Source organism: Pipistrellus hanaki (assembly GCF_964339955.1).
Source record: "Pipistrellus hanaki genome assembly, chromosome: 15".
Lineage (NCBI taxonomy): Eukaryota > Metazoa > Chordata > Mammalia > Chiroptera > Vespertilionidae > Pipistrellus > Pipistrellus hanaki.
The window spans coordinates 5,048,508-5,105,256 of NC_140517.1; the positions used below are offsets into that span (position 1 = coordinate 5,048,508).

General features: G+C 58.6%; 2 protein-coding genes across 3 annotated transcripts; both read left to right on the forward strand.

Annotated features, from left to right (window-relative positions):
• The first annotated feature begins 14,078 nt into the window (after positions 1 to 14,078).
• On the forward strand, positions 14,079 to 38,291 carry SLC12A3 (solute carrier family 12 member 3). Its single transcript, XM_084861224.1, has 25 exons — positions 14,079 to 14,178; positions 14,924 to 14,999; positions 15,657 to 15,752; positions 16,059 to 16,198; positions 16,549 to 16,659; positions 17,367 to 17,478; positions 17,658 to 17,788; positions 19,095 to 19,179; positions 19,647 to 19,801; positions 20,051 to 20,158; positions 20,588 to 20,711; positions 21,423 to 21,524; positions 22,564 to 22,719; positions 23,296 to 23,395; positions 24,513 to 24,624; positions 24,833 to 24,973; positions 26,267 to 26,373; positions 27,512 to 27,594; positions 28,364 to 28,441; positions 28,951 to 29,052; positions 29,515 to 29,626; positions 30,403 to 30,489; positions 31,267 to 31,402; positions 31,521 to 31,588; positions 37,654 to 38,291. Exons 2-25 carry the CDS (start codon positions 14,933 to 14,935, stop codon positions 37,793 to 37,795), a joined length of 2,655 nt encoding a protein of 884 aa, XP_084717350.1. The 5' UTR covers positions 14,079 to 14,178; positions 14,924 to 14,932; the 3' UTR covers positions 37,796 to 38,291.
• Positions 38,292 to 45,621: 7,330 nt separating this feature from the next.
• On the forward strand, positions 45,622 to 55,816 carry HERPUD1 (homocysteine inducible ER protein with ubiquitin like domain 1). Of its 2 annotated transcripts, none has more exons than XM_084905114.1 (8): positions 45,622 to 45,885; positions 48,828 to 48,905; positions 48,994 to 49,068; positions 50,335 to 50,465; positions 52,369 to 52,491; positions 53,242 to 53,592; positions 53,936 to 54,041; positions 55,058 to 55,816. In XM_084905114.1, exons 1-8 carry the CDS (start codon positions 45,739 to 45,741, stop codon positions 55,220 to 55,222), a joined length of 1,176 nt encoding a protein of 391 aa, XP_084761240.1. In that variant the 5' UTR covers positions 45,622 to 45,738; the 3' UTR covers positions 55,223 to 55,816. The 2 variants fall into 2 exon arrangements, with proteins under 2 accessions (XP_084761240.1, XP_084761239.1); XM_084905113.1 differs by lacking the exon at positions 45,622 to 45,885 and adding an exon at positions 46,596 to 46,970.
• The last annotated feature ends 933 nt before the right edge of the window (positions 55,817 to 56,749 follow it).

The following is a 56,749-nucleotide window of genomic DNA, read 5'->3' on the forward strand; positions in this document are numbered from 1 at the left end:
CAGGGCAGTAGCTGGGGATGGCCAGGTCACCAGGTCCCCGCCCCAGAGTTGGGCATAAGTAAAAAAAAAAGTGGGCTTTCTTCTAGTCCTCTTCTCCCGGGATCGCCTACGTGGAAGTGCTGGTGGTGCCACGTTGCTAAGGAGAATTAGAATTTTCTGTCCTAACTTTGATTTTTGAAATAGCTTTTGTCTAGCCCACAGTGGACGTTCAGCCAATGATTGAATGAGCAGGTTCTTTGCTTTGGCCTGTGCCAGCTACTCCACACCCTCTGTTCCAGCTCCCCACGCCCTCTGTTCCAGCTCCCCACACTCTCTGATCCAGCTCCCCACGCCCTCTGATCCAGCTCCCCACACTCTCTGATCCAGCTCCCCACGCCCTCTGATCCAGCTCCCCACGCCCTCTGATCCAGTTCCCCACACTCTGATCCAGCTCCATGTGTAGATTCTGACTCTCAGCCCGGGGTCCTTAAGAGGCACGTGTGTGAAGGGAGGCGGGGAGGAGTGTCTCTTGGGATCCCTAAAACAGGGCAGGTTCTTGCAAGAAGGAAACTCCGAGAGCTGCACCATCTGCAGGGAGATGACGCGAGGAAGGGGTGGGAATGGGGTTCACTGTGATAAAGACCAGATCTTTAAAAAACTGGGTGCAAGGAGGGCTGGCGGAAGGCCAACATTGCCCGGGCATCCTTTGTCCCCCCGTGGCCTGTGCCCTCGGGTCCTTTGAGAGTCTGTGTCTCGGGGATCAGGAGGGAAAAGAGTTTGCATCAGAGGAGGAAGTTGGGGAGCCAGTGATCCCATCGGAGGCTTCTAGCAGAGAAACAGACACACCCAAGCCCCTTTGCTGGCCCCAGCAGAACAGGTGACACCCAGGGCTGCAGTGAAGGCTCCTTCATCTGGGCCAGATGCAGCAAACAAAAATATAGGACAGGACGCCCTAACCAGTTTGGCTCGGTAGATAGAGCATCGGCCTGCGGATTGAAGGATCCCAGGTACCATTCCGGTCAAGAGCATGTCCCTTGGTTGTGGGCACATCCCCAGTAGGGGGTGTACAAGAGGCAGCTGATCAATGTTTCCCTCTCATCGATGTTTCCAATTCACGATCCCTCTCCCTTCCTCTCTGTAAAAAAATCAATAAAATAGATTAAAAATATATATAGGACACGAGATAAATGGGACTTTCAGATAAACCACGGGGGAGTTCCCCGGATGAGCATATCTCCGTTTGACCTGGCTACCCAGTGCAGCCTGCCTCCGCTGGCCCCGGCTGCGAGGGGCTGTCCGGCTGAATCGGATCACCCTGGCTTGCGAAAATGACAGAGAGATGGGCAGTCACTTAGGAGAGGGCAGCACCTGGGACTCAGGTCAAAGAGCCAGGCGGCCCCAGCTGACCTCTGCTGCTGTCATCTCCCTGTTTTTTTTTTCCCCATCAGGAATTTCCAGCCTCCCCCCCCCCCCCCCCATCAGTAACTTTTATTAGGAATGCAGTGGGAGCATTCGTTGCTTTATTCAGTTCCTGGTTATTTTCTTCATGTCGTTGCTTTGCTGACCTTGTCGCTCCGTGTGGTGTTTGTGGGGAGCAGGGACGGTGTGGGAGGGAGGGGGAAGGAGAGTCAGTGTACGGGTCTGCCTGTTCCTTTCTGCACAGTAACTTCTGCATTTACTCTGTTTAGGGTGCCTCCTTCACCAGCATCCCTGTCTGTAGCCAGTAAATTTCTGGAACGTTCTCCCCAAGTGCCATGCGCCCCTTTGTTCAGTCCTTCCGTGGAGCAGAAACCTCTCGGGCCTCCTCTCCTGGGAAGGCCCTCGGCACAGCCCGGGCTCCTCCGAGGGCAGCAGACGCGCCTCTTCCCCGCCTCTGGTGCCTGCGCCAGGCCCCTCCTCCGCTCCCTGCAAGGAAGGCGCAGGCCTGCCCGTGCCCGGGTCTGCGAAGTGCCCACGGGTCTCTGTAAGTACAGGGTTCCCAGCCCGGCCCCCAAGGCTTGCTCTGCCCCCACCAGCCTGGAATGCAGCCCCCTGAGGAGGGTCTGGGAGAGCCAGGCCCAGCTGGAGGGCGGTGGAGCATTTTGGCGGTAACCCAGCATGTGGCATCCACCCCAGGCTGGAGCGGGGCCCCGCCTGCGAGCTTGTGTTTTGGACACTCGCTGGAAAGCATCTTATTTTTAAAAATTTATATCTTTATTGATTTCAGAGAGGAAGGGAGAGGGGGAGAGAGAGAGAGAGAAACATCAATGATGAGAGAGAATCATGGATTGGCTGCCTCCTCCACGCCCCCTATTGGGGAGGGATGGAGCCCGAAACCCAGCATGTGCCCTAACGGGGACCTCCTGGTTCATAGGTTGATGCTCAACCACTGAGCCACACCGGCTGGGTTGGAACGCCTCTTACATGGAGGTTGAGGGCCAGTTATTTGCCCTGGGGGAGGGAGGCGTGACTGGGGGACTGCCTTGGTCCGATGGTGGCAGAGACGTGGCCTGATCACAGGACAGACGCCTTTTGCCGTCTTGGACCGTCTCTGCCTGCTTCTGGCCTGTGGAGGCGTCCTCCGGGTCTGGGCATGGGATCCTGCCCAGGGATATGCTGATGGCTGAGGAGGAAGGGGTGTCCATTTCTCCCCCCTGGGGGACCTGGCCCTGCTGGGGAGCCTGAGGTGACCAGGTGGCCTGCGTGGGCGGCTGGAAGCATTTCAGCCCATTCCCTTTGCTCTTCAGCCCTCAGCTGGGGCCCCGGCGAGGCCATTTCCTGGTGAGGCACCTGGGAATCGGGGCCTCCTACGAGTACCCCACCCGCTATTGTCTCTTATGGGACGGCAGTGCCTTCAGGGCAGGGACTGGCGAGCCTGTGGCCGGGAGGGGCAGGGTCAGGGGCCGGGGTGGTGGCACAGTGGCCGCTGTGGCGAAGTGTGGAGCTCTCCGAACTGGAGGCCGCTCAGAGGTGTCCTCAACCAAACCTTTTAAAATGCCAGCCAGGTGGTCACCCCAACACAAGGGGTACCCAATGGTCCCCCAGGAAAGGCCAGGTTCCCATAGGTGCCCCAGGAAGCACACGGCCACAGAGACGCGTGGGGACGATGGTGGGCAGTGAGGCCCGCGCCCGGGAGCTCAGCTGTGCTAAGGACATCCCCAGGAGAGGAGGCCCCAGGAGCTCGGCCGGAAATGCTTCCCTCGGTTGTTGCAGAGGCCTCTGTCCCCATACCCCCACCCAGAGGCATCAGTCACCCTCACACCCAGAGGCCTCTGTCCCCATACCCCCCCCAGAGGCATCAGTCACCCTCACACCCAGAGGCCTCTGTCCCCATACCCCCCCCCAGAGGCCTCTGTCCCCATACCCCCCCCCAGAGGCCTCTGTCCCCATACCCCCCCCCAGAGGCCTCTGTCCCCATACCCCCCCACCCAGAGGCCTCTGTCCCCATACCCCCCCCAGAGGCCTCTGTCCCCATACCCCCACCCAGAGGCATCAGTCACCCTCACACCCAGCGGGCCCTCCTGCTGCAGTGTGGGTCCCTGGGCTGGTCCTCCATGCTGGGCAGCCTGATGGATCAGCTGCTTTGGGTTAAAAAAAAAAACCCAAAAGGGCACTTGGATTCCTCCCATACAGCCAGCTAGTTGAGAGGTGGCCCTCTGGTGGCGGCCCAGGGGTCGTTAGCATTGGAAAGCACAGGACCGACAAGGATTTGGAGACTAAATTCTGAAAGGAAAGAACTCAGCACCAGTGGGGGTGGGGGAGGGAGCGTGGTGACCAGCTGAGACCCGAGGCTCCCGGAGCAGAGCCCGGAGTGGAATGAGCAGGCAGCACCCCAGGCTTCAGAACCCGGGGTTTCCAAGAGGCAGCCAGCACCGCGGGGCTGGGCTGGGCTGGGCTGGGCTAGAACACCCTGGAATCCAGGGACTGAGGGCACGTTCAGTGTCCTCGCTGAGCCGGTTAGCGCAGGTAGAAAGCAGGGTGCCAGTTCCTACTCCAGCAGCCAGCTGGGAAGATTAAGTCCATTTCTAAAATCGCCCCCCTCGCCCCATTACCTGTCACCCCGAGAGCCCTCGGGAAAGGTCACTTCGGGCCGCCCTGCTCCGAGCCTCGCAGAGGTGTGTCCTCCACCAGCTCCTGTCCTTCCCTCGGGGACAGAGCGGCATCAGTGACCCCCGACCCCAGGTTTGGCTTTTTCCCCCTCGAGACAAAATGAGGGCAAGGAAGTGAGGCTAAAAATGGACCATTAGGGGACAGACATGCCAGATTCGATTGGGATTCCTGTAGATTCCGTGGCTCCAGGTGGAGAAGGCAGTGCAGCCCGGGTGTGAGTGTCTGCCCTGTGCCAGGCGCTGGGACACAGCGGTGGGTCAGTCTCCTGCCCTCAGAGCTTACACTCTCCTGGTGAGAGTGGACAGCCACCTGGTCACCTCAGTCCCGCAGGGCTGAGAGCTCGGGGGTGCTCCTGAGCCCGGGGCGCAGCCCTGCGTTCCTAAGCTTGGGTGTGGTTGGGCACAGAGAGAAGCAGGTGTGAGCCCAGGCACACACACACACCATCACAAACTAGGAAGCTGTAAGAAATGAGTGAGAGGGCAGAGGTGGGGGCGGGAGGTGTGTGTGTGTGTGTGTGTGTGTGTGTGTGTGTGTGTGTGTGTGAGGGAGCCATGAGCAAGTGGCGGGATTCAGACCTGCGGACGCGGGGCATGGTGTGGTGTGGCCATCTCCGCAGCCAGTATGGGGAGCCCGGCTCCACTCCTGGCCTGGCCCCAGCGGCATCGAGCACCTGTGACCCACCCCGACGACCTGGAAGCAGGAGAGACACCAGGAGTCAGGTGAGTGCAGGGCCCCTGGAGCCAGGGGGGACCTGCCAGGGGTCAAAGGCCGCACTTGCAGCCCTTCCCGGCCACGGCCACGCAGAAGCCTGACCCTAACAGGGTATCCATCCATCTTTGCTCAAGAGGTGAGTGTGTGGTGTGGGGTACACCTGGGGAGGTGTGGTCCGTAGAGAGAGGAGGGGAGGTCGGATCTGGGGGTCCGTACAGATCAGTGATGAAAGGCTGCCCATGGGCCTTGGGCCAGGAATCCAGCACAAAGGGCTGGTGGCCAGGTATGAGTTTATGTCTCCCTGGGTGAAATGAGCGCCTTCAAAAACCTCTCACGGCGTGGGAGGGAGCGTTAAGAAACTCTGAGTCAGCGCATCTGCCCTCCTGCTCAGAGCTCTCGTTCTCAGCCCCTGGACCTCTGAAATAATACTGATTTCCACCTGATGGGGCTCCGTGGTTGAGCATCGATCTGTGAACCAGGAGGTCACGGTTTGATTCCCGGTCAGGGCACAGGCCCGGGTTGTAGGCTAGGGTTCCCAGGAGGGGGCGTGCAGGAGGCAGCCTATCAGTGATTCTCATCATTGATGTTTCTATCTCCCTCTCCCTTCCTCTCTCTGAACTCAATAAAAACATATTTTTTAAAAACTGATTGCCAAGCCCCTGCCCCCTGAGCTTCTGGCTTCGTTGGCATTAACTTTCTTTCATGCCCTGAGTCAAGAACAGAGTCAGGACCCCTTGTTCTGACCAGAAGCGGGGAGTGGGGTAGGCCTTGGGCCTCTCTGAGTGCCAACCCCCTCCCCACTCCTCCACAAACCGCAGAGTCTGAGATGCACTCAACAGGAAGATGGAGATTCTAACTGGTTAGGAAGAACAGGCACCATGCCCAGGCCCACTGCGTCAGCTTGCCTACTGTGCCCCCACCAAGGTCAAAGTCCTTGATGTAGCTGGTTAACTAGTGAAAATGGCTCCAGTGGACGAGCTCCTGTGTGTGTATGTTGGGGGTTAGGGTCACGTTCCCCAGGAAATCACAAGTGAATGACCTCTGACAACGATGGGGGAGTCCCTGGCCCCTCATCTAGGACGTCCTTTCCTTGCATCCAACTGCCCCGCCTCCCTGCGCCCACCATTGGCGGGCACGTGCCCCGCGGGCTTGGCCGGAGCCTCTCCAGGGCTCAGTGCTGCTGCCAGCGGAGCTCCCCTGGGGGTAAGGACCCAACTTCCACTCCTCAAGCTTCCTGCCCTGTGGGACCTGCACCCCCAGCCAAGCAGCCCCGTCTGGAGGGGAGACTGCGCTCGGACCCACCCCTCTCCCCCACTTTAGCACAGATACAGCCGAATGGCAAGTGTCAATTTTGCAGCTAAATCCTGGGATGTGCCCTAACCGGTTTGGCTCAGTGGATAGAGCATCGGCCTGCGGACTGAAGGGTCCCAGGTTAGATTCCGGTCAAGGGCATGTGCCTGGGTTACAGGCACATCCCCAATAGGGGGTGTGAAGGAGGCAGCTGGATGATGTTTCTCTCTCATCGATGTTTCTAATTCGCTATCCCTCTCCCTTCCTCTCTGTAAAAAATCAGTAAAATATATTTTTAAAAATAATAATAATAATAATAAAATAAACCCTGGGATGCTGGGCGGCCACAGCAGAAGGTCCCTGGGGCTCTGTGTTGGGATGTTGATGAGGTCAGCAGGTGACGTGAGAAGGCCCCTCTGAGCCGCTAGGGTCCTCGGAAGGTGGGTTTCTGTAAAAGCCCGCGCTCTGATGACTGCTCTGGCCAAGGCCAGCTCCCTCTGGGTCTCCATCTGCTTTCCGCTCCTGAGCAGCTCCTCCCCTGCTCCTCCCACACCCCAGCCCTTTGCTTGTTTTTAATACATGTTAGCACCTGCCCCTAACAGGAAGCATCGTCTTAAACTGTGGAGGATGGGTTGGTGTCCTCCCACCTTTTCTGATAGCTAAAGAGCTGGGACCGGATTGGCCCGGCCGGTGTGGCTCAACCATTGAGCATCCACCTAGGAACCACGGTTCGATTCCCAGTCAGGGCACATGCCTGGGTTGCAGGCTCCATCCCCAGTGAGGGGCGTGCTGGAGTCAGCTGATCAATGATTCTCTCTCATCATTGACGTTTCTATCTCCCTCTTCCTTACTCTCTGAAATCGGTAAACATATGTTAAATAATACTAATTCAAAAAGAGTTCTCAGCTGGGATGGAGGGATAAAGGTGTGGTGCAGATTTCTTTATCAGAAGAGTAAGGAGGGGGAAAAGTGAAACCTCACTCTTGTATCAGAGAGTGACCACTGATCATGAATCCACTTTTTGCCTTGGCTGCCAGGAAGCTCCAAGCTAACAGTTGGCCACTTCCCTCGTGAAATGAATGCTTATTCCTTTTCGCCTTTATCCTGCCACCCCATTCTAACCTACCCCTTCTCTGAGCCGGGGTTGCATCTAACCCAGGGACTTGTGCCTTTACGCCTTGGGCGGTGGCTCTTGCTGGCTCTGCCACCTCCGGTGAACGAGGTGCTCCTGAGGGGAGGGTGTGAGCACGCCCTGCCCTCTGTGTGTCCCCCAGAACCTTCCCCTCCGATACCAATGCCTGCATTTACTTGTGGAGGGGATGTCGGCTAAATAGATTGTAAAAAGCAAGCTGACCGTGGAGAGAGGAAAAAAAAAACACACCTCAGGGGTCCTTCCGTTAACAACGAACACGTGTTAACGCACCAGGCCCGGTCCCAAGCCTTTTGGCTTTGGCTGCCTGTAGCTTTAAGGCCCTTCCGTGTCCAGCGGCTGCCCCACTGTCCAGGTGGGAGGCCCGGGAATGCCGCAGACACACTTCCGTGGCCGGCCAGGCTCGGGAGAGGCCCCAGTGACCTGGCCCTGGTTGCTGGGGAGGTTGCCATCCAGCCTCCGGCTCCCCAGGCCTTCCCCGGGCCTGGCCCCTCCAGTGTCCCCCCCCTCGTCCTGCTGCTGCCCTGCCCAGGTTTGTGTCTGCTCCCCTCTTCCCGGAGCCATCCAGCCTGTGAGCCCCCCGTGGGCAGGGACCCAGCCGTCGTGGGGCTGGGGGCCGGGGAGATGGAAGCCAGGAAGCCTCGCCGTCCGGAGGAGCCTCGCCCGGAGGAGCCTCGCCCGGAGGAGCCTCGCCCGGAGGAGCCTCGCCCGGAGGAGCAGCGGCGCGGTTCTGGTACGGTTGCTGCAGCTGGTGTTGTGAATCAGGCCGACGCACACGCTTCCTCTTACCCGGCTATTTCACGACACCAGGGTTGCACCCTACCCATCCTCTCCAGGAGCCTCGCGGGACCAGGACGCGGACTGGGGCCGGGGCGGGCCGGGGCGTCTGGGTGGCCGAGTGTCCTTCCGGCGAGTGTCCGCGGGGAGCGTTCCCAGAATGCCGACGTGGCCCCTCCGCCCTCCTCCGCCCGGGTTTACAGGAGCTCCCGCCGGGGCCCGGGAACCAGCATGTGGGGGGGGGGTGGCCCCGTGATCCTCAGATCTGTGTGCAGCCAGGGCTGAGCCCCAGGCTTCCCGACGAGGCTGTTGTCCTTGCTGCCTGCTGCCGTAGCCCCTCCCCAGCCCTCCCGGGCCAGTTCTGTCTGCCTTGCCCTGCTCACCACACCGGCTTCCTGGGAATTGAAGGGATTCCACACCCAGGACCAGGGCGGGCTCCGGCCTCGGCATTCACGGCCCTTCTCTCCGGTTCCAGAAGTGAGACCATTGCTTTCCCGTGGTGTCCTCCCACTCCCTTCCTCTCCAGAGCCCCCGCCCCACACGAATCCGTGGGCTGCTCTGTGGGCTCCACCGCCCCACCGCCTCTCAGTGACCGCCACCCCCGACCAGTCTTCCCTGGGTCCTGCCTCCCTCAGCTCATTCCCCACACAGTGGCCAAAGGGATCTTTGAAAAACATAAATCTGAGACCATCAAGAGCGTGGAACTTCTAAGGCTGGCTGGAAGGCCCAGTGCTTCCCCTCCTGTGTCTCAGACCCACCTCCTCCATCCCTCCGCTCCAGCCGCAGGAACCCTGCCCACACCACACGCCTGCCCCAGGGCCTTTGCACATGCCCCGCCTCCGTCCCGAACCCCTGTGCTCAGACCCGCTGGCACACGGGTGGCTTCTCCCTGTGGGAGCTCAGCTCAAGTGTCTCCTTCTCAGAGGGGCCTGAATGCCCCTCCTCTAAGAGCAAACACACAAAGCAACCTTTGTTCTCTTCGTAGCACTCAATCGCTGACTGTGTCACCATGATTGCTCCTTTACCTGCTGTCTGGGTCTCCCACTAGAATGTGAGCTCCAGGCAGGCAGGGCCTGCGTCTCGTTCCCCCATACAGGCTGCGCATGGTATGCAGGAAGCACTCAATAAATGCGTGTCAATGAAGAAGCAATGGGACCCCTTCCAGCCTCAGCTCCCACAGTGTCGCCCCTCCTCTCCCACCCCAACACCTCTTCCCTGGCACCGACCACACCTTTCCTGAGCCCTGCTCCCCAGAATGCCCTCCATCGGTGCCCAGCCCGCCCCCCCTGCCCAGCTCCCCTCTCTCTCCTGGGCACTGCCCGCTCTGCCGGTCTGTCTGCCAGGCTAGGCTGTGAGGCCCAGGGCCGGGTACACAGGAGGGGCACAGCCAATGCTGAGGTGCCTCTGAAACGCTGGGATTCAGAGGTGGCGGCCGGCCCCCGGCCCCCCACGCTCCCCAGGCCAGAGCCCTGTGTCTAGAGTAGGGGTGTCGAACTCAATCAGAGAAGGGGCCAAAATCTAAAATCCAGCCTAAATCGCGGGCCGAATGGTTTACTGAACAGTCATAAACTGACAATGTCATAAACTGACAGCGGAGTGCAGTGATGACAGCGCGGTGCGGGCCACATTGCAAGGCCTGGCGGGCTGGATTTGGCCCGCGGGCCGTGTGTTTGACACATGTAGTCTAGAGTGTTCACCTCTAGGGGTTTTCTGACCGGGAGACTTTCCGCGTCCTCTGCTGTCCCTGTTCTCCGTCCTGAGGATCGGGAGACGGTGAAGGGATCTCTGAAAAACTCGGGGCCGGGGCCAGGCGACAGGTGTGGTGGCATTTCCATTTTGCTGCTGAGAAAGCCAAGGCCCCCTGGGGTCAGGTAGGGCCGAGTGCATTGGTTCAGGGTCCCGGGCCTCAGACCTGAGGGCTCTGGGGACCCCCTGGCAGCTGAAGTCCTGGGACTTGTGTCTGACTCGGCACTGTGTCCCCATCAAATAGAAGGTCTGGAAGAAGAGAAAAAAAAAAAAAGTCTGGCCAGTGTGGCTCAGTGGTTGAGCATCCACCTATGAATCAGGTTCGATTCCTGGTCAGGGCACATGCCCGGGTTGCAAGCTTGATCCCCAGTGGGGGGGGTGGGGGGTGGGTGGGGTGGGGGGAGGCGTGCAGGAGGCAGCCGCTCAATGATTCTCTCTCATCACTGATATTTCTGTCTGTCTGTCTTTCCCTTTCCCTCTGAAATCAATAAAATATATATATATATATTTTTTAAAGTTGGTCTGGCCGAAATCAGTTTGGCTCAGTGGATAGAGCATCGGTCTGCGGACCGAAAGGTCCCAGGTTCAATTCTGGTCAAGGGCATGTACATTGGTTGCAGGCACATCCCCGGTGTGGGGTGTGCAGGAGGCAGATGATCGATGTATTTCTCTCTCATTGATGTTTCTAGCTCTGTATCCCTCTCCCTTCCTCTCTGTGAAACATCAATAAAATATATTTAAAAAAATAAATAAATAAAGTGTGTCTGTGGGCAGGTCTCCTGAGATGACACCATGTGCAGGAGCCCCCTTCCTTGGGCTCTGTGGTTTGGCACAAGGGCTTCCTCCAGTCCCACCAGCCTGGTCTATTGAGGAGCCCTTGGCGGGGTTCCGCTTAGACCCCTCCCCGCCCCTTTGGGGTGTGGGGGGGCAGGAAAGGCTGGAAGGGACAGCATCGCGGAGGGGGGAAGAGGTCACCGGGGTGACCCAGCCAATCTGCCCCTCGCTCTGCCCACGGCCCCAGGGCTGCTGGAGACCTGCCGGCCCCTCTCACCCCCCCTCTCCGGAGATCTTAATCGGGAATTTTCCACAACTTCTGCGGGCCCAGGTGTGGAGGAATGGTGCTGGGTGGCAGTTTAAGAGCGAGGGGGCGATAAGATCTGCCCTGAGGGAGCGAATGAGTAACTGCCCCGCCAGGTGGGGTGGGGGTGGAAGGTAGAACATTGACCGTGATTGGGGTCCTGGCCCCAGCGGCCGCTGTCACGCGGGTGGGGGTGCACTCCGGGGGAAGCCTCCCCGAGGAGGGGCTGGGACTCCCGGGAAGGGGGTAGGCAAGTGGGGGGTCAGGAAGAGGAGCCCCTGAGACGTCTGTTTAAAAAATTAACACGTAGCATGCCGAAACCGGTTTGGCTCAGTGGTAGAGCGTCAGTCTGTGGACTGAAAGGTCCTAGGTTCGATTCCGGTCAAGGGCATGTACCTTGGTTGTGGGCACATCCCCGGTAGGGGGTGTGCAAGAGGCAGCTGGTCGATGTTTCTCTCTCATCGACGTTTCTAGCTCTCTATCCCTCTCTCCTCCTCTCTGTAAAAAAATCAATAAAATATATTTAAAAAATAAAATAAAAAATTAACACGTAACAGATTCACAGCGACCAGATCCTGTGATCCCCACGCCCGGCTGAAGACCACCCCCCCAGCTGAAGGACCCCCCCCCAAGGAGCTGCCCCTTGCACTGACCCCCACTTGGGGTGATTCCATCCGCCAAGGCCTCCTGTGGCCGCCGGTGGCCTGGACCCTCTGGCGTTTTTTGAGGACCTGCTCAGCGCTCTTTAGTTGCCTGGGCTCATCGGGGAACGGGACAGGCCCAGGTCTGCGCCCCTGAGGGCTGGCCTTCCAGCATGGAGGGTGAAACCTCAGAAAACGTACCCAGAGTTCTGTGGGGCTCCCGGGCTCCCGTTGAGACATCTCGCCCCGGAGGGTGACGCCCTCACACGGCTGCTGCTCTAACAGCCCGCGCGCTGCCACCTGCGCCTGCCCCGGCTCGCAGCTGGCACCCCTGTGCTGGCCCTCTGGCCCCTCCGTCCATGGTGCCCACTTGCTGCCGGAGCCGTGGCGTCCCAGGGAGGCTGGGCATCTCGGGGCTGGTCCTCCGGTGATGACCTCTGTGACCTCTGTGACCTCTGAGAACCAGGGTCTGAGAGGCGACATCGGGAGGGAGGGAAAGGATGTCCCTCCATGTCCCCCCAAGGATGGCCCGAGCCTAAGCCTGAGCCCGAGCCCAGCTCAGACGCCGGGAGCAGGCGGTGGCCTGGAGGCCCCTGTCCCCTCCTGCCCCCGGTCCAGGCGCTCTCCTGTGGCTGCCCTCCTCCCCGCACAGCCCGCCTGGCCAGTTTCCACTGGTGATCACAGCGCCCGCCACCCACGTTCCTGGCTCCTGTCGCACCCGTGGCCGGGCGGGTGGGCTTTAAAGGTTTGCTGGGTGCACGGCCGAGAGAGGCAAACACACCCGGCAGGGCTGACGGGAGACCCGTGGTTTTCTGTGAGCCTGCAGGCCGCCCAGGCCCCGGAGGCAAGCGGACGCAGAGAGAGAGTGCAGGGCGCCCAGGCCCAGGAGGGGGTGCAGGGCGCCCCCAGGGAGGGCTCTGGGGTCGGGACCTCGGGGAGGAGGGAAGGACGCAGGCTCCTGGGGGCGGAGGGAGCTGCTGTGCGGACCCAGAGCCTCAGGCCTGCAGCCGGGAGCTAGGGGAGCCAGGTGGGCCTCCCTGGAAGGGGCAGGGCGCCAGCCACCTGCACACCCAGCCCTCGGGGTGCCACCTCCAGGACCACGTGGTGGGCAGGACAGAAGGGGCATGTGCTCTGCCTCCCACCCAATCCGGGGGCCCTGCTCGCCAGCCGTGGGCGGCTCAGGCCACCCTCCCCGCCTCCCCCTGCTGCGGGCCCAGCCTATAAAGCCACCCGGCGTGTCCCCACCGACCCTGGCCCCCCTGCCCCTGCCACCCAGAGCCGCCATGGCCGAGCTGCCGGGGTCGGAGACGCCGGGGGACCCCACGCTGAGCAGCGGGCGCTTTACCATCAGCACGCTGCTTGGGGGCGACGAGTCCCCGCCGCCGGCCGCCTACGACAGCACCCACCCCAGCCACCTCACCCACGGCAGCACCCTGTACATGCGCACCTTCGGCTACAACACCATCGACGTGGTGCCGGCCTACGAGCACTATGCCAACAGCGCCCTGCCCGGCCAGCCCCGCAAGGCCCGGCCCACGCTGGCCGACCTGCACTCCTTCCTCAAGGTAAGCATCGCCGCCTCCGAGGGCTGGCCGCCTCCCTGCTGTGTGACCTGGCCCGGGCGCCTCCCCTCTCTGAGCCTCGCTCGGCTCTGCCACCCGTGCCATGAGGATGAGGTGACGGCCGGAGCAGGCCCAAACGGACAGCTGAACGCAGGAGTGGGAAGGTCCGGGGACCTATCATGTGCATGGCCCGGTCCTTGGCAGCCCAGTCACGCAGACGAGGGCTGCCTAGAGAGAGGGGGTGAGCTCCCCGTCCGTGGAAGCATGCAAGCAGAGGTCGCACACACCTGGAAGAGGTGGCGAGAGGAGGGAGGGAAGGTCTGCAGCAGGGAAGAGCCTCGCTGGGTTTGCTGCCTGGGAGGCTGGGCTGTGGCGGGGGAGAGGGTGGAGGGTGGAGGGCAGAGGGTGGGTGCTGCATTGTCCTGGCCCCTGCCTGCCTGCCTCACCGCCGTCTCTGCGCTGCCAGCAGGAAGGCAGCCACCTGCACGCCCTGGCCTTCGACAGCCGGCCCGGCCACGAGATGACGGACGGGCTGGTGGAGGAGGAGGCGGGCGCCGGCAGCGAGAAGAGCCGGGAGGAGCCCGTGCGCTTTGGCTGGGTCAAGGGGGTGATGGTGAGTGGGCTGTGGCCAGGGCGTCCGGGACCCGGGGGGGGGGGCGCCCTGCCCAGCCCCAGCTCTGACCCTCAGGCCTCAGTCCACCCCGCGCCTCCCTTTCCCCATCCGCACAGTGACCTCACATTTTCTCCGGTTTTGAGCTTCCTGACCTCCGTTTACTCCCCACACGGAGACCTGGCCCCGAGGCAGATCTCCTACAGGCTATTTGCTTGTCCTGTGACCTCGGACATGTGACTTAACCCCGTGTCTCCGTCTCTTTACTGGTGAAACAATTAGCATTAAACCTGTTATAATGGATGTGAAGTGTTCGGAGCAATGCCTGCCTGGGAGATAGTAAAAGAAACGGCATTTCCCCCCAAGGGCCACCAGAGGGCAGCACCGAACACACAAATCTACACGTGTTTTCCTCCTTGGCCTCGATGGGAAGGGGGCGGGCTTGCTGTGGTGTAGGGCGCCAGGAAGTCTGCAGACAGCAAAGGGGCACGTGAACTTGGTGTTGGAAGACACGAGGGGACTGTATGGAGGGGGTGGCATGAGATGTAAGAGAAAGCTCTAGTCTTGCTCTGGGAGGCGGTGGGCCTGGGTTCTGACCTGAACTCGGCCACGCTGCCTGCTGGCTGTGCCCCGTTTCTCCATCGGACCCGTGAGCTCCCCCAGAGGCACGTATGGGGATTCTGGATCTCCCTCCCGGACGGACGGTGGAGTCCGCGGAGTGCAGAGCCCCACACCCCAGCCCGTTCAGCAGCTCCGAGCCGATGGAGGGCCCGAGAGCTCTCCCACGTGCCCTGTCCCAACCCAAGACCTGGCCGGGGCAGTGCTGTCCACCGGGAACCTCCGCCTCAGCCGAGGGCTCTGGCCCCGTTTTAAATTTGGAAGCTGAGGTCACAGCAACCCGAGGCCCGGCTTCTGCCTGTATGTGGGGCATTGGCACTGCTAGCACCGGCTCATCGCCCCCCGAATGCCAGAATCTGCAGAACGGCTGGCCCTCGGGGCCATGGCTGGGGCTGCCAGACACAGGATCCTGGGCTTGGAGCGGGGGAGGGTGGTGACGCTGCGGCCCGCCCTCAGGCCCCAATGAGAGGGCAGGGAAGTGGCGGGCAGCCCATGCTCCCTGCCCCACAAGCCCAGGAGGGCATTGAAATGGGTAAAGCAGAGAAAGGACCCCATGTCCCCCAGGCCCAGCTGCCTGATGCGGTGCCATGACTGGGCACGGGGACTTGTGAGCTTGGCCTTGGGGTCTCTCCCTCCCCCCCCCCCCGGCCTCTGACCCCCCTCTCCTCCCAGATCCGCTGCATGCTCAACATCTGGGGTGTGATCCTCTACCTGCGGCTCCCGTGGATCACAGCACAGGCGGGCATCGGTGAGTGCCCTTGGCGGGGAGGGGAAGGTGCCATGAACGTGGGCCGCAGAGCCCTGGGCCCCTGCGGGGACAGAGGGCGGGGCGGGTGGCAGAGGAGCGCAGGACACGGAGTCAGCAGCCCCCGGGCTCTTCTCCTGAGCAAGTCTCTCAACCTCCTGGAGCCAATTTCTACTGCAGAGCCTCCGGGTCAGCAGCTCAGACTCTGCCCAGAGCAGCGTTCAGAGGCCAGCTCTGTGCCATGCTGTGTGACCTTGGACAAGTGTCTTGGCCTCTCTGAGCCTCGGTTTCCTCACCAGTAAAAGGGGGGGTGGTGACTGTCTCTGCCTCACAGACCGATTGTGGGGTCTCTAAGGTGAGCAGCATGGGACTGGGCACCCAGGGGTGCTTGTCGAATGGTAACTCTTGCCTTATTGTTTATTATTAAAGAAGGGTGCCTTCCCTCCCACGCCCAATGATCCTTTACGTGCTGGCTCAGTGGCCTCCTGATGGCAGAGAGCCATTTTCCGGATGAGTGAGCAGAGGCCCAGAGAAGGGAAGTGATTTCAGTGACATGGCCCATCAGTGGGCTGACTCGGGGTTTCTCACGTGGCTCCTTTACCTGGGGAATGCCCCGCCTGAGTGTTGGGGTGACCGCATCCTGCCCCCCCACCCCCGCAGTCCTGACCTGGATCATCATCCTGCTGTCGGTCATGGTGACCTCCATCACCGGCCTCTCCATCTCAGCCATCTCCACCAACGGCAAGGTCAAGTCAGGTGGGGCCTCCCCTCACCCCTTTACTGCCTTTCCCGCCTCCTCCTCTTGTAGGTCCCCCAGTCTTCACCCGGGAGCGGTGTCTGAACCACTCCCCACCCCCCCAACCAACCTGGGGCGCCCGAGGCGGCTCCTTGGGGCTCGGGGGGTGAGGGAGGGGGTGGGGGCAAGCTCTGCACACCCCCGGGGCTGCCGGGGTCAGCTCCCACACCGTGTCCCTGGAGCCCCGGTCCCCACTCCCAGCCTCTGCACTGCCGCCCCGGCCAGCTGACTCCGGGGGGTCGTGGCTCCCGGCTCTGTCCCCGCAGGCGGCACCTACTTCCTCATCTCCCGGAGCCTGGGCCCGGAGCTCGGCGGCTCCATCGGCCTCATCTTCGCCTTCGCCAACGCGGTGGGGGTGGCCATGCACACAGTGGGCTTCGCGGAGACCGTGCGGGACCTGATCCAGGTGAGGCCGGGCCCCACCCCGGGCAGAGGGAGCCCCCGCCTCTCAGGCTCCTTCACCCCACGCGGGCTGGGCCTTCCTTGGCCCAGTTGGCCATCAGGGGCCAAGGCCACGGTCTGAGGGCTGTGGGCGACCGTGGTGATCCCACCCAAGAAAGGCCATCTCCCGGAGTCCCCCTCGGGACTGCGAGCCGCCTTGAGGGGGCCGCTTGCCCAGGCCCTCGGCCGCCGTTCTGGGGGTCTGTGGGCAGGGGTGGGCCGGTGACTTCCTGGGAGAGGTCACCCCGAACGAGGTGCCTCGGTGCAGGGGTCTGGGCCGGTGCCCAGCACACAGCGGCCTGTCCCCTGCCCCAGGAGTATGGCTCGCCCATCGTGGACCCCGTCAACGACATCCGGATCATCGGCGTGGTCACCGTCACCGTGCTGCTGGCCATCTCCCTGGCCGGCATGGAGTGGGAGTCCAAGGTGAGGCCTGGACGTGGAGAGGGGACCTGGGGGTGCCGCATGGGAGTGGTGGGAGCAGGGAGCCAGCCCTGTGCCTAGTTCTGCCCCTCCTCCTCCTCCTCCTCTTTTCCCTCCTCTTCCTCCTCCTCCTCCTCCTCCTCCTCCTCCTCCTCCTCATCCTCCTTCTTCTAATATAAGTTTTTATTGATTTCAGAGAGAGGAAGGGAGAGGAAGAGGAAGAAAGAGTGGGAGAGGGAGAGGGAGAGAGAAACACCAATGATGCGATACGATCATTGATGGGCTGCCTCCTGCAACCCGGGTGTTGCCCTTGACTAGGAATCGGTGGCAGGCCTGGCCGGACCTGGCCCCACCTTCTCTCCTCTCGCCCCCTCGCTCTGACCTCCAGCGACGCTGGCCTCAAGCGGCCCCCGGCCCAGTCCCCGCCGCACTCTGGATTCCTGTTCTCACTCTGGATTCCTGTTCCCGCTCTCTCAGCAAGACCAGAGCCTTGTGAGAGCATCAAGTCCTGGAAGAGAGCCTGCAGCGTGATGATGAATGAGTGTATGAGTGAACGAGTGAATGAATGAGAGAATGAGAGAGAGAGAGAGAAAGAGAGAGAGAGAGACAAAGGGAGAGAGAGAGAGAGACCTTGAGCAGGCTCTTCCCGCTGGGGTGCCCTCAAGAGGGGGGGGGGCAGGCCCTCTGACCTCTGGGTCCTGTGCCCCCAGGCCCAGGTGCTGTTCTTCATGGTCATCATGGTCTCCTTCGCCAACTACCTGGTGGGGACGCTGATCCCCCCGTCCGAGGAGAAGGCCTCCCGGGGCTTCTTCAGCTACCGGGGTACGTGAGGGGGCCCCGCCCACGGGCACGGGGACAGGCTGCCCAGCCGGCCGGCCTGTTCTGTGGGCCCCGGGAGGGCAGGATCCCGGCTCCCCGGCCAGGAGCTGCCGCGGGCATGCCCCCCCTTCCCGGCCGGGCCCAGGAGGGGGGGAGCCCTGACTCAGGTCCCGCTCTCCCAGGGGACATCTTTGTCCAGAACTTGGTGCCCGACTGGCGGGGCCCGGACGGCAGCTTCTTCGGGATGTTCTCCATCTTCTTCCCCTCGGCCACCGGCATCCTGGCGGGGGCCAACATCTCCGGGGACCTCAAGGTGAGCAGCACACCCCCCTCCCCCTTCCTGGCCCTGCCCTCCAGGGTCTCCCCCGGGCCCTGAGCTTGGCACCCGGGGCAGACCTTCTACACGCCGGTCCAGCCCAACACAACTCAGGCCAAGCCAACGCCACGCCCTCTGCTCAGTTCTCAGGGTGTCGGTTGGCATCAGTGACCCTCGAGGCCTTGAGGGCCACCCCCAAAATGGGCTGCGTCCTCCTCCGCTCCCGGGAGTCAGCCTCAGGGGAAGACGGACCCAGTGCTTCTCCGTGTTGCCCTGTCCCTCCCCCTCGCCTTTGCCCCTGCCCTCCGGGACTCCCTACCCTTGTTTCTTTACCTCGCAGAGTCTGTTCCTCTTTCATTTTTTTCAAAACAATATATTTTTTTTTATTGATTTCTGAGAGAAACGGAAAGGGAGAGATACAAACATCAATGATGAGAGAGATGCATCAATTGGTTGCCTCCTGCACGCCCCCCACTGACCAGGGCCAGAGATTGAGCCGGTAACTGAGGTGCGTGCCCTTGACCAGAATCGAACCCAGGATCCTTCAGTCCACAGGCCGACGTTCTCTCCGCTGAGCCAAACCAGCTAGGGCCAGTCTGCTCTTCTTTCAAATAACATCTCCATCCTTACCTCTGTCCCAGCGCCGCCGTCAGCACACGGTCCTAGAGCAGTGGTCGGCAAACTGTGGCTCCCAAGCCAAGCTTTGCCGCTCTGCTGACTAATGAGTTTGCCGACCACTGGCCTAGACTCTCGATTCCAATAATTGCAGGCTGTTGTTGTTCCTTGTGATTAAGCCCCTATCCCAGTGGTCGGCAAACTCATTAGTCAACAGAGCGGCAAACTGGGGCTCACGAGCCGCATGTGGCTCGAGAGCCGCAGTTTGCCCACCACTGTCTTAGAGTAATGCTCTCAGGGCCTTATTGTCTTGGGAGGACTGAAGCCCACAGCTGTGTCTCTGTCCGGCTAACAGTCAGACTCATACAAGGCGCTCAGTGCATGTGTGTTGAGCGATGAGTGGGGAAATGTAGTGAATGAGAGGTGTGAGCAGGTATTTCTTGTTTCCTGTTTCCTGCCGGTGCCTGTGGCTACAGCCGAACATAAAACGGACTGGCCTGGAGCTGGCCAGTGTTTCCATCCCCGCTTTGGGCTCCCGGGCCCTGGGAGAGGTCTCAGCCCTGTGACCTTGGCAGTGGCCTGTCCTGTAAGCCCCCAATCGCAAAGTCCCTTCTCCTCTGGGCCCCATCCCGAGCCTCAGACAAGAGCCGGGGCTGGGGTCGCTGATGCCGCTCTGCCTCCCTCCCAGGACCCTGCCATCGCCATTCCCAAGGGGACACTCATGGCCATTTTCTGGACCACCATCTCCTACCTGGCCATCTCGGCCACCATCGGTAAGGAGCGGCCAGAGCGCTGGGGAGACGGGGGTCCCAGCAGTGGGGTTCAGATCTCTATCAGGGAGAGCTGGGCTGGGAGGACTTTGCAACCCCAAGAAGTAGAGGCATAGACCTTATTTTTATTTTATTTTAAAAATATTTTTTTTATTGATTTCAGAGAGGAAGGGAGGGGGAGAGAGAGACATCCATCAGCTGCCTCCTGCACACCCCTTACTGGGGATGTGCCCCAACCAAGGTACATGCCCTTGACCGGAATCGAACCCGGGACCCTTCAGTCCACAGGCTGACGCTCTGTCCACTGAGCCACACTGATTCGGGCTATTATTATTATTATTATTATTATTACATCGTCCTATCACATCGGCAGCACCCCCCTCTCTGCAGAGTGGCCAGCGTGTTGGGGGTGGGATGGAGGAGAGCAGAGGGAAGGGAGCAGCCCTCCCCAGGCCCTCCTCCCTCCTCAGGCTCCTGCGTGGTCCGTGACGCCTCCGGGAGCCTGAATGACACGGTGACCCCGGGCCTGGGCGGCTGCGAGGGGCTGGCCTGCGGCTACGGCTGGAACTTCACCGAGTGCGCCCAGCAGCAGAGCTGCCACTACGGCCTCATCAACTACTACCAGGTGCCCCGCCGGCCGGGGGGCCACCCCCCTGGACAGACATGGTTTGGGGGGGCTGGGCCCAGGCATGGGGGGAAGAAGTTTGGGCTCAGTCCCCGCCCGGGTGGCCACTGGGACCCCGGGGGAGGGCTGTGGACTCCGATGGAGGTGTCAGGACCCAGCCCTCGTGAGAAGAGGCGGCCGGGGTGCCCCAGGTGGGGGCTCTGTGCCCGTCCCCCCACCAGGCCTGCCCTGAACCCCGTGTCCCCGCAGACGATGAGCATGGTCTCCGGCTTCGCACCCCTGATCACGGCCGGCATCTTCGGGGCCACCCTGTCCTCCGCCCTGGCCTGCCTGGTCTCGGCCGCCAAGGTCTTCCAGGTGAGCGGGAGGAGGAGGCTGGTCGGTGCCCTGCGGCCCAGGAGCAGGGTCCCCGGGGGATGCACAGAGGCCGGGCGGGGACAGGTGACAGGCCTCTGGACTGGAGTGAAGGTTCCACCGAGCCAGCTCTGCAGGAAGCAGTGCCCTCCTGTGGGGGTTGCGTTTCCCGCCCCCAAACTCCCCCCTGTGCAGCCTGGCACCCTGTCTGCCATTCCTGCCATCTCACCGCATGCCACCCACCCTCTCATCTCCCCTGTTCGCTGTCTTCCTGGGGAGCGGGGAGGGCAGGGTGGGGCCACCCCTTTAACAGAAGCCAGGTCCGGAGGGAGCAGGCAGCCTGGGTCCCGGCGGCTGCAGGGGGGAGGCGGGGAGAGGAGGGAAGGAGGGGTCCCGGCCGGCCGCAGGCTGAGGCGTGCCCTGTGCCCGCAGTGCCTGTGCGAGGACCAGCTGTACCCCCTGATCGGCTTCTTCGGCAAGGGCTACGGCAAGAACAAGGAGCCGGTCCGCGGCTACCTGCTGGCCTACGCCATCGCCGTGGCCTTCATCATCATTGGTGAGCGGCCGCCAGGGGCCCGCGGGCCACGGGGCTCGGCTCCTGTCCCTGCTGCTCATCCATGTGCGCCGCACCCTACCGTGTGAGAAACATGGGTGCATTGGCTGTGCCCTGAGGGGTCCCCCCGCAGCCCACCCTGATTGGGATCTGATGCCCTCTGATCTGGGGGGTCTGAGAGGACCTCGGACGGGACCTCAGAGGCTCTGGGGCGGGGCTCCTGCGGTCACTCAGGGGGGTCCTATGCGGACGGGGTGCTTGTCTTGTTTGGGGGTCCCTGGAAGCAGGCCCCGGGACAAGCATTCCCAGGGGTGCCCGGGGAGGGGGGGGCAGGTCTTGAGCAGCTTCCGCTGTTAGGGGGACGGTGATACGGTCTCAGGATTTCAGATCGAATGTATTTCTTACCGTAATCTGTGGTCCCACAGCCACGGTGGCAGCCCCTGTCCCCGGTCGCCCCATCTCAGGGTGGGGTCCACGCTCACGTCGCTCTCCATCTCCTTAAAAGCCGGCATTTGACAGTTTACAGGACATGGGCCCTCTGAGCTTCACGGAAGGCCGGGCCCATTGCACAGACGAGAAGGCGGAGGCTGGCTGAGCCTCGGAGGCTGTCTGGGGTGCCCCACACGGGGAGGGTGGTGCCAGCTGGCTCCTTGGGCAGAGCTGCTCACAGGCTGACCTCTCTCTCCCCCCACACCCTCCCCCGGGTCCCTGAAGCCGAGCTCAACACCATCGCCCCCATCATCTCCAACTTCTTCCTGTGCTCCTACGCCCTCATCAACTTCAGCTGCTTCCACGCCTCCATCACCAACTCGCCCGGTGAGCAGCCCCCTCCCTCTGGCGGGGCCCCACTGGGGCTCAGGGGGTGAAGCGGGGGAGGGGGTGACGGGAGGCATGGACACCGGTGGGCAGACCCAGGCCCCCTCTCAAACCCAAACCAACGAAAGGCACCATTTATTTATTTATTTATTTATTTATTTATTTATTTATTTAAATATATTTTTATTGATTTCAGAGAGGAAGGGAGGGGGAGAGAGAGATAGAAATATCCATGATGAGAGAGCATCAGTGATCGGCTGCCTCCTGCACACCCCCTACGGGGGATCGAGCCCAAAACCTGGGCATGTGCCCTTGACTGGAATCGAACCTGGGACCCTCGGCTGTCGCTCGTACCCCTGGGTGGGCTGCAGTGTGGAGCCTCCCCTCGGCTCGGCCCACCCACGGGAGCCGTGCGGTTGCTGACGCCGATGTCTGGTGGCCGTCGGTGGCCGGAGCTGGCTCCTCCTCCTCCGTGTCGCCTGTTGAGGGGCCAGAACACCAGCCAAGAAGGGCGTGGGGAGCCGAAACCGGTGTGGCTCAGTGGATAGAGCATCGGCCTGCTGACTGAGGGGTCCCGGGTTCGATTCCGGTCAAGGGCGTGTACCTGGGTTGGGGGCACATCCCTCATGGGTAAGGTGACCAGACGTCCTGCTTTTGGCGGGACAGTCCCACTTTTGGCCAATGTGTCCCGCGTCCCGCGGCATTTTTAAAAAAGTCCCGATTTTTGGAAAATTAGCCAAAAGCGGGATGTCTGGTCACCTTACTAATGAGAAGTGTGCAGGTGGCAGCTGATCGGTGTTTCTCTCTCATCAATGTTTCCAGCTCTCTACCCTTCTCCCTTCCTCTCTGTAGAAAATCAATAAGATATATTTTTTTAAAAAGAAGGTGTGGGGTCCTCCAGGGCCCCCCAGGCTCAGCCCCAGGAGGCCGGGTGGGAGGGTGGGCACAGGCTGGGACCCCGGCTCTGGGCCCTGCTGGCATTGCCACCCAGGCCTGCCCTGCAGCATCAAGTGCGCCCCCTGACCCGCGTGCCCCCCAGGATGGCGGCCCTCCTTCCGGTACTACAGCAAGTGGGCGGCGCTGTTCGGGGCGGTCATCTCCGTGGTCATCATGTTCCTGCTCACCTGGTGGGCGGCCCTCATCGCCATCGGCGTGGTCCTCTTCCTGCTGCTCTACGTCATCTACAAGAAGCCAGGTGCCCGTGGGGCTGCCAGGGCCCAGGGTGCCCCCACTCCTGCCCCGAGGCCACCCACAGGGCATCCGGCCCTCAGCCCCGCCAACGGCCCTGCCCCGGGCTCCCGGCTCCCATGGCGGGGGGAGGGGGGGGGCTATGGGACCGTGCCCGCTGGGAGCCCACACCTCGCTTCTATCCCTCCCCTGGGCACCCAGGACCCCGCGGGCCTGGCCCGTCCTCCTGAGGGGCCCCCTGGTGTACACGCTAGGCCCGTGGCCGTGTGCAGGGGTGGCAGTGTGCAGGCAGGGATGCTGGGGTGACAGCCACCGGGGGAGGGGGGGGGAGCAGGGCTCCTGGAAAACCTAGAATTCTACCTCTGAGCGAGGCCTTCAGGCCGTGCCAAGGTCTGTTTGTCAAGGGAGGGCACCGTTGGGCAGAGTTTAGTACCCTGATGGATAACAGGCAGCCGTATGGTGTGTGCCAAAGTTAAGAACAGGTGCCAGGCAGCCCTGCTCCCCTGGGTGCTGGGTCCTAAAGAATGCCCTCCCCCCCGTGTCTGCCTCTCCCCGTGGTTCTGATCTCACACCCTCCCCCCAGAGGTGAACTGGGGCTCCTCCGTGCAGGCCGGCTCCTACAACATGGCCCTGAGCTACTCCGTGGGCCTCAACGAGGTGGAGGAGCACATCAAGAACTACCGGTGAGCAGGCGGGCGCCCAGGACCCGCCACGTGCCCTGTGTGCTGCCGGGGGCAGACGCAGGGGGGCACAGCCCCCGCCAGAGAGGAGCAGAGTGCCCCCCTGGGGTCAGGGGCGGGGCTGACATCGCCGACCAAGGGGACCAGCGAGAGGGTGGCCTTCTGAACCTCAGAAGCTGCTCTGAGGGCTCCGTCAGGGCGACGGGCGGGGAATGTCCACACAGGATCAGAGAGGCTGACGGACCAGCCTCTTCAAAGCTGGGTCCCTCTCAGGGTCGAGCATCCTGCCCCCAGAGCCCTGTCCCCGCCTCCTTCCTGCCAGATCATCATGCTATCATCATGCCAATGATCGGTTCTATTTATGTTGATTCGCTGCACAAGTGCCCTACACCACCCCACACAGCGTCTGGGGCCTGTGGAATGACTAACCCCATTCACGGACGAAAATGTGAGGCACAGAGAGGTTAGGTAACTGGCCCCAGGTCACACAGCGGAACGGCCAATTTTATCTGAGTCTGGTAGCGGCCCTTGACCATGACCCTGGGCTGCCTCTGGACTCAGAGGCTGAGCTACCCACTCAGGGGGTGACCCAGGGAGCTGGTACCTGACAGGCCTCCCCTCTCCATCTTTTTTATTTTTATTTTATTTTTAATCCTCACTCAAGGATATGTGCTTATTTAAAAATATATATATTATTGATTTTCTTACAGAGAGGAAGGGAGAGAGATAGAGAGTTAGAAACATCGATCAGCTGCCTCCTGCACACCTCCTACGGGGGATGTGCCTGCAACCAAGGCACATGCCCTTGACAGGAATTGGACCTGGGACCCTTCAGTCCGCAGGCCGATGCTCTATCCACTGAGCCACACGGGTTAGGGCCCCTCTCGGTCTTTGTCCTCCCACCGCCATGCTGGGCTGGCAGGAGCACAGGGGGGTAGTCACAGGGCGGTTTGCCAAGTGGAGGGTTTGGTAGCCGAGCAGGAAGGACAGAGGAGACCAGGGTGGCGGCCACCACGCGATCTGTCATAGCCCGGGAGGTGAGGCCGGTGTGCGGGGGCCCCCCAGAGGCCACACGGTGGCTCTGTCTGGTGGCTCATCCCTTTCCCCTCCCCCTCCTCAGCCCCCAGTGCCTGGTGCTCACGGGGCCCCCCAACTTCCGCCCGGCCCTGGTGGACTTCGTGGGCACCTTCACGCGGAACCTCAGCCTGATGGTGTGCGGCCACGTGCTCATCGTGAGTGCCCCCTGGAGGCGGGCTGGGGGGGCTGTGCTCCTCCGGGGGCCTGGGGCGAGGTGTCCACCCCGGGACACCCCCTCCCCCCCTCTTTCCCTCCCCCACATCCCGCCCAGCGGGCAGCCTCCGGGGCAGGACAGGGGCTGAGTCTCAGGCCAGGGGCAAGGGCAGTTCCTGATGTCACCCCCCCATCCCCCTCCCCCGCCAGGGACCCCGCAAACAGAGGATGCCCGAGCTCCGGGCCATCGCCAACGGGCACACCAAGTGGCTGAACAAGAGGAGGATCAAGGCCTTCTACTCGGACGTCATCGCCGAGGACCTGCGCAGCGGGGTGCAGGTCCTCATGCAGGTGCGCGGGCGCGGGGTGACCGGGGGGCCGGGCATCCCGGGGGCGGGCTGGAGACCCCGTGGCTGCAACGGGAACCCCAACTTCCTTGCCCTGGGACCCTCTTGAGTATGTGTGTGTGTTTTGTTTTGTTTGTTTTTTTAAACATTTTATTGATTTTTTTATAGAGAGAAAGGGAAAGGGATAGAGAATTAGAAACATCAATGAGAGAGATTCATCCATCAGCTGCCTCCTGCACACCCCCTAACGCATGGGTCCTCAAACTTTTTAAAGTGGGGGCCAGATCACGGTCCCTCAGAGAGCTGGAGGGCCGGACTATATGAACTACTAATTCCTACTGTAACACCTCGGCTGCGCTCACTGCCCAAAAAACCTGGCGGGCAGGATCAGACTCCTCTGCGGGCCGCATGTGGCCCGCAGGCCGTAGTTTGAAGACCCCTGCAACGGGTTGTGCCCGCAACCAAGGTACATTGAGTCCACAGGCCGACGCTCTATCCACTGAGTCAAACTGGTCAGAGCTCCCTTTCATAGTTTTAAAGATTTCTCAAAATTAAAAAACAAAACAAAACAGAAACAAATACACATAGGATCTCCTTTTGGGGTTATGCCACCAAATTATACACTTTAAAATTATTAATTTTATTATCTGAATTTCACCTTGAAATGTTATATAATATTTTAAACATTAAATAAAAAGCAGGGAACCATCCTAACCAGTTTGGCTCAGTGGATAGAGCATCGGCCTGGGGACTGAAGGTTCCCAGGTTTGATTCCGATCAAGGGCATGTACCTTGGTTGCGGGCACATACCCAGTGGGGAGTGTGCAGGAGGCAGCTGATCGATGTTTCTCTCTCATCAATATTTCTAGCTCTCTATCCCTCTCTCCCCTTCTCTCTGTAAAAAGTAAAAACAAAAAGCAAAAAACAAACCAGGGAACTATCGAAGACGCATGGATTAGATAGCCCAGGAGTATGCCAAGCTTGGCATCCTAGGTCAGGTCCCTTATGACGAGGAATAATTCGGGGGAGAAGCGGGCGCGGGGATAACCCAGAACAAAGGGGGCGGTCCGGGCGCCAGCCAGGCGTGGACAGGCCGCCGGATGGCCCTGGCGGTCGCTCTGCCTTCTCAGGGTGAGTCCAGGCGGACGGGACCCTGGACATGGGGTGTATTTCCTGGCCCTTGGCCACGTGGTGGAGAGAGCAGCCGGGCCCAGAGCCCCACCCTAGTCACGGCCCAGGGCCCCGGGGGCGTGCGGCCTGACCCCCCCGCCTCGTCCGTCCCTCCCTCCTGCCGCAGGCCGTGGGTCTGGGGAGGATGAGGCCCAACATCCTGGTGGTCGGGTTCAAGACCAACTGGCAGTCGGCTCACCCGGCCGCGGTGGAGGACTACATCGGCATCCTGCAGTGAGTGCGGCCGGGGGCGCGGGCCAGGGCCTGTCCCTTTGGGCCGTGGGGTTTCTGGGCCTCGGGAAGTGGGGGTTCAAAGCTGAGAAGGGGTTCAGCCGGTATCACAGAGAGCAAAGCGGCCTGGGCGTGGGCTCCGGGGGCAGTGGGGATGTGGCCAGCTGGAGACCATCTCCTGGCTCCGGTCCGTTGTGCCCAGGAAGAAGCATGGCCGGCGTGGCCAGCTCTCCCAGTTCTAGGGAGAAGCTGGAGCTGTGGGTGCTCAGGGGAAGCCTTGTGCCCGCCTGGGAGCAGCTTGAGGAACGTGAGATGGCACCTGGGATTGGCGGTGAAGCCAGGCCTCTGGAGGCGGCAGCCTGGGGAATGGATGGGGTGGGGGTGGGTTAACGCCCACCCTTCCTCTCTGAGCTCTGCTGTGCAGGGCTCGGGAAGTGCCGTCTGAGGGGCTTTTCGGCACCGACGGGGTGCCGAGAGGCGGTGTGCGGCCCTGGGCAGCCTGAGCCCAGGTCTGCCGAGAGCCGGCTGCAGCCTCTGAGCTGGGCCCTCAGCTGCCTCTCAGGGTGACAGCGGGAGGGGGGACACCTGCTCTCCGCTCCCCCAGAGTCCAACCCCTGGGAGGTCCCTGTCCCAGAGACCAGCAGTCAGAGGGGCCCAGGGCGGGCGGGGCTCAGCCTGTGAGATCAGCCCTAATGGGGGTTCTGGGGCCGTGTCCACCTGCACTGAGTGTCCATGATCCATATGGACAAGCCCTTCTTTCGTGTGTGAGCGTGGTGGGGGACTCCCCCAAACTCGGCTTTGTGGCTGTGAAATGAGGTAATACCCATCCCACCAACACACACCTCTGTTGCCAGAACCCCTGGGGATTATTCAAACGTATCAGGAGGACAGGGCGTGGCTCGAAGCCTGCTCTGACTCGGTTTCCCCCCGAGCACAGGGTCCCCCTGAGCACAGTGCACGCACCGCAGAGCAGAGGGTCCCGGGGACCCTCCAGGCTGCCCGCACATTGCACAGATGGGGAGACTGAGGCCCAGAGAGGAGAAGGGGATGGTGGGAGGCCGGCCAGCTCCAGGCCTCTGGGTTTTGGGGGGGCCGGGGACCCGGGGCCGCAGGAGCCTAACCCCACCCCCTCTCTTCCCAGCGACGCCTTTGACTTCAACTATGGCGTGTGCGTCCTGAGGATGCGCGAGGGGCTCAACATCTCCGAGGTGATGCAGGCCCACAGTGAGTGCACCCGCCGAACACCAGAACAGCGCCTCGGAAAATTCTAGAACCCAATTTTTTTTTAAGTGGTGGTGGGAAGAACGGGGAACGTGAGTTAGGAAAGAAGGCCACAGACTCCTAGGACGTCGCTTTTCACGGTCCCTTCGAGCTGATCGGGTTTGCAAACGGAGACACCACGGAGGCCCAGAGAGGGGGCGGGGTCCGTTCAAGGTCCCGCTTCCCGCTGGGGGCAGCCAGGCCTCGGAGCTGCCTGGGCCCGGTCAGCGCTCAGTGACCCGGTGGGCTAGGAAGGACCTGGTGGAGGGGACCCCGGCAGAGGGGAAGGCCCAGGTGGACACCAGAACAGGAAAACACACACGAGGGCGTGGACACTGGACGTGTTGGTCTCCAAGGCGATGGCTGGGCACGGAGTAGGGACATGCTTAGCGGTTAGAGTCACGTATGGATGTGCAGACTCTGAGTTCATGGGAAAGAAAGGACATGCATGAACACAAATGGAGGCCAAGCAGCCTCTCTGATGGGGGGCGGGGGTGTCTTCTGCTGAGCAGGGGCCCTGCGGGGAGGCGCTCCCGGGTCTGGGGCCCCCCACAGGACTGCGGGGCGGGGGGCCTGTCTGAGGGACAGAGCCAGCCGGTGGGGCTGGAGCGGGAAGAGTCAGGTCGCATCCGTGGGAGGTGGGGGTCAGGACTTGCTTCCTTGCCAAAGGGGAGGACAAACAGGGCGTCCAGGCGAGGACAGTGGGGAACAAGCCGCCGTCCCTCTCTTACAGTTAACCCCGTGTTCGACCCGGCCGAGGACGGCAAGGACGCCAGCGCCGGCAGGGCCCGGCCGTCTGTCTCCGGCACACGTCAGTCCCGCCCGCTCAGGCTCAGGGTCCTCCCCACTCAGGTGGCAGCTGGGGGGGGGGGGGTCTGCAGGGGAGCTTGGTCAAGGGCGGGGGCCCTGAGATCCCTGGGGTCGGGTAACTGAGGGGGTGGGGTGGCTTGGGTGATATTGATGACTGCAGACCTGTCTGAGCGTCTGGGCACTGTGGGAACCCACCCAGCAGGCCCTGGGGCCTGTGTCCCGCCCCTGAAGGCTCTCTGGGCATGCTCAGATGTCAGGGAGGGGCAGGGTTCTCCCTCAGTCTCCCCCCCACTCCCACCCCACATTCTGGGAGGCAGGGGAGCCCCAGTGCAGGAGCTGGGCATCCTTGGGCATCTGGAAGGGGCCATGGGGTGCTCTGAGTCACCCCTCCCAGCACGCCCTCAGCGTGCACAGCCCCGGGACAGCCAGTGCACCGCCCAGGGCAGCCGGCGGCGGCAGGCAGACATGGTGTGCGTGAGCCGCCCGGTGACCGCCCTCCGCTCCCCTCAGTGGACCCCGAGGCCCTGGTGCGGGAGGAGCAGGCCAGCACCATCTTCCAGTCGGAGCAGGGCAAGAAGACCATCGACATCTACTGGCTGTTCGACGACGGAGGTGCGCACACACACTCACACTCACACACACACTCACACCCACACACACTCACACACACCACACACATACACACCCACATACACACCACACATACACACTCACATACATACACACACACACTCTCAAACTTCACACGCACACTCACACTTTCTCTCTCTCTCTCACACACACACACACATATACACACACACCACACTCACACACACACACACACTCACACACACCACTCACACACATGCACACACACACACACACACACACACACACACACGTGTTCTCCCTGGCGGTCTTCCCTCCACAGCCCTCTGTCTTGGCCTGCCCTGTGTGCCGCCCGGTTTACTCAGCATGCCCATTATACAGATGGGCAAACTGAGGCCTGGAGATGGGAATTGGTGAGAACCCAGAGAGAGCTCCGCCCTGAGAGCATTTTTCCCTCTTGCTTCCCGGGACCCTCCCTGCCAGGCCTCACCCTCCTCATCCCCTACCTCCTGGGCCGCAAGAAGAGATGGAGCAAATGCCGGATCCGAGTGTTCGTGGGCGGCCAGATCAACAGGATGGACCAGGAGAGGAAGGCGTGAGTGGGGAGCTGACTCTGCGGACGGGCTCTCTGCTCGGGGACCCATGCTTACCTCCTACCGGAGTCAGAGGAGGTGGGCGGGGGGGCTGGCGGGGGGCTTGGCGGGCGCCGGCATCCAGGGAGAACTGGTGACACTGGGTTTTATTGGTCACATCTTTGATCAAATTAAAATGGGAGGTGTGCCAGCTGGTCACAGGTACTGCTCAATTGCTTTTCCCTGTCACTCGTCATCAGCTGGCCTGCCTTATCAGAATTCATTCATCGCCTGCCCCCCCCCCCCCGCCCCCTGCTCAGGTTAGAATGTAAACTCCATGAGGATTAAAAAAAAAATTAAATTTAAAAAATTTTAAAAACAGGATTTGTGTTGTTTTGCTCATCGCTGTGTTCTCAGCGGGCAAGCAATACAAATGTGTGGAATGAATAGATACATTAAAAAATATTTCTATATTAAAAAAAAAAATCTGCATCTTGCCCAGGCGTGGCTCAGCGGTTGAGCGGCAGCCTATGAACCAGGAGGTCACCGTTCGATTCCCGGTCAGGGCACACGCTAGGGTCGCCGGCTCCATCCCCAGTGTGGGGTGTGCAGGAGGCAGCCGACCGAGGATTCTCTCTCATCATGGATGTTTCTCATTCTCTCCCTCTCCCTTCCTCTCTGAAAGCAGTAAAAAGAAATATATATATATATATATATATATATATATATATATATATATATATATATATATATATATATATTTTTTTTTTTTTTTTTTTTTTAAATCTCCATCTTCCAGGATCATTTCTCTTCTGAGCAAGTTCCGACTGGGATTCCAGGAAGTTCACATCCTCCCGGACATCAACCAGAAGCCGCGGGCTGAGCAGTGAGTCCTCTGGGGGCTGGGCGTGGGGGGTGGGGGGTGGGGGGAGTCCAGGCAGAAGGGCCGTCTGATGCCCTGCGGCCCCTCCACAATCGCCCCTTTCTCTCCCGTGAGCATGGGCAGGGGCGCTGTCTCCCCGCTAGAGGGGTTTGCAGGTGTTTATTTTCCGGTTTGCCTCCTTCCTTCTCTTACTGGAGCTCTGGTCTCTGCCAGAGGCTCACCTGGCGGAGGCCACCGGGGCGAGGCCCCGAAAGCTGCCGCTGGCGCTTTTCTGAGCCAGTGGGGTTTTTGTTTTGTTTTTCTATCTTTTATTGATTTTTTATTTTTGTATTGATTTTTTTAGAGAGAGGAAGAGAGAGGGATAGAGAGTTAGAAACATCGATGAGAGAAAAACATCGATCAGCTGCCTCTTGCACACCCCCCACTGGGGATGTGCCCGCAACCAAGGTACATGCCCTTGACCGGAATCGAACCTGGGACCTTTCAGTCCACAGGCCGACGCTCTCTATCCACTGAGCCACACCGGTTAGGGCTTTTGTTTTTTTTTTTGTGTGTTTGTTTTTTGTTACTTCTCACCCGAGGCTATTTTCCCATTGATTTTTAGAGAGAGTGGAAGAGAGAGGGAAAGAGAGAGAACTATCGAAGTGAGAGAAACACACGGATCGGTTGCCTCTAGCAGGTGCCTGACCAGGGCCCGGGGGCGAAGGGCCCTGTGAGCTCCTCCTGGTGCGTGGAGAGCAGGCCTCTCACCCGGTCCCCCTGCCGCCCGCCCTGTCCCAGCACCAAGCGCTTCGAGGACATGGTGGCACCCTTCCGCCTCAACGACGGCTTCAAGGACGAGGCCACGGTGGCCGAGCTGCGGCGGGACTGCCCCTGGAAGATCTCGGACGAGGAGATGAACAAGAACCGGGTCAAGGTGGGGAGGGGTGCGGAGGGAGGAGGGCCTCGCGGGGGGAGCGGGGGCAGGTGTTCTCCCGGGTCGGGACCCTGGGCCCGGGCCTCCTGAGCCTCCTTAACGCCCTCCCCGCGCCCAGTCCCTGCGGCAGGTGCGGCTGAACGAGATCCTGCTGGATTACTCCCGGGACGCAGCCCTCGTGGTCATGTGAGTAGCGGAGGGGGGCCTGGCGCCAAGCGTGGCGGCTGGGAGGGGGCCCTGCTGGGACCTGGAGGGCCGTGTCTGCCCGCAGTCTCACCCGAGTGCCCTGAAACAGAAGTCTTCACTTCACAGGGCGGAGTCTTTCTTTTCTTTTTTAAAGCTTTTATTGAGCCACTGCTAGCAAAAAAAAAAAAAAAAAGAAAGAAAAAAGAAAGCAGAAGCCCGGCTGGCATGACTCAGTGTTGAGCGTTGACCTATGAACCAGGAGGTCCCGGTTCAATTCCCGGTCAGGGCACAGGCCCGGGTTGTGGGGCTCCATCCCCAGGGTGGGGCGTGCAGGAGGCAGCCGATCACTGATTCTCTCTCATCGTTGATATTCCGGCCTCTCCCACCCTCTCCCTTCCTCTCTGAAATCAATAAAAATATACTTTAAAAAATAAGGAAGGAGGGAAGGAAGAAAGGGAGAAAGAACCAGGTACTGGAAAGGAAGGAAGGAGAAAGGATGGGAGGGAGGGATGAAGGGAAGGAAGGCTGGAGGGAGGGAGGGAGAGAGGACCAGGTCCTGGGGCAGGGAGTCTAAACCCCGAGGCTGTGTCTGGTAAAAAGCCAGCATGCCCGCTCCTGGAGTTGAGTGTCTTATGCACCAAATAGAGGGACGAGCTCTGGGCGGCTCTGACGGCAGCAAGGTGGCCACGGGGTCCTCAGAAACACGTGTCCGCGCCTGAGGGCTGGCCGTGGGCAGAGGCGGGGGCGTCCACGTGTGAATAAGCAGAGGCTCTGGCATTGGCGGCGCCTGGCCGCTCCCCCTTTTAGGTAAAGGTGGACCTGCCACCTGGCAGGCAGCGGACGTTCACACACTCACTCTCACACACACACATACACACACACACACATACAGACACACACGCATGCACACACACAGACACACACAGAGAGACACTCACATACACATACACACATACAGACACACACACACACACAGACACACACGCATGCATACACACAGACACACACAGAGAGACACTTACATACACACACACATACAGACACACACTCACGCACACACACACACAGAGACACACAGAGAGACACACACAGACACACACGTGCGCGCACACACACGCGAACACGTGCACGAACACACATGCATATGTACGCACAAACACGCACACACATGCACACACATGCACAGGCACACGCGCGCGCGCATGCACACACACATGCATACACACACGCAGGGTGTGCCGGCTCCTGCTGGTTTTGCCCGGCAGTTGTTAACTGACCCACCCGCCCCTCGTACCTCCCCCTCCCCCTCTGGCCTGCCGTCCTGTACTTTGGGGCGGCTCGTGGCTCAGGACGGGCCGTGCCAGCTGGCCTGGCCACAGGCTACCCTGCCCCCGGCCTCCCTGCCGCCCCCACCACTGCTCTTCCCTGCCCCACCGCCTCTTCCTGCCAAACTCCTCTTGGCAAAGGGACCCGGGTCATTCGAGGGGAATCGATCCCTGCCTGTTTGGGAATCACCCAGCCCTCCTGGCCGTCGGCCACCCCCAACTGGAGTCAGCGCCAAGTCTGGGCCGCGGGAGCCGAGGCCGCCCCAGCCCACTGCCCGGGCTCCGAGCCGGCCGGCCCTCGGCTGCCGTGGCCGCTGCCCGTGGCCAGTAACGCGCCGCCTCCGGAGGGCACTGGCCTGGGTTGAGTGGGAGGTGACAGTGGCACAGAGAGGGTCTCACGGTGGCCTTACTCTCTCGGAGGAAGACGTGGCCAGCGATGACCCCCAACCCCCACCCCCAGCCGTGCTCAGAGGCTATGCTAGTCTTCCTTGCATTTCCCGGGGCGGCCCCCTGGGACTCCCGCAGGCCAGCCCGCAGCCTGCAGAACCTGTTTTCCCACCTGAAGCCAGGCTCACGGGCTCTGAGGGTGAGGCCTGATGCAAAATGACAACGTGGGGGCCCTCTGCTCAGAACCGACCCGGAGGCTCAGGATGGTGTCAGCGGCGTGAAACCCAGCGTGAGCCCCTCTGAAGCACAGGCTGTGCAAAGGGGCAGTCTGCAGGCCCGGGCGCTGGCTTGCCTCGCACCTCCAGGGGCTCTGAGGGAGATGGATGTTTTTGTACAAAGAAGATGCTTCCTTTAACGAGGACAGTGCTGGGTTTATGGCCAAGCCGGGGGGTCCCCAGAGAATGTCCCCAGGGCAGGGTTGGTCTGGGTCCATGGTTGGCAAACTCATCAGTCCACAGAGCCACATATCAATAGCACAACGATGGACATTTCTTTGGAGAGCCACATTTTTTAAACTTAAACTTCTTCTAACGTCACTTCTTCAACATAGACTCGCCCAGGCCATGGTATTTTGTGGAAGAGCCACACTCCAGGGGCTGAAGAGCCACATGTGGCTCGAGAGCCGCCGTTTGCCGACCACGGGCCTAGTTGGAGCCTTAGTGCAAGGCGGTGGGACTGGCTTCGTGCTGGGACAGCTCCCCGGAGTCTCCTTGGGTGCGGTAGCTGGCGGGTGCCCGCTGGGGTGCGTGGGCGTGCCCCCCCTCCCCCGGACTGCCACCCCTGTTCAGAGAAGCAGGCTTGTGCTTGTCTCTGCCACCGGCCCCCTGTGTGGCCCAGCGCACACAGCCCTCCTTCTCTGAGCCTCAGTGTCCCCGATTTTAGAAAGGACTGACACGGAATGACCTCCAAGGTTCTCTTCCACACGGGCCTGTGATGGTTTTAGGCTAATTTGCCACCGGCTGGCACCGCTGCCCTCCTACGCCTCCCTCTCCTGCCAGGCCTCGCGGGGAAAGCCACGCCCTGCCCGCCAGCCTTGGTGGGATTGGCCGGTACAAACAACACGGAGTCCAGTGGCCTTAGAGCGGCCGCCTGCACACAGCGTCCCTCCCCATGGCCGTCGGGGGCCGGGCCAGCTCCTCCGGGCCAGCACGCAGCTGCACTTTTTGCATCACTGATCTCCATCCGGACTGCCGCCCCACTTTCCGGGGCCTGGGGAATGGCCAGTTCCTCCATTCCTTCCAGAAGTCCGCATTCCCCAGAAATTCCGAGGAAACAGAAGTCCCGCCAAGCCCCAGGAACACGATAATCCCGTTTCCCAGTGTCCTCAGACCCAGGGCGCCGTGCTCCAGAGCGGGGCCGAGGCCGAATCTGGTGGTTGGCTGCCTCCAGGTCAGCCGTTTATCTGATTGTGGCTGCGTCTCAGTTCCGCTTACCCTGCGCCGAACCAGCTGTAACCAGCCCAGCAAGCTCTGCCCGGATCCACAACCTCATCTCCGGGCAAATTTGGGGGTCTAGGCCCTTCTTTTTTCCTATAAAGACTCCCTCCTCAAAGCCAAACAGTGATCATCAAAATCACAAGCAGCACGCAATGATTGAGCCTGTCAGACACTCGCGGTAGTGGGCCTGATTAATTTTCAAAACTCTGTGGGGCGGCTCTATTTTAACCCCCCGCCACACACAGGCTCAGTACCTTGAGTGTCTGACAGGCTCAATCACACGCACACACGTGCACACACACAGACACATGCACAGAAACACACAGAGGGACACACACAGGCACATGCACACACACCCAGACACACACACATACAGGCACAGAGACACACACACTCAGACACACACACATACAGGCACAGAGACACACACTCAGACACACACACACACACACACACATGCACACACACACACACACACACACACGATCGCACACACTTTGGAAATGAGGACGTTGAGCCTCAGAGAAGTTGAGCAGCTCGCCCGGGGGCCTCACAGCTGTGCTGGGGGTTGGGCTTTGAGCTGGGACAGGGCTCTGACGCAAACTCATCGGTTTTGCATGTACGTTAGCTCCGAGGAGGCCTTTCTTTGTGGCTAAGAGACGCAGTTCTGATTCTGAACAGAAAGTCCCTGCCCTGGAATGGCTTTTCCCTAAAGATTAGTAGCTTATCGTGCCCACCCCCTGTGAGCCGTACTAGCCTGTCTGGGACTGGCGCCGGCCCCCCAGGAGTGAGAGGGGGTCCCCGCCCTGAGACGCAGCCACCGGCCCCTCGTTGTCTCTGAAGTTAGTGCCTGAAAGTGATATGATCACCCCCAGAGGGCATTTTCGGCCTTTGGCATAACGTGAATCAGGAAGTTCGGTTTCAATATGCCCACTTCCCTCTCCCCGGAGAGTCACCGGTCACAGACTCACCCCCACCAACTTGACTAAATGTCCTTGTGCCCCCTGCCTTCCCCAGTCCTTCGACCTTGCTTTTTAAAAGAGGGTAGTGTCCAAAATGAAGCTTTATTTTTTATTTTTTTTATTGATTTCAGAGAGGAAGGGAGAGAGAGAGAGAGAGAGGGTGTGTGTGTGTGTGTGTGTGTGTGTGTGTGTGAGAGAGAGAGAGAGAGAGAGAGAGAGAGATAAACATCATTGATGAGAGATAATCATTAACGATGAGAGACAATCATTGGCAGGCCTCCTCCTGCACACCCCACACCGGGGATCGGCCTGCACCCCGGGCCTGTGCCCTGACCGGGAGTCGAACGGGGACCTCCTGGTTTATAGGTCGATGCTCAACCCCTGAGCCACGCCAGCCAGGCCCAGGTGAAGCCTTTGAGGGTGGAATTTTAAATTAGGGGCAGCTGTGCAGGGGCCTCGGTTCCCTTCCCAGCGGAAGTGGGGGGTGCAGGGAGCAGGGACAGCTGGGGTGGGCCGTCCCAGGACCCTGGATCAAGTCCCAGCTGCGCCTCTCACCAGCCTGGACCGGAACAACAAGCGATGAGGACAGCTGCTGGAGGGATGGACGCTGGCGAGGTGCCCTCCGTGGCCGGTCTTCCTCGGGGCTCACAGACGCCCCGGAGGGAGCTGTGTGTGTCCTCGCTCGAGGGCAGAGAGCGCGGCTCGGACAGCCAGCCGTCTGTGAAAGCCACAGGCTGAGGGCGTGACAACGCCCCGGTGCAGAAGGCTTCTCTGAGGCCGGCGTCACGCAGCCCTGTCCCTTCCGCCCAGTGTCCCCGGCTTTGGGCCCTGCTTCCTCCCCCCGGGTTGTTTTGAGGTTCAGCTGAAACAAAACCTGCAGGTGTGCAGCCCCATGTGAGGTGCCGGGGCCCCACTTCCTGTCACCCGGCCGGTTCTGTGAGCCTCTGGCCTCTCCCAGCGCGGAGGGCAGGGCAGCTGCGGCATCGGGATGCCTTGTGGGAATCTCAGGACGGGAGAGAAGTCCCCGCCAGAAACAGCCATGAGACTAGGGCTCTCCAGCCTCCCGGGCAGGGGGTTATCTGCACAGCATTGCGATTTGGACCTGGGACCCTCCCGGGGCGAGGGCGGAGACCCGCTCCCGGGGCCTCACCTATGGGGCAGGATAAGGACACGTGTGTGAAGGTGCCACACACGTGGGTGTGTGCCTGGAGAGGCAAGGCTGGTCTGACAGGAGTGGCCTGAGGGGTGGGATCACCCACTAGACATCCCAACTGACCAGACCATGGTCTAGGCACAGGAGAAAGGCCAGTGAATAGGACAGACCCGCCTGCTCATGAGAGAACATCCATTCTAGTGTGGAGAGACCATGAATGAATGACTGAATGAATGAATGAAGGGTTTTGAGAGTGTGAAGTGCTGTGGAGACAATGACCCAGGGTGATGTGATAGAGGTGGGAGGTCTGCTCTGGAGGGGGGCGGGGGAATGGGGGGCTACGAGGGAAGCAGGTGCACTTGAGCCAGGATCTCAATTCAAAGGAGCCAACCAGAGAAAGAGCTGGGAGCACTGCCTGCCGGGTGGAGAGAGCAGCAGGTGCAAAGGCCCTGGGGCAGGAGAAGCTTGCCACATTTCCTGGGGCGATAAGAAAGCCACTGTGCTCGAGGGCTGGGGCGAGGCTGAGGGTGGGAGGGGGTAAGATCCGGGAGGCTGGTGGGGACCGGACGATGGTGCCTTACAGGCTGTGGCTTCACTCAGAAATGCCCCCGGCCGGAAGTATGCTTAGAGTCCTGCTTCTAGGGCAGTGACAGGTCCCTCTGGGGGTGGCTGGGGAGAAGGGTTGGAAGGGGTCACTGCGCAGAGTTGCCGCTCACAAAGCCTGCCTCCGCCCTGCCCTCAGCACCCTGCCCATCGGGAGGAAGGGGAAGTGCCCGAGCTCCCTGTACATGGCCTGGCTGGAGACGCTGTCCCAGGACCTCCGCCCGCCCGTCATCCTGATCCGAGGGAACCAGGAGAACGTGCTCACCTTCTACTGCCAGTGACTCCCGGTGTGGCCACGCCTGCCCCGGCTGAGGGTGCCCGGCCGCCCACCTCGCCACGGACGAGGCCCCCCGTGCTCCGCCCACCCGAGGATCTGACCGAAGACGCTGCGGGTTTCCCAGCTTTGCCGGACCCCACTCCCCTCGGACCCGGCCTCCGGCTTTGCTTTCGGGGCTGGAGGAGGAGCCTCGGAAGCTGGGGGGGCGGAGATTTCTCTGGCGGATCCATCGTCCTGTTAAGTCCTTTTGATTTTGATGACAGCGAATTAAGATTCCATGTTTGATTCATAGACAAGTCTGAGTCAGTGTGTTGGCTGTTTGTGCAGACACTTCCATGCGTGCCTCCTCCAGGGTCAGGAGAAGGGGGACCCCCCCTCCCCATACACACACAGGAGCCCGAGGGATGCAGGGCTGCTGGAATCTCCATACTAATGCGAATTTCTTTTCTTTCTTTCTTTTTTTTTTTTTTTAAATATATCTTATTGATTTTTTACAGAGCGGAAGGGAGAGGGATAGAGTTAGAAACATTGATGAGAGAGAAACATCAATCAGCTGCCTCCCGTACACCCACCACTGGGGATGTGCCCGCAACCAAGGTACATGCCCTTGACCGGAATCGAACCTGGGACCCCTCAGTCCGCAGGCCGGCGCGCTATCCACTGAGCCAAACCGGTTTCGGCCTAATGCGAATATCTTTAACTGCCTCTCACCCCCTGAGCTTTCCGTAACCACGTGTCCTCGGTGTTTTGCCTGCCTCTCTGGGAGAGCAGGGGCTTTCAAACGGCTAAGGGCTGCAGCCCACCGGGAGGAATGTATTTTACGCCAAGCCTCGGGTAGTTTGCACACTTTATCCGCACTCAGGCGACACACGGATACGTGCTGCTCTCATTCTTCTTCTCCTCTGACTGGAGGCTGCCGTCCACGCATGAGTGTGGCACCCACTGATGGGGGCGGACCCCGGTTTGAGAAACAGCGCAGACCTTCCTCTGTGCCCTGAGGTTTTCCGACAAAAGCTGATATGAGAGAGGTTAGGAGGGCCTCACTGCCCTTCCCGCCCTCACCCCCCAGGGGAGAAAGGAGAACTAACCAATAACGCTGGAGGAGGCGTATTAGAGGGGGAGGGCACGTATCCAGGGAGGGGAGGGATTTAGGGAGTCTGGTGCCAGGATGTCAGCTTTTAGATTTGGTCTGGGATGGAGGATAGAGGGTTGGTTAGGGATGGAGGTATTTGGGGTGGGGGGGGTCAGGAGTGGAGAAGCAGAGCTGGGGGGGGGGTGCATGATTGGACAAAGGATCAGAAAGGTGCCTGTGTGGCCCAAGATCGGGGGAGAGGGTGGGAGGAGGAGCCACTGGGAAGAGGTGGCGCCGTGCATTGTGGGTGGTGGTAGAATGGGGGTCGGAGTTGAGAACCTGGGGAGGATGGGCCTTGCTCGTGGGAAGGTGTTGGGTTCCCCGGATGGAACACCCCGGGAATGCTTGCACCAACCCAGCTCGGATGCAGGAGCAGAAGGAAGGTGAGGAGACTCCAGTGCTGGTGGGTGAGGCTCCCACAAGGCGTCTCCATTCTGGGCGAACGTGTGCAGCGTGGAGCGAGCTGTTGGTGGACGCGCCTGGCTGGGCCTTTTCCAGGAGACGGGGGTGAGGGGGCGGGGATGAGGGGGGGGGGGTGGCAGAGGAACGAAGTGTCTGAAAGATGAAATAGAGAAGGCCGGAGACCGGGATGCCAGGACACAGGCTTTATTGAAGAGAAGAGTACCACTGCCGGCTGCTTCCAGAGAGAGAGAGAGAGAGAGAGAGAGAGAGAGAGAGAGAGAGAGAGAGAGAGAGGAGGGCACAGAAGAGAGCTAGGGCCGGGGTACAAACACTTTTTTAAAAAAATATATATATTTTTTTTTTTATTGATTTTGTACAGAAAGGAAGGGAGAGAGCTAGAGAGCTAGAAACATTGATGAGAGAGAGAGTCATCGATCAGCTGCCTCCTGCACACCCCCCACTGGGGATGTGCCCGCAACCAAGGTACATGCCCTTGACCGGAATCGAACCTGGGTCCCTTCAGTCCCCAAGCCGACACTCTATCCATTGAGCCAAACCGGTTTCGGCGGTACAAGCACTTTTAAGGTAAGGTGACCAGATGTCCTGAATTTGAACAATTTGTCTCGCGTCCCACCGTGTTTTAAAAAAGTCCCGATTTTTGGATCCAAAAATCGGGACTTTTTTAAAACGCCGTGGGCCGTGAGACCAATTGTTCAAAATCGGGACTGTCCCGCCAAAAGTGGGGCGTCTGGTCACCTTATTTTAAGGGGAGGATAGGGGACGGGGGCTTAGGGCACTCAGCACACGCTGATTGGTGATTAGGGACCTAGGACTTAGGAATCGGGGGCTTAGGGTATCTGGCAGGTGCTGATGGGTGGTTCAGAGCTCAGGACTGTCTGGCTGCAGGTGGGGTTTAGGTCCGTCCATCAGTTGAAGGAAGGGAGGATCTATCAGTGTCTTTGGGTCTGCTCAGCCCCCTCCCAGCCCCCGGATGCACCCATTCAGTCATGAAGGGTTAGGACCAGAGGACGTTGGCATGTCTCAGGGGACCAGTCCCACTGGCCTTTCGCTGGGCAGGACTCAGGGTGACCGTCTCAGCGCCAGGCTGAGCTGGCTGAGTGGGGACAGCGCCCTGCCCCCCTCCCCCACTCCAGATAAGATAAAGCCGCCTCAGGGAGTACAGTCCAGCGCCACGTGGAAAACTGTTTGCTGGCAGATGGACACGCCCTCTCCAGACCTCCGGGAGACCCGGATCCAAGCACAGAAAATGCTTTGGCTTCAGGCATTACATACAGAAAGCAAAGCGTCTCTCGGTGGGAGACTGGATTTTTAACAATGATAATAGATTTTTTTTTGGTGGGGGGAGGGGGTGCCGGGAGGGGATGAAAGCCTTGAGTTAACAGTGAGGTCAAAACAATGAAATGGATAAAAACACATTCACGTGTGTGTGTGTGTGTGTGTGTGTGTGTGTGTGTGTGGAATGGAGGGAGGACGAGGGGGGAAGGGGAGGACTGACTTGTTTGGGAACACGCTGTTTCTCAGCCCTGCTGAGCTGTCGTGTTTTTCCAGCCCTGGACGGAACTCCTCCGAGCTTCCACGGGTCTACGGTCACGTGGCCAGATTGCTGCCCGAGGGCCATTATCTGGAGACATTACCCTTGGCTTCTCTTAGGCGTGTGTGCAGACTCCCCGGGAGCCTGTGTCCTTCCCTGAGAGAAAAGTCCCCCAGACTTCCAGTCTCGCCTCAAACCAGGAGGTGGAGAGGTGGCGTGGGGAGAGCCACGGGGTGGCCACTGGGGGACGTGGATCTGAGTGTCCATTTCCCCCCCAGCACTGGCTGTGTGGCCGCTCAGGCTTCAGTCTGTGAGAGGAGAGCACGTATGTGCACGTGTGAGTGTACATGTGTATGCGTGTGCGTGTGAGTGTGCATGTGTATGTGTGAGTGTGCATGTGTGTGCATGTGTATGTGTGCGTGCGTGTGTGAGTGTGCATGTGTATGTGTGTGTATGTGTGACTGTGCATGTGTATGTGCATGTGTGAGTGTGCATGTGTGTGTGCGTGTGCATGTGTATGTGTGTGCGTGTGTGCGTGTGCATGTGTATGTGTGTGCGTGTGCATGTGTATGTGTGTGCGTGTGCATGTGTATGTGTGTGCGCGTGAGTGTGCGTGTGTATGTGTGTGTGTGTGGGGTGTATTTCCCCTTTGGTCCTCCCATTGTGGGTGCATGGGAAGTCTGACCCCAGCCAGCAGCCACACCCACCACCAGAGCAGGGACTCCTCTCTCTCTCTCTTTTTTAAATATGTCTTTTGCCATCTTCTAAATATATTTTTACTGATTGTTTACAGAGAGGAAGGGAGAGGGATAGAGAGTTAGAAACACTGATGAGAGGGAAACATGATCAGCTGCCTCCTGCACACTCCCCAATGGGGATGTGCCCGCAACCAAGGTGCATGCCTTTGACCAGAATCGAACCCGGGACCCTTGAGTCCGCAGGCCGACGCTCAATCCACTGAGCCAAACCTGTTAGGGTGGGGACTCCTCTCTTATCTCCCCCCGGCACCCCACTCCACCCCTCAATCCACTGCCCAGTCAGCTCCCAATTTCCCCTCCAGATTTCACATCCTCCTTCACCTGTCCGCAGAATGTTCCAGAAGAACCAGCTGGCTGAGTGGCCCCCGAGCACATGCAAATCAGACTGGCTTTGCTTGCAGCTGTATATAACTCAGGGTGTCCAAAAAAAACCAAAACCCACAAAAAATACTGCTGACTTCGAAAGTGCTCACAGACACGGGGCCCAGGCAGGCTCGACCTGTGCTTCACCGGTTGTCCATTTCCCGTGCGAGATGAGGGGTGCGGTGAGGGTTAACTCACACATGACAGCAGCTCCCTCCTGAGAGGGAACCACAGCACATTCCGTTTCTAAAAATACCGCGTGGGCAGGGCCTTGCGGAGAAGCCCCTGGCAGGGAGGCCGGACAGCAGGATGCCACACGGGTGCCAGGCTGAGGCAGGGAAGGACAGTGGTTTCACACCAGAGAGTCACCAAAGGAAGCGGGAGGTGCTCAGGGGCCCGTCCCGGAGAAAGGGGGAGGGGGGCTGGTGAGAGTGGGGAGTTTGGGGAACAAGCAGAGAGCTGCCCACAGAGAACCAGAGCTGGGGCAACCTTACAGATGGGCACGATCGGTGTGGTTTGGGGTGGGCAAGGCTGGCCCGACCAGGTCGGCGATGAGCGGGTGGGAGGGGGGAGGGGAGTGGCTGGTGAGGAGGAAAACTGGCCGCCTTGCCTAGGAGTGGGGAGCAAGCAGAAGTGCGTTCCTGGAGGAGGTGAAAAAGCCCCATCACTGAGCAAGGCTGTTCCTGTAAGTGACGTCCGTGGTCTCTCTCCCGCACCTGTGCCTGGTGCTGGGCCTGTAGCCTGCACCCCGCCTGGGGAAGCTGGGTGTTTTTCTAGAGAGGAAGCAAAGAAACCGACACACGATAAAAATTCCCCTTGCCAGTCCGGGAAAAATTCTGTGGGCACGGAAAGATCCTGTGGGTTTCAGGCTAGATCCCTGTTGTGGGGCGTGCAGGAGGCCGTCGATCCATGATTCTCTCTCATCATGGATGTTCCTCTCTCTCTCCCCCTCCTCTCTCTTCCTCTCTGAAATCAATTTCTTTTAAAAAAGCTCCTCAGGAGCGCGTGTACTGGACTCATAGTTCCCTAAATACGGATGGTCGACATTTCTGAAGCACTTCCTACGCGTCTGTATCCGTCCCAGGACCTTTAACAGCGTGATAGCGTTTAAACCTGACCGCCCTATAAGTCAATTCTATTCCTCTTCTTCCTGTTTTAACGATGAGGAAATGAGGAGCAGAGCTTAAGTAATTCGTTTAAGGTCACCCCGCTCCCACGTGGCAGAAGCTGGGTTGGAAAGCAGGCAGCCTGGCCGTGGGTCCAGGGTTTCACTACCGAGCCCACACAAGTACTGTGTACAGGTATCCTTGGGGCTGAGTCCTAATTGCTACCATTATTACTGTTATTCCTTCAGAGTTCAGATTTCACCTCTCCCATCCCGTTTTCTCCGCCTCGCCCCTCTTCTTGATGGGATCCTAAGCCCTTCGGAAACGTGAGGCGAGTTTGGGGCTGTCCTCTAGTTCTGTGTTTTTGTACCGGCTTATCACCCCCATTATTTCTGTAAGGTCGCCGAGCCCTGGGTCACTCGTGTGTATCCTTCTATTCCCGGCACGCCTGGGGACTCGAATCTTGTGTTTGTCTAAAGATGCTCTTGGCAAAAGCAACAAAGAGCTTTCAGAGGGGCTGCTCGCTCATGGGGCCATAACCCTTGGGAATCACTGACCTTGGATAGCTGCCTCCCTAGGGCCGTGGTCGGCAAACTCATCAGCCCACAGAACCAAGTACCAACAGTCCAACGACTGGAATTTCTTTGGAGAGCCACATTTTTTAAACATAAACTTCTTCTAATGCCACTTCTTCAACATAGACTCGCCCAGGCTGTGGTATTTTGTGGAAGAGCCACACTCAAGGGGCCAAAGAGCCGCATGTGGCTCGAAAGCCCCAGTTTGCCGACCACAGCCCTAGGGGGGGAAAAACACCCCATTTGCCCTCTTATTACGACTGGAAAAGGGGCCACCGGAGGGGCCCCGATGCTCATCGCTGCGGCTACAGGACACGGGGCCAAGTGGCATTCTTCATTCGTCCTCCCCTGCCTGGCTGCCCCCTGGAAGGCCTCTCTGCTTGTTGGATCTGGCCTGGCCCCACTGGTCAGCGTCTGGCTGGTGGAAAGACTACCGGGTCATAATCAGTCATTTTCTTCCATCCTGACATAGGAAAAGCTATCTAATTCATGGGACCCATCGAAAAGTGAAAACAGAGGCTCTTCTTCAAACTTAAAAAAAAAAAATCTTATAAAACTTCGACGTCTTCAAACTTTCATTCTGAATTTTTCAGATGTTGATGGCAGAGCGTTACATCAGGTTAAGGCAAAGGTTGAACCTTTGATAGGAAAAAATACGGCCCTGAGACATGACTTCCCACCTTTAGCCTTTGGTTATAAAGAGTGTTCATTTCAGCCGGAGCGGTGTTGCTCAGTGGTTGGAAGGGTCCAGGGTTCGATTCTGGGCAATGTACTTCAGTTGCAGGCTCAATCCCTGGTCCTGACTGGGAGGCGAGGGGGAGGCAATTAATCCATGTGTCTCTCTCCCATGGAGGTTTGTCTCTCCCCCTCCCTTCCACGTCTGTCTGAAAACCAACGGAAAATATATCTGCAGGGGAGGACCGACCACAACAAAAGTTTTCATTTCTGACGGTCCCCGGTGGTTACTCGAGGTCTCTGAGTGTCTAAGGCCGCCAGGCAGGCCTCCGCAGGTTTAGTGAGTGGCCCCTTTCGGCCACATGACACACCTGGAAAAACACATGTCCCAACGGGCCTGGAGCAGGGAGGGGGCCGGCACAATGTCATGTTGTTTTCAAGACCTTTTCCCTGCAGTTGGGCAGCAGGGAGGGGTGCCTGAGAGCGGCCTGTGTGGTCACCTGTTAGAAAACCTGAGGACTCTGCCCTCCGGGTCTCAGCCCCAATTTCCAAAACAGCACCTGCCAGCTGCCTGTCACGTGGGTCCCTCTCCCAGCGTCTCCAGGTGCAAGCTGCGTGGGGCCTGCTTGCCATTCCCAGGGCGATGGCCCACCCTCCAGGGGTAACGTGGGTCAGGGCCGAGGCCACATGGGAACTGGCCACTTGGGATCTGATGCCTCCACCCAGGAAGGACCGCCTTGCTTCTTCCTTGCCCTTCTAACGGGGGGCGCCCTTCTGGGTGGGCTCGCCAAACGGGGGAGATGTGGGGATGCCCCCCCCCTGTGGGTCGGGGTGCAGGGCCTGACATCCCTCCAGGGAGAAGGGCAAGGAGACCCCTGGGGTCCAGAAGGGCGGGGTGCCGCTTTGTGAGCACACAATCTGCAAAGGCTGCCCAGCCGGGGTGGACCGGGCTGACTCTCCCTCCCCACTACGGCGCCGTGGGCCCCCCCGGAGGTAGGGAGCGACCCCCCAGTGTCCCGGGACAGAGCGCACCCCGACATGGCCCCCGAACCCCGGCCCCCGGGCCGCAGCCCGGACGCCGGGTGACGCCACCGCGGCGGGTTGCATCAGCCGCGCCCCACGCCGAGCTCGGCCCGCCCCCTGCCCGCGGGGCCTGCCTGCGATTGGTCCACGTCGGGGCCGCGGCCTCGGCCTCAGCCAACCGGCGGCGGCCACACACGGCCCCGAGCGCGGCGCCCGGCGCGCGGAGCCTATAAAAGGGGCCGGAGGCGGGGGGCGCGCGCGCCCCGGAGACGCGGACGGTCGTTGCAGCGGAGCTTTGCGGGCGGCCGGGACGCCGCCTGCCCGCCCGGCACCCCGAGGAGCCCCGCGGCGCGCAGCCGACATGGAGGCCGAGCCCGAGCCCGAGCCCGTCACGCTGCTGGTGAAGAGCCCCAACCAGCGCCACCGCGACCTGGAGCTGAGCGGCGACCGCGGCTGGAGCGTGGGCCGCCTCAAGGCGCACCTGAGCCGCGTCTACCCCGAGCGCCCGGTGAGCGCCCCGTCCCAGCCCCCGTCCATCTCCCCCTCTCCCCCCGGGGTGCCCCGTCCGCCTCCCCTTCCCACCCCCCCCCCGGGGTGCCCCGTCCGCCTCCCCCTCCCCTCCTGCGTCTCCCTTCTCCAGGCTCCCCCGATCCCGGGTGCCCACCCCGCCACCTCCCCCGGGGCCGGGGTCTCCCCTCCCTGCCCCACGTCCGGGGGACCCCTCTCCCCGCCCGGCCCGGCCCGGCCGGCGGCTGTCACTTCCTGGTCCCCGGCCGCCATCGCCCCGCCTTCCCGACGGGCTGCCTGGCCCTGTCCGCCCTCCTCCGCGTCCCCGGTCCCCGCGGCAGTCGCCCTGCTGCCCACCGCCCACCCCTCTCCCCGGACCCCCGGCCCAGATGTGGCTCCTGGCCCGAGCCGAGCCGCTGGACCCGCAGCCTGACCTTGGGTGAGGCCGATCACCCTTCAAGCCTCAGTTTCCCCCCCAGCCCCCCCCCCCCCCCCCCCCAGCCCCAATCCCCGGATGGAAATGAGGAAACAAGTTGCAGAAGGAGTTTAAAGAGTGTAGCCGGGGTCTCCGGGCGGGGAGGGGAGGCAGGGCAGGCCCCAGGGGGGTGCACAGGGGGACCCACACCGGGGCCGGACCTGGCTCTCCCCGCCCCGCCCCGCCGCCTCCGGGCCCCGCCCTGCCGCGCTCCGCTCCTCCGGCCCCGGCGGGTCCCCGGGAGGAGGAGCAGGGCGCCAGGCGGAAGGAGGCTCCGGAGGCCCCGGTTGGTTGGACAGACTCGAGTTCCTCAATGACCGAGACTTCCTGGCTTTGTTTTGGTGGACACGTCTGTCAGTGCCACCCCGGTCCCCGCCCTCCCACGTGACGGCGGCTGTGCGCTGGACAATATTTACTTTCCGCCCTGACGTTACGTAAGAGTCAGCAGCGTTCCCGGCCGCCCACGAGTGTGGTTCCCGGCCACAGGGAGAGGCCATGGGGCGGGAGGAGGCCGAGACCGCCCCGTCGGATCTCCGTGGAGTGGCAGTGAGTGTGCTAGCTCACACCGGAGGTGGTTTTCCTTCCATATGTGCCCACTGTGTAACGTGGAAGTGAGTTTTCTCACTTTTGTTCTTTTGAAATTTGCCTGTTTGTTTGCATGCACCCCCGGGGGCTCCTGGGTTTCACCAAGAGGCCGAGTTGCTGAGCCAATGGCCGCTGGGGACCCAGGTGGGGGAAGCAGGTGCAGTCTCCGGTGGTGTCATTTGGTACAAGGCAGCGGTGTGTGGCGGGGGGGAGAGCAGTCCTGGGGGCCTCCTGGGCCGGGAGTATCACTCCTGTGAAGCCCCAAGACCCAGAGGGTGTAAAGAAAAGGTCTCCCATATGCGTACATGTGGGTTTAAAACTGAGAGCTGGAGAGGGCCCGTTTGTTTTGCAAGGTGTGAAGCCTTAACTTTGTAACAGTTGTTGGCATAACATGTTTAATTGTTTAATCAGCCTCCTCAGTAAAAAATACAGAGCGGCAATGTAGGCCTTCACTGGGGGAAGTGATTGAAGTGGCAGGCGGCTGTGGATCGCAGAGTTCTTCCAGCTGGAACTTTCTCCTCTGCATAGTGTTTTACAGCCCCGTGCATCGCACGGCTGACAAAGCCACTCGGTGCAGCGGTGGTGAACACAGCCTCCAGTGTCGCAGTCTCTGTACTTGTTTTTGTTGCACAGTTTGTAAAAATCCGGCTGGATGCGGTTGTTTTGTTTGTCTTAAACCACTTGTCTTATCATCTCATGCTACTTGGCACAAAAAGTTCTAGTCCAAGTCTTGCGTAATAGGTTTTTCCAGCCAGAGTAGGTTGACAGGTTGGCCATCGCCAGTGTACTGACTGGCGTTTGAGGCCATTGTTTCTAAGGACAGTTCTGAAAGGTTTTAAAAGTGAGATTTGTAGGAAGCGTGGAGTCCCTGTGGTCTTCAGTCACTGGAATGGATAAGAGGGGATGGCAGTGACCTGTCGAGGAGGGAGTGACCTGCGACAGGTCCATTTCAGACTTTCCACCTTAAAACAGGCTGTTGTAGAAATGTTACCCACATACCTCCTCCTCCGTGACTGCATTTGTGCATCCGGAGATGTCTCTTGAGCTGCTTCCTGTTCTTTTGGGACCATGCTGGGTGGGTTTGGTGGGGGCCAGCTTTGGGAGCACGTTGAGTTTTCTCTGAAACTAAGCACACGTTTTGAAGTAAGCTGCTACGGGAGCCCCAGATCAAACATGTGTTTCTAGCAGCAGAAAGCAGTTTTCCCGAGTTGGTTTTGTGGATGAGATCATTTGCCATCCTAAATTTATTTATGTTAGAGACCAGTTTAAATTTAAAGCACTTTCTTAGTAAAAGTTTTGTATATGGGGCCTCTGAAGAAATGTGCTATGATGTGTGGGGAAGAAACACATATTTAAATTACATGTGTGGCCCTAGCTGGTTTGGCTCAGTGGATAGACGTAGGGGTGTCGAACTCAATCAGAGAAGGGGCCAAAATCTAAAATCCAGCCTAAATCGCGGGCCGAATGGTTTACTGAACAGTCATAAACTGACAATGTCATAAACTGACAGCGGAGTGCAGTGATGACAGCGGAGTGCGGGCCACATTGCAAGGCCTGGCGGGCTGGATTTGGCCTGCGGGCCTTGTGTTTGACACATGTGGGATAGACCGTCAGTCTTTGGACTGAAGGGTCCCAGGTTCGATTCCGGCAAAGGGCACATGCCTGGGTTGTGGGCTCGATCCCCAGTAGGGGACGTGCTAGAGGTAGCCCATCAATGATTCTTATCATTGATGTTTCTCTCTCCCCCCCTCTCCCTTCCTCTCTGAAATCAATCAGTCAATCAATCAATAAATAAATACATTATGTATACGAAGCCATGTATTGTACTTGTGGGGGAACTTGGGGTTGAAGGCTGACTCCGTTGTCTTTCTTTCCATGCTCAGCGTCCAGAGGACCAGAGGTTAATATATTCCGGGAAGCTGCTGTTGGACAACCAGTATCTCAGGGACTTGCTGCCAAAGGTACATCGCTTATATATTAACTTGGGAGTGATTTGATGTTCTTGCCAGGTGGAGTTCGGGTGCTAAAGTGCCTCCATACTTCTTTTAGCAGGAAATCCGGCACGTTCTGCACTTGGTGTGCAGTGTGAAAAGTCCGTCCAAAATGCCCGAAACCGGCGCAAAGGTAGGTCTCAGTGGGTCCCCTGTGTCCTTCCGACTCTGACGGAGGAAGAAAGGACATTGGGTAAAACTCTTCAGAGAGATTTATGGTCTTTTTATCGTCATATTTTGTTTCGTCCCGGGTGAGCATTAGGAATTAGACAGTTATCAATAAAGTGAGTTTGCCGCCAGTGCCGTTGTTGTGGTGGCGGGAAAGAGGCGTTCCAGCCACTGTCCTCTGGGATGTGATGGGACCGCAGAGGCTGCAGGTGCAGATCGCTGAAAATAACGAGGCTCTCTGCATGGATTTTCATTGCCTTGGGCACATGCGTGTCTTCTAAGGAGCTGTTAATTTTCATAGAGTAAAAAAGTGAATACACTTTCTTTGGAAAATTTCATTGTGATTAGTTAGTTGGAGAGGTAGAGGCCAGTTTCTATCTTTAAAGACACATTTGATCTTTAAAGACACATTTGACAGTCAAAATTATTTATGTTTCATTTCACAGTGTGTATTAATACATGCAGTGACACACTCTAAATCGGAATTATATCGCTATTTCCTAAACAGCTGAACATAGCAAAGGAAATTCTCTCCTTTGGTTGTTGGCTGGGCTGTATTTATAAATTATGTTGGCTAAATTAATTTCTTGGTTTAGTAAATGTTGCCATAGAGATACAGTGCATTGCCAGGAAGCTTTCTCACCAATGATAACTTTATTGGAAGATTTTAATGAAACTATAAAATAGTTACCCATATCAGTGAAATACACACACACACACACACACACACACACACACTGAGTGGCTAGATTATTATGATCTCTGAACACATAATAATATGGCTACTCAGTGTATATCCTATATAATAAAAGGCTAATATGCAAATTGTCCCCTCTACCAGAAATTTGACTAGCAGGCAGGCCGGCCAATTGCCCATGTCCCATCCCTCTGACCAGGCTGGCAGGACCCCACCCATTCACGAATTCATGTACCAGGCCTCTAATATATATATAATGCGTTCTGAGATCATAATAATCTGGCCACTCTCTGTGTGTGTGTGTGTGTGTTTGTGTGTGTGTGTGTAATTATTTATAGCCACACATATATCTATATTTTGAAATTGTGTTAAACGAATTTCAGGATATTTTTTAAATAACGTTGATGTATTTAATTTTGTTACGTTCAGAGGTCAGTGGGGACATAAGCCACTCCCAGCGAAATCATTCTTTCAGCTTGGTTTCAGCCGGTTGCATCAGGCCCTTTGTCTCACGGTCACGTTGTCCTCACCCAGGTTGCTGAAGCCACAGAGCAGCCCGCGGGCCCCGCTCAGGGACAGTATCCTGGGGATTCCTCGGGTGATGGTGTGCGGCCCAGGGAGCCCTTTCGGACCCTTCCTCCCTCTGGATGGGAGAGCATCTCGAGGTGAGTGTCACAGGAAAGAGCTGGGTTTATGCAACATGAGCGGGCCGTTTGCATCCATTTAAGAATGAGGTGTGTTTACCCTGTCTGCTTACAGAACTTTAAAAGGGGCAGAGTGCTGCTTTATAAGCGTTCCACTAGAAAGATCTTCGATGAATTAACTTTCTCACTGCACAGCCTCTTTGTCATGTAAGCGCAGTTCTCACTTATTTGTGCTAAGTCGCCTCCCTGTGAAACGGGGAGAAGTACGTATCGACAGGCAGCGCCCCTCCCGGTGGCTGTGCTCCGCATGTGCTGACCTCACGTGGGAGGTCAGCACATGCAGAGAAACAGCTGCTGCAGAGAAACAGCTGCTGGGAGCGCCGGGCAGCTGCTGAGCAGCCTGCGTGGCCCTGGGTGACAAAGGTGAGGGGCCTGTGGTAAGAAATGTGCTGCCACAGGCTGTTGCTGGTGCCAGGAACAAGGGACGTTTTCTGTGGAGCCTAAGCCGGAGGTGACTGTCGTTCTAATATGTGCTGACTGATGGCGCCAGGGGTTTGAGGAGTTTGTGGGGTTTCTTAATAAATAAAAGGTCATTTCAAGCACACAAGTGGAGGGAACTGTATGAGTCCCCACATAACCACCACCCGGCCCAGGAAGGACCAAGGTTGCCTCACTCCTTTCATCTATTCCTCATTCCCTGATTTTGTTCCGGAGGATTTAAAAGTAAGGCCGGGGCATGATACCATTTCACCCCTACGTCCTCGGTGTGTCACTGTAAAAGCCTTTTAGTTTGCTTGCATACCTGCAGTGCCAGCACCGGAGCCAGCGAGCACCTTTATCCTCCAATTCCCCTGCCCCGTAATTCTTTAAATGAGTCGCACCGAGGCCTGTTTGTACTGAAATACCGCTTTCAAACACGCTGGGTGTGGAATTCGGTTCAAAGAGACGGTCACATGTGAGTTGCATTCCTTATTGGATAGAAATACTTAAAACTGCTCCCCTCATTTGGGCTGTGCAGCTTGAGTCCTGAGGCCCCTACCTGACAGCTGTGAATGTCACGGTGATTAAACTCGATGAGTGCATTCAGCTATTTTCTGAGCAGCCGGTGCATATAGCTTTAAGAGATGAGTTCACCCAATGGAGGTGAGCATATATTATAACCAACTCCTGGTCTCCCACAATTCCATTCATTTCCGTCTTGTGGAGGTCACTGTGTGCAGCTCACAAAACCCCCATGCCCTGTCCTAGGCAGTGTCAGACGTCTTGCATGATGGGAAATGAGTGTGTTTGGTGTCAAACTGCTCTCAAATCCAGCCCCACTCTATCAGCTCAGTGACCCATGCAAATAAACCTGTCTCCCCTGAGCTGCCCTTGGGGCTTCCCTGTGAAACTGGGGAGCTGCCTTCCCACAAGGCTGTTGGGGATCCAGTCAGATAACTGCCCAGCAGCCTGCCCAGGGCACAAGTGGCCAGTGAGCAAGCATGGTGACGCCACACGCACGCATCCTGGCCCCGCGCAGAACGGACCTAGAGGAGGGAGGGGAGGGGCTGGGAGAGGGGGTTTCCCTCAGGGGCGGCTTGGGGAGGAATGTGTTCCTCGGAGCTGCTTCCTAAAGGAGAACGGGTGAGACCCGCAGTGAGACTCGGCAAATCCTGAGAGGGAGTGGAGCCCACGGCCTAGGACGGGGCAGCTGTTTGTGTGCGAGAGAGATGGCGCAGTAAGAACCCGTGCTGGGGGGTCTGGACCCTGCGGGGACCTGCATGTCATCAGTACTTTTGTGCTCGCTTCCAGTCCCCTCCGAGTAACTGTCGTAACGCCCACTCTTCAGTCTCTCTGATTTGAATTCCTGATCGTAGTTTAAATGCAGATTTTACTTATTTGTCCTAAACCAACTCAAAATGGGCATTTAAACCGTCTTTTCTAGGCTCGAAGCTGCCCAGCCGGCGTTCCAGGGCCTGGGGCCTGGCTTCTCGGGCTACACAACCTACGGGTGGCTGCAGCTCTCCTGGTTCCAGCAGATCTACGCGCGGCAGTACTACATGCAGTAGTAAGTCCCTCCCGGGGTGCGTGGGACTGGGGCCGGGGCGGGGCGGGGGGGACCGTCACCGTGTGTGCAGAGCCCGCGGTTCTGTGGGTGGGTACAGTGTGAGTGATTACTGCTAGCTGGCTTGTGTATCGACGCCCCGATGGAGGGGTGCTAGTGTCTGATACATGCTTTCCTGACTTCACGTACGCTCCTTCCTTTTCAATCTGTGTCTTTAAATTTTTGTGAGAACTTAACTGGTTACTGCACCACACTCTTAAAGTGGCCTGGCTGCTTCAGTCCAGACGAAATGTCTTGTTGCTGCTCCTAGGAGTGGAAAAGGCACGTGTAGGTAGGATTGTTGGTAAAGACGTTCTTCGCTGCCCAGGCAGGAGGGCTCAGTGGTTGAGGATTGACCTGGGAACCTGTTTGATTCCTGGTCGGGGCACATGCCCAGGTTGTGAGTTCAATCCCCTGTAGTTTCTCTCTCATTGATGTTTCTATCTCTGTATCCTTCTCCCTTCCCTTCCTCCCTCCTTCCCTCCCTCCCTCCCTCCCTCTCTCTCTCTCTCTCTCTCTCACTCTCTCTCTCTCTCTCTCTCTCAAAAAACACTTTTTGAAAAAGAAAAGTTCTCTACGTTAAAGAAAAAATGAAGTTTGTAGGTACCTCCTCATAGTTCTTCACAGGAAACCCCCTGCGTAAATGAGGTGACGACCACAGATGTCACGGTGCTTTGCTCTCAACAGTGCCTGCCTCTGTCGCTTCTATTGCAGCTTAGCGGCCACTGCTGCCTCCGGGACGTTCGTTCCCTCACCAAGTGCCCAGGAGATACCCGTGGTCTCCGCACCTGCTCCCGCCCCTATTCACAACCAGTTCCCGGCCGAAAACCAGCCAGCCAACCAGAACGCTGCTCCTCAAGTGGTGGTTAACCCCGGGGCCAATCAAAACCTACGGATGAATGCGCAGGGTGGCCCCATCGTGGAAGAAGATGACGAGATAAATCGCGATTGGTTGGACTGGACCTATTCAGCAGCCACGTTTTCCGTGTTCCTCAGCATCCTCTACTTCTACTCCTCCCTGAGCAGATTCCTCATGGTGATGGGGGCCACCGTGGTTATGTACCTGTAAGCACACGATCACCTTCCTTTCCCCCCTCGGTGCAAATCACACCGCACTCCAGCACTTACTGAGCACGTCCCGGGTGCCAAGTGCTGTTGATGCTGAGAGTGTAAATTGGTGAATAAATGTGCCGCCCCTTTAAGAACCTGACAGGCCAGTGAGAGCCTGGGAGGTGGTGGGATAGAGTGAGATGGTGGGATAGAAGGTCTTTGCAGCTTCCAACTGGGGTGCCGCTCTGGTTAGAGGAGGGGAGAGAGGAGGACCTTACCCTCTGAGGAGCCCCTTCTGTTGCTGGGTAAACCTCACTGTGCTCTTGACTGAGATGGGCTTTTCTGTGTTCCTCTGAAGGCACCACGTTGGGTGGTTTCCGTTTAGACAGAGGCCGGTTCAGCACTTCCCGAATGACGGTCCTCTTCCGGGAGCTGTAAACCAGGACCCCAACAATAACTTGCAGGTACGGAGCTTCCGCGAGCCGGCGAGCGTGGTGTGGGGTGCAGACGCCCAGACCCTCAGCCCTTAAACATCCCGTGTCCTGGTTTACCACTTCATTAGGCTCCATAGCTCAAGATTTCTTCCTGGTTCTTCTTTTTAAAATATATTTTTATTGATTTCAGAAAGAGAAAAGGAGGGAAAGAGAGAGAGAAACAACAATGATGAGAGAGAATCATTGATCGCTGCCTCCTGCAGGCCCCACACTGGGGATCGAGCCTGCAACCTGGACATGTGCCCTTGCCTGGAATCGAACCAAGACTTCCTGGTTCATAGGTTGATGCTCAACCACTGAGCCATGCCAGCTGGGCTCCTATTTATTCTTGACGGTAGCTATTTTGAAAACATTAAACTTGTCAACAGCATCTATCAGGTATTTTTGTCATTCGGCAATTTGCATTTTGGCATATTTAAATAATTTTTTTTAAGTTCACTATTTTGAGTGTTCAGTGGTCTGCAACCATGTGTTATGTCATGGGAACAGCTAATGGATAGTTAATTAAGGATTAAGAGCATAAGCACCTTACAGAATGGATTTCCTGAAAAATAGCACACAAATAGAACTTTTATAAGGCATTTTAATGCCTACTCCTAAAGGATAGTTTTAAATTATATAAATTGGCTCCCTACTATCTGCTTTTAGAACCCCAGGTTTCCATTTCAATTCTTTGGACTCACTGCATGAGGCTGTCCATATTTAATGAGGGGTGACCTGATCACTGGGTTAGCAGTGGTGGGAGATCTAGTTGCTACACCTGTTTTGGTACTCGCTGCCGAGAATATCCGAAACGATGAGAATGTCACCAGCTCGGCTGTGCCCTGGAGACCGGAGAACAAGCCCGCCAGGACATCGTTCCCGGATCCTGCCTGCCTGGCGCTTCCCGTACGGCGCCAGGGGCCAGGGGTTACCTCTGCCTCTGCCCAGCATGGTCCGGTGTGGAGCAGGTCCTAACTGCTTTCTCGCTGTTTCATTACCAACAGGAAGGCCCCGAGGCTGAGATGGAAAACCCCAACCGCCTCCCTCCGGACGGGAATGCAGTGGGTGGCGAGCACACCAGCCCTTCCTTCATGAGCACAGCGTGGCTGATCTTCAAGACCTTCTTTGCCTCCCTCCTTCCCGAAGGCCCCCCGGCCATCGCAAACTGAGGCGGTTTGCCCGCTGGCTGCTGGTGGCCCGGGCAGGCAGGGACTGGACCATGGACTCCAGCAGATGTCCTCACCTGGGCACGGACCGGCACAGAACTGGTAAAGACCCAGCACGGAGGAGGATATGCTTTTGTGATCAAGCAAAAGCCGAAAGTAAGACGTGAAGCCATGATACAAATTGATGAACAAAACATGCCCAAGGCTTCTTATGTCTTTATTCTGAAGAGCTTTACTACCTATTGTATGTAGTTTCTAGGCACTGTACATAGAGGGCGTTAGCGTCGCATGTTTATGCCTGAGGACCTTTTCTAGATATGTGTGTCTGCATGTGTGTTTGTACATAGATGTCATAGAGGCAGAAATGGTTCTGCTGGTGCGATTTGATTCCTGTTGGAATGTTTAAATTACACTAAGTGTACTACTTTATATAATCAATGAATTGCTAGACATGTTTTAGCAGGACTTTTCTAGGAGAGACTTCTGTATAATTGCTTTTTCAATGCATTGCTTTCCTTCAGACCATGGGCAACAGTGCAGAGGTGGAGACCTTTGCCGGGTTTTCTGTTCAATAAAGTTTTGCTATGACTGATCCTGGCAGAGAGTCAGCAGTTTACTCCGTGCCCGGGCCACTGGATGGTCAACAGTTGAGATGCTGATTTTTTAAGTAACCTGAATGTTTTGCTTCTTTTTATAAAAGCACAGTTGGCACTGATGAAAAATGATAAAGTAAGGTCATGAAGGTCTTAATTTACTAAGAATATACTTGTGCTTGCCCACATTCCTGGATTTACGTAGTAACCCATCCAAGTTTCATTCCCCAGACTTCATGGCGGTGGCATTGGCAGTTCTGTAGTACACGCTCTCCTCTCGCCCCCTCAGAATGATCAGGACAAAATGGCTTCCTTCTCTTAGAAAAACACATCTCCATGTCTCATACCATCCCAAGCCCCTTTTTAAGTCTTGGATGAAGAAGTAATTCATTTCCAAGGAGGAGGTATCGGCATTTTGTGAGGGGCCTGGAACCCGAGAGCACCCATCTCTTCTTGCCAAAGGAGCGGGGCCTCTCCCTGTGGTGTCAGGTTGTGAGGATTAAACTCCAGATTCCATGGACCCAAAATAGTGCAGGAGGGTGCTTCCGAGAACAGCTGACAGGTGTTCAGATTGGCCCGAGCCCCACCAGGACAGGGGGAACCAGACAACTATTAAGGCTGGAGCCAGCTGACAGGTGGGGGACTCCGCAGAAATGTCAACACTTCCCCAACAGTTACTAAATGTAGAATAGTAACACCACGTTCTATTAATACCTAGAAAATGATTGGTTTCCATCTTCATTATTTTTCATAGGTAAAGATATTTTTAAAAAATATGTATTTAAAAAAATACGTATTTTTTGCCGGGACCGGTTTGGCTCAATGGATAGAGCATCGGCTTGGGGACTGAAGGGTCCAGGGTTCGATTCTGGTCAAGGGCATGTACCTTGGTTGCGGGCATATCCCCGGTAGGGGGTGTGCAAGAGGCAGCTGATCG

Excerpts from the sequence above, each read along its gene's own strand:
- SLC12A3 (XM_084861224.1), top strand. The coding sequence starts at position 14,933 with ATGCTCAACATCTGGGGTGTGATCCTCTACCTGCGGCTCCCGTGGATC. Across the intron at positions 20,712-21,422 it reads CGTGGCCTTCATCATCATTG|CCGAGCTCAACACCATCGCC; the intron begins GTGAGCGGCCGC and ends GGGTCCCTGAAG. Across the intron at positions 26,374-27,511 it reads GACTACATCGGCATCCTGCA|CGACGCCTTTGACTTCAACT; the intron begins GTGAGTGCGGCC and ends CTCTCTTCCCAG.
- HERPUD1 (XM_084905114.1), top strand. The coding sequence starts at position 45,739 with ATGGAGGCCGAGCCCGAGCCCGAGCCCGTCACGCTGCTGGTGAAGAGC. Across the intron at positions 45,886-48,827 it reads GCGTCTACCCCGAGCGCCCG|CGTCCAGAGGACCAGAGGTT; the intron begins GTGAGCGCCCCG and ends TTCCATGCTCAG. Across the intron at positions 52,492-53,241 it reads CGGCAGTACTACATGCAGTA|CTTAGCGGCCACTGCTGCCT; the intron begins GTAAGTCCCTCC and ends CTTCTATTGCAG.